This window comes from Amblyomma americanum, chromosome 7, assembly GCF_052857255.1.
Source record: "Amblyomma americanum isolate KBUSLIRL-KWMA chromosome 7, ASM5285725v1, whole genome shotgun sequence".
Taxonomy (NCBI): domain Eukaryota; kingdom Metazoa; phylum Arthropoda; class Arachnida; order Ixodida; family Ixodidae; genus Amblyomma; species Amblyomma americanum.
In genome coordinates this window covers 138,730,795-138,802,353 of record NC_135503.1, presented here as the reverse complement: position 1 = coordinate 138,802,353, position 71,559 = coordinate 138,730,795, and the positions used below count along the sequence as shown (strand labels likewise).

The following is a 71,559-nucleotide window of genomic DNA, read 5'->3' as shown; positions in this document are numbered from 1 at the left end:
TTTTCCCGTAACAATATGTTATGGTTGACCGAACCAAACGCTTTTCCCATATCAAGATATATGCCAACAGTTAACTGTTTATTTTCTATGTTTTCAATTAGCCTTTTTTTTAATTTCCAGTAAAGCGGTCTCAGTTGTTATTTTTTTGAAACCCGTAATGTTGCTTGGAGATAACATGGTTTTTTTCCAGATACTGTGAAAGAGGTATGTTAATTGCAAGTTTTATTTAAGTCAGCAATGTCACTCCTTTAAGAATGGCAGTGACGCGAGATGTTTTTTCAACTGATGTGGAGATGTCCCTGTCTTGAACATATTGCGTCCGCACATGGAGAAAATCGGTAGCGAGACAAGGGCTAATGTTCTGTACCTGTCTCGGCTTGTTGCTCGTGGTAATATTTGTCAAGATGCCGACCTCGTTCTTGACTAAAAACTGGAATGACACGAAACCACGTACGGGCTGCTGGTTGAAAACCTGTGGGAAAAAAGTGGAAAGCGCCTCAATATTTTCTGAGTTTAAGCTTCAAAGACAGCATCGCAGGAGAGAGAGAATTTTTTTTTTCAGAAAAAACAAATTTGGTCGCAGATGTGTCGCGGAGCTGCCACTCCGTGCTGCATACCGTGCGTTCTCATGTCAGCCTACACCTGGCTGCAGCCGATCAGAGGGCGAATATGAAAGCGTGAGCCATGCGCAAGAACAGAACATGATTGGCCGACGTTTATTATCGCGAATCTCTCATTCGCCTCGGGCGAGCCCTTCTGTCGCTTTTTCGTCAAAAAATCGCGTGGTGGGTTTTCATATTAAGGCCCTCTGGCGGCGCTAACTTCACGACAGGGGAACTCTGGACTTTCATTTCTTTCATGATTACTCTGAGGTGATTCAGTGGATGTGCCGTCCTCCTCGGTCTGATCGTACCTGATATTCCGGCAGCAATAGCGGATCTTTCTTTACCGGTAGTGCTATACAAATGACAGCGTACTGAAGTTTGAAGCAGATAAACAATCCGTGATGGCTGAAATAAATCCAGAAGCTTAAACGCAGCACATAGCTCAGCTGTTGCTTTAGTGCATAAAAATGCATTTATTTTTTGAACAACTCATCGAAAAAAGCTGCGTGCGTAGACGAGTAAACTAACCTCTGCGAATTCAGCCATGCAGCATGCGTCTTAACACCTACAAGCGAAACCTCCTTCCGCAAAGCGCACTACGCATGGACAGTGGACTGCAATTTCTATTAATGACCTATTAATAGCGTTGCGCTGCGCAATAATCATTTGAATTTCAATACAGCTGGAATTTTTCGCTGCATCCCGTTTCCTGAGTCTCAAAAAGCAAGACAAAAGGCGCCGTCTATTACAAAACTGTGGCATGCGGTTACCTTCGGCAATCTGAAAATCCAAGACTTACTTTGCTGCGACTAGAACCTGAATGTTGCCAAAACCAGGCAGAATGTAGTGGGGGGGGGGGGGGGTGTATTTGCACCGAAAATCTTGGAAGTACTGAAACAGAAAATTAACATCTTGATCAATGTTTGCATATAGAAAATGGGATCCTTCCAGCTTATTCCTAAAGTCCGCCTTTCGTTCCACTGCAAGGCTGCAAACTCTCGACAAAGAGCATTAATAAGCTCCGACAATTTTCAGCCTTGCCAATGACGTCAAGCGTTTTTCGCCTGAAACGCTGTTTCTGAAAAAGGCAAAAAAAATTACAAATACTTTTGGTTTTAGGAAACCAATCTCATTTCCCTGAAAAGCCTCCCTCATAAGGCGCTGTTTATTAAAGTGCAGAGATTATGAGTAGTTTTCAAAAATCCCGGAAGGAAACAGCTGTTCCCGATAGGAAGCGATGCATTAGAAGTTTTAAAATAATATGTTTAGTTAAGGCTGGCAGTGACCGAGGATTCGGACCAGAACAGTTAAATATCTAAAAGAGCAAGAATGGGGTGCAGTGCATTTGGCAGGAACTCTCAGGTGATGAGCAGCAGTTTTCCAGTAAAGTTCCCGAGAGAAACATATACGGGAACTGTATCTGACCGGTTCGCCTATTGGGCAAAAACGTGGAGGCTAGCGAAAAGGGTTCAACTGAGCTTGAGGACAAGGCAGCGAGCTACGGAAAGGAAAATGACAGATGTGTTGTGAAATGTGGGAGAGATGAATCGCGCGACGGTGAACGTTCATCAGTCACGATAGGACTCGCGGAGGAGAACTAAGTCTCCTACAGAGGTCTGTCGACACAAACACACCCGACACAAACACCCGACACAAACTACTTTCTTCTTTGCCGTGTAAGAAGCCACTGTCTTGCCAAGAGTCCGAGGGGCCCGGCCGCTTTCAGCTGCACCCGACCGTTTCGCTGCCCAACTCGCCACCCGGGCGCCGCCGTCGAAACCCGATCCCAGACCAGACACCAGCGCTCCAAAAACTGGGAGTGTCCCCGCACTGCTCCGGTCCGTATGGCACCCCGTCGCGCACACGAGAGTAGGAAACACAAACACACAAAAGCTCAAAGGAGGGCACACGGGCGACAAGAAACACAGGCACTAGTAAACGATGCCGTTCGTGGAAGACGCACGCTCCCTTCCCCCAAAAAAGAGAGAATACACAACAACATTCCGGCTCCAGCAGTGACAGCACTACACACCCAACTCGAGGGGGTAGAGAAGCTGTACCGGCCTTCGCAATGTGGACCCGTTGGGCTGCTTCACAACACACGCTCGGACTTGGTTATCTCTTCCGTCGATCACTTCGACGATACTCCCCGTATTCCACATGTGTCGCGGCGCCTTATCCTCGCTGATGAGAACTAAGTCCCCTACAGAGGTCTGTCGAGCCTTTTGTTTGCCTCAAGTGTGCGCTGGCCTTAGCGTCAATAGATATTCATTCCGCCATCGCCTCCAAAACTGCCCTAGCAATCGTTTACGGTGCATCCACCTTCGTGTCACAGCTTGCGCTGACGAACTGACATCATGACACGGAGAAGGTAGCGACGTCAGTCTCTTTCCTGTCAAAAAATGCGCCGGAGTAAGAACTTCGGTGTCTTCTGGCGACGAAGAAATGTAGGTTAGAAGGCGGGAGTTAACAACGCTTTCCGCCTGCTGCAGTACTGTTGTAAGCTGTTCGAAGGTGAGTCTTGCGTGGTGTAGGATTTTAAGGAGGCAAACTTTTACAGTCCTCACTATCCTTTCCTAGAATCCACCCCACCATGCTGCTCTTTCCACGATGAATTTCCATTTTATGCGTGCCTTGGAACAGTGGTCGTGCAAATTTCCGCCAAACAAGGGGTCTTCCAATGCTGAAAATTCTTTAGAGGCGCTCTGAAAGGTTTTGGCGTTGTCAGAGTATATCACTGATGGCAGTCTTCGTCGAGCGGTAAATCGTCGGAAAGCCAACAGGAACGTTTAGGATGATATGTTAGAGACAAGCTCCACATGAACTGCTCTCGTAACTGCTCAAGTGAAGAGAGCAATGTAAGATTTGGAGACCGTGTCCTTGTCCTTAGTGAAGAGCGGCCAGGCGAAGTCTATGCCAACCACTTGAAAAGGTTCAGAAAGGCAAACTCTTTCTGTTGATAACGGCGCTGTGGGAACTTCTACCGGCTTCGCGCGACCTTTGAGGCACATGTTGCATTCGTTTACAACCCTTTCTGCATGTTGAAGTCCTCGTGGGATCCAAATCCTCTCTCACTTCTGTGAGGGTGTCTCTAGAGCCGCCGTGTAATGTTCGTAAACGAGGGTCACGAATAACGAACTCCGTGAACGGATGGCTGGGAGGGAGGAGCAGTGGATGCTTCACCTGTTCATTCTCGTTAGATAAGTGCAGGCGCCCTCCCACTCGTAGCAGTTCCTCGGGGTCCGAAATGGACTGTAACGTCTGTAAGCTAGACTGAGATTTCAATGAGTGTCCTTGGCCAAGAGGAGATATGTCATCCGTGTATGCTTCTTACTGAACGACTTTCAACCAGTATGCTTCGACTTGTTCTACCTCTTCCGTTGCTAGACAAGAAGAAACTATGCCTGATGGACTCCGGCAAGAACTTATGAATCTGAACACCCATGCAGTTATGCTTAAAACTCGAAAATAACTACTGTGATGAGGCAGGTCCAAGATCGGCATAAATGCCCTTACTTGCAACACCTTTACTTCTTTCCTTTCTTCTGAACTTTCCTCAGTCGTTGGGACGTAACCCTCATTCAGAGCTGGCCAGGAATCTTGTCTCTCTGAAAGCCATGACGGTCCAAACCGCCACAATCGCTCTCCTTGAAGACTGTAGAGTCACTCCACGTCACACGATCTGCGGGGTTTTGTGAACCGGGGCAAAGCCTCCATTGGTCTTTCTCTGTGCAGGCTTGAGCCTCGGTCACTCTATTTCTCACAAGCTGGTTCCACTTCAAATGGTTTTCTTTCAACCAATGAAAGTTTATGTTGGAGTCTGTCCAGTAAACCATTTTAAGTCGACCGGCATAGATCATTAAGCAGCCTTCCAGAAACTTGCTATTCTAGCACCTAGCAGTGCACCCATCAATTCAAGTCGGCGAAGTAATACCTTTTGAGGGGTGAACATCTCGCTATCACGAAGCTGACTTCCGTGTGAACGCTGCCGTTCTAATCCTGTAGTCGCAGGTAGGCGCATGCCCCGTACGCTCGCTGACTGGCGTCGCAGATGTGCAACTGTAGACTCTGCGGTTGAACTACTGGAGCAACACATCGGAGTACAGTCAGTGCACAAAGGTCCATGAGCTCAAACTTCCAGTCTTCCCACTTCCTGACAATATCGTTGGGCAATTTGTCATCACAACCAATGTGTCGTTGCCACAATTCCTGAAAGAGTGCCTTGGCTTGTAAGGTAAATGGCACTAGCAATCCAAGAGGATCAAATATTCTGGCGATGGTTTGTAGAACAAGTCTTTTGCAGTTCTCTTTGTCCAATACGCTTGAGAGAGACTTGGTGGCCACGGTGATCGTGTCCTCTGCAGGATTCAAAAAAAGCCCAAGAATTTTTTATTGTTACAATTGAGTCATCTAGTCCCTCCTGCGACGCAAATAGGTCTTGCAAGCACCTTGAGTTCGACGACCACTTTCGGAAACTCATTCCGCCAGATCCAAGAATATCGTTTGCTTGCGCGAAAACCTCCTCAGCATCCTTTTCTGCGTCTGCTCCAACCAACAGGTCGTCGACGTAGAACGACTCCGCCAGAAGCGCAGCTATTTTCTGCTTTGGCTCCTCGACTGTCTTAAGGTGGCATTGCAGAGTGGCATTTAGCAGGAAAGGGGTAGCCTAGGTGCCAAACGGCGCACACTTCATTCGCCACTTTTCTACTTCAGGATCAGGTTCTTCCTCTGGACGCAAGCCGTTAAACCAGAGAAAGCGCAGGCAGTCTCGATCCTCTTTTCGGACACTGATTTGCAAGAATGCCCTCTCAATGTCACTTGTCAAAGCAATCTGATGAAGTCAAAGACAATTCAGAAGCTTGACCAGATCCGCTAAGAGACAAGGCTCCTTCTCCAAATGTTGGTTCAGGGAGGAAGACCCTTGTTCATGTGAGGAGGCGTCAAAGGCAATGCGTAGCCTTATTGTTCTTGCGTCGCTGCGCAAAACAGCGTGGTGTGGCATGTAATAAACCTGACCGGACGCTTGCTCTTCAGGTGTTACACGTTCGGAGGCGCCCCTATCATGTAGCTCCGCATTGTACTTTCGTACTCAGCGCCAAGTTCCGGAGTGTGCTGAATTCTTTTCTCTAGGCTATTCAGTCGCTTTAGTGCCTGTGAGCGGTTGTTACAAAGCTGTCCACTGTTTTCTTTCCAAGGACGGGTGACTTCGTAGCAGCCGTTCTTCATTCTGATGTTTCTTTAAAACTGACCAACAATCGCTTCCGCTTCCTCATTCGGCCCTCCGGTGTGATGTATAATGCCAATGCTTTCCACGTCCCAGGAGCCTTTCACAAGTCTTTCAGTGCTCTCAAGGGCGGTGCTTACCCTGAGCACAGAGAAGTTGGCTTAATTGTGAACTGAGGTATGGACAGATATCGGACCCGGAACTATCCAACCGAAGACCGACCCCAGGGCAACCAAATCAGCGCTTTGCTGTGAGCGTTGAGTTTCGCCCGTCAAGAATTTCCACAAGTTTGCAGCGTCAATAAGAAGCCTAATTCTCGGTACCGCTGGCATTCCCGGAAAAAGAAGCTTGTATGCGATGGGCCGTCCTGTGTCTTCTGTTGCTGTGACTTTACAATTTTATTGCCGCTTAAAAATTTATAGACGTCCTCATGCATAAAAGTGCGATTACTTCCCCTATCCACGATTCCTCGAATGTAACCGCGGCTACTTTCTCCAATAGCCTCAAGCCGGCAGGTTTGCAGAATTTCACTGTAGGTGGAATTTCGGTTGCTTGCATGCAAGCGGTTAATATCCAGTATTGGAGTCGCCTCTAGTTCCTTCGGCTTCCAAATTGAGTCGCACACTGATAGCACATCTCTGCCGCTACACTTTTTGCATTTTAGTCGGCAGCGGCAGTCTTTCGAACGATGTCCCCTCAAGGTACATCTGAACCAGCGGTTGTCCCTTTTAAGTCCTTGTAATCTTTCCTCCCTGTTTATTTCACTGTCGAGTTGAGTGCACGGACCTGCTCATTTTTCTGATTGGGCAAGGAATGGGGGTCAGCGAAGGAACACACAACCACGCTAGCAAGTAAGAAGTGTGCCCACCCCTTGCAGAGAGATGTGTGTGCACGCCTTAATGCCGATGTGTAACGGGTTGAGTGCATGGACCGCCGATTGTTCTCATTGGGCAAGGAATGGAGTTCAGCGAAAAACGAACAACCACGCAAACAAGGAAGAACAGTATCCACCCCTTCCAGAGAGGTGCGTGCATGCCTATGTGAATTGTAACGTGTTCAGTGCATGGGTCCGCTCATTTTTTGATTGGGCAAGGAATGTAGGTAAGCAAAAGAACGGACGACCACGCAAGCAAAGAAGATGAGTGTCCGCCCTTTCCAGAGGTACGTGTACGTCTTTATGAGGACGTGTAACGACTTGAGTGCATGGGCCCGCTCATGTTTCTGATTGGGCAAGGAATGCACGTCAGCGAAAGAATGGGCAACCACGCAAGCAAGGAAGAAGGTCCGGCTCTTATAGAGCGGTGCGCGCACGCCTTTTTGAGGATGTGTAACGGGGGCAGTGCATGGGCCCGCTCATTTTTCTAACAGGGCAATTTATGGAGGCCAGCGAAAGAATGCACATCTACGCTAGCAAGGAAGAAGAGTCCACCACTTGCAGAAAGGTTCGTGCATGGGTTTATGAGCATGTGTAACGGGTTGAGTGCATGGGCACGCTCATTTTCGTGATTGGGCAAGGAATGGAGGTGAGCGAAGGAACACACAACCCCGCTAGCAAGGATGTGTATCCGTCCCTTGCAGAGTGGTGCGTGCACACCTTAATAATGATACGTAACGGGTTGAGTGCATGGGTGCGCTGATTGTTCTGGTTGGGCGAGGAATGGAGGTCAGCGAAAGAACGAACAACGACGCAAGCAAGGACGACGAGTGTCCACCCCTTCAAGAGATGTGCGTGGACGCATTTATAGCGATTGTAACGGGATGAGTGAGAGTGTCTGCCCATTGAAGAGATGCGTGCATGCCTTGATGACGATGTGCAGCGGGTTGAGTCATGAGCCCGTTCATTTTTTTTGATTGAGCAAGGAATTGAGGCCAGCGAAAGAACGGACAACCACATGAGCAGGGAACACGATTGTCCGCACCTTCCAGACCGGTGTGTGCACGCCTCTATGAGGATGTGTAACGGGTTGAGTGCATAGGTCCGTTGATTGTTCAGGTTGGGCAAGAAATGGAGGTCAGCGAAAGAACCAACAACAACGTATCCAAAGAAGAGTGTCCGCCCCTTGCAGAGAGGTGCGTACACATCTTTATGGGGATTGTATTGGGATAAGTGCATGAGCCCACTCGTTTTTGTGATTGGGCAAGGAATGGAGGTCAGCGAAAGAGCGAACAGCGACGCAAGCAAGGAAGAAGAGTGTCCACCCCTTGCAGAATGGTGCGTGCACGCCTGTGTGCATTGTAACGGGTTGAGTGCATGGGCACGCTCATTTTTTTATTGGGCAAGGAATGTGGATCAGCGAAAGAACGAGCAACGACGCAAGCAAGGAAGAAGAGTGTCCACCCCTTGCAGAAAGGTGCGTGCACGCCTTTGTAGATTGTAACGGGTTGAGTGCATGGGCACGCTCACTTTTCTGATTGGGGCATGGAATGTAGGTAAGCGAAAGAACGGACAACCACGCAAGCAAGGAAAAGAGTGTCCACCCTTTCCAGAGCTGCGTTTATGCATTTATGAGGACGTGTAACGGGTTGAGTGCAAGAGCCCGCTTTTTCTGCTTGGGCTAAGTAAGAATGGAGGTGAGCGAAACAACGGACATCCATGGAAGCAAGGACGGCGAGTGTCCTTGCCTTGAGGAACGGTGCGTACACGCCTTTAGGAGGATTTGCGACGGGTTCACTGCAATGGTCAGCTCATTTTTCTGATCGAGCAAATAATGGAGGTCAGCCAAATAATGGACACCCACACAAGCAAGGAAGAAGAATGTCCGCCCCTTGCAGCGAGGTGCGTGCACGCGTATATAGTGATGTGCAAAGGGTAGAGTGCATATTTCCGCTGATTGTTCAGTTTGGGAAGAACCAACAACGACGCAAGCAAGGAAGCAGAGTGTCCACCTCTTGCAGAGAGGTGCGTGCATGCCTTTATGTCGATTGTAACGGGTTGAGTCCATGGACCTGCTGATTTTGCTGAATGGGCAAGAAACGTAGGTTAGCGAAAGAACGGACAACCACGCAAGCAAGGAAAAGAGTATCCGCACTTTGCAGAGGTGCGTGTATGCCTTTACGAGGACGTCTAACGGGTTGAGTGCATGAGCTCGCTTTTCTTCTGATTGGGATAGGATTGGAGGTCAGCGAAAGAACGGACATCCATGGAAGCAAGAAAGAAAAGTGTCCGTCTCTTGCAGAGAGGTGCGTGCACGCCTCTACGGGGACAGTATCGAGTTGTGTGCAAGAGCCCACTCATTTTTGTGTTTGGGCAAGGAATGGAGGTCAGCGAAAGAACGCACGACTACGCAAACAAGGAAGAAGAGTGTCCGCCCCTTGCACAGAGGTGCGTGAACACATCTCTGAGGAGGTGTAACGTGTTCATTGTGCTCATTTTTCTGTTTGGGCAAGGAATGCACGCAAGCAAGGAACAGTTTCTGCCCCTTGCAGAGAGGTGCGTGTGCGAATTATGAAGATGTGTAACGGATTGAGTGCATGGGCCCGCTCATTTTTCTGACTGGGCGAAAATTGGAGGTCAGCAAAAGAACGGACAACCACGCACGCAAGGAAAAAGGGTGTCCGCCCCTTGCAGAGAGGTGTGTGCACACCTCAATGAGGAGGTGTAACGGGTTGAGTGCATAGGCCCGCCCTATTTTATGATCGGACAAGTAATGGAGGTCAGCGAAAGAACGGACGACCACGCAAGCAACAAGGAAGAGTGTACGCCCTTTGCAGAGAGGAGCGTGCACGCCTCTATGAGGATGTGTAACGGGTTGAGTGCTTGGGTCCGCTGATTGTTCAGGTTGGTCAAGGAATGGAAGTCAGCGAAATAACCAACAACGACGTATGCAAGGAAGAAGAGTGTCCGCCCTTTGGAGAGAGGTGCGTACACACCTTTATGGGGATTGTAACGAGATGAGTGCATGGGTCCTATCGTTTTTGTAATTGGGCAAGGAATGTAGGTCAGCGAAAGAACGGGCAACCACGCAAGCAAAGAAAAGAGTGCCCGCCCTTTCCAGAGGTGCGTTTATGCATTTATGAGGACGTGTAACGGGTCCAGTGCATGAGCCCGCTTTTATTTCTGATTGGGCTAAGAATGGAGGTCAGCGAAAGAACGGACATCCACGGAAGCAAGGAGGAATAGTGTCCGTACCTTGCAAGATGATTTAAAACGGGTTCAGTGCAATGGTCAGCACATTTTTCTGATCGGGCAAATAACGGAGGTCAGCCAAAGAATGGACACCCACACATCTGAGGACGAAGAATGTCCCCCCCCCCTTGCAAAGAGGGTGATGTGCAAAGGGTTGCGTGCATGGGTCCGTAGATTGTTCAGGTTGGTCAAAGAATGGAGGGCAGCGAAAGAACCAACGACGTATGCAAGCAAGAAGAGTGTCCGCCCCTTGCAGAGAGGTGCAGGCACGCCTTTACGGCGATTTTACCGGGTTGTGTGCAAGAGCCCACTCATTTTTGTGTTTGGTCAAGAAATAGAGGTCAGCGAAAGAACGCCCAACTACGCAAACAAGGAAGAAGTGTCCGCCCCTTGCAGAGAGGAGTGTGCACACATTTATGAGCAGGTGTAGCTGGTTCATTGTGCTCATTTTACTGATTGGGCAAAGAATGCACGTAAGCAAAAGAACGAACAAGCACGCAAGGAAGGAAGAGTTTCTGCCCCTTGAAGAGAAGTGCGTGCACGCCTTTATGAGGATGTGTGACGGTTTATTGTATGGGCCCGCTTATTTTGCTGATTGGGCAAGAAACGGAGGGTCAGGGAAAGAGCGGAGAACCACGCAAGGGAGGAAGAAGAATGTCTGCCTCTTACAGAGCGGTGCGTGCGCGAATTTAGGAAGATGAGCAACGGATTGAGTGCATGGGCCCGCTCATTTTTCTGACTGGGCGAAACATGGAGGTGAGCGAAAGAACACACAACCACGCTAGCAAGGATGTGTGTCCGCCCCTTGCAGAGTGGTGCGTGCACACCTTATTGAAGACGTCTAACGGGTTGAGTGCATGGGTGCGTTAATTGTTCTGGTTGTGCAAGGAATGGAGGTCAACGAAAGAAGCAACAACGATGCAAGCCAGCAAGAGGAGTGTCCACCTCTTGCAGAGAGGTGCGTGCACGCATTTATGGGAATTGTAACGGGATGAGTGCATGGGCCCACTGTATTTTTGATTGGGCAAGGAAGAGGTCAGCGAAAGAACGCACAACTTAAGGGAGTAAGAGTGTCTGCCCCTTGCAGAGAGTGCGTGCATGCCTTTAGGACGATGTGCAGCGGGTTGAGTGCATTGACCCGCTCATTTTTCTGATTGGGCAAGGAATTTAGCTCAGCGGAAGAACGGGCAACTACGTAGCAAGGAAGAAGAACGTCTGCCCCTTAAGGAGCAGCGCGTGCACGCCTTAATGGGATGGGGGGGTGTAATGGGTTGTGTGCTTGGGTCCGCTCATTTTTCTGAATGGGTAAAAATGGAGCCCAGAAAAAGAATGCACATCCACGCTAGCAAGTGAGTGCCAACCCTTGCAGAGAGGCCCGTGCATACATTTATGAGGATGTGTAACGGTTAATGCATGGGCCCGCTCATTTTTTTTATTGGGCAAGAAAAGGTCAGCGAAAGAACGAACAAGCAAAGGAGAAAAAAGAGTGTCTGCCCTTTGCAGAGAGGTGCGTGCATGCCTTTATAAGGATATGGAACGGGTTGAGTGCATGGGCCCGCTCATTTTTCTGATTGGGCAAGAAGAGTGTCCGCCCCTTAACGAGAGGTGTGTGCACGCCTTTATGAGGATGTGTGAAGGATTGAGTGCATGGGTCCGCTGATCTGGGTAGGCAAAGAATGGAGGTCAGCGAAAGAACCGACAACGACGCAAGGAAGGAAGCGTGTCCACCCTTTGCAGAGTTGTGCGTGCAAGCCTTTATGGGGAACGCAACGCGTTTAGGGCATGCGCCCGCTCATTTGTCTGATTGGGCAAGGAATGGAGGTCAGCTAAGGAACGGAAAATACCAAAGCAACTAAGAAGACTGTCTGCCCCTTGCAGAGAGGTGTGTGCAGACCTTTATGAGGGTGTGTAACGGGTTGAGTGCATTGGCCTGCTCATTTTTCTCAATTTTCAAGGAAGGCGAAAGATTGGAAATCCGCGCAAGCAAGGAAGAAGGGTGCCTGCCTCTTGAAGACAGGTGCGTGCACGCGTTTATGAGGATGTGAAAAGGGTTGAGTACATGGGTCCGCTTTTATGGGGATGTGCAGCGGATTGAGTGCATGGGTCCGCTGATATTTCTGGTTGGGCAAGGAATGGAGTTCAGTGAAAAAGCCAACAACGACGCAAGCAAGGAAGAAAAGTGTCCACCTTGTGCAGAGAGGTGCGTGCGCGCCTATGTGGATTATAATGGGTTGACTGCATGCGCCCGCTCATTTTCCTGATTGGGCAAGGAATTTAGGTCAGAGAAAGAGCGGACGACCATGCAAGCAAGAAAGAAGAGTGTGCGCCCTTTGCAGAGGTGAGTGTACACCTTTATGGGGACGTGTAACGTGTTAAGTGCATGGGCCCGCTCATTTTTCTGGAAGGGCAAGGAATGGAGCTCAGCGAAAGAACGGACAACCACACAAGCAAGAAGGAAGAGTGTCCCCCCCTGGCAGAGAGATACGTGCACGATTTTATTTGGATGTGTAAATGGTTTAGTGCATGGGTCCGCTCATTGTTCTGGTTAGGCAAGGAATGGAGGTCAGCGAAAGAACCAACAACGACTAAAGCAAGGAAGAGTTTCCACCCCGTGCAGAGAGGTGCGTGCACGTTTTTGTAGGGATTGTAACGGGTTGAGTGCATGGGCCCGCTCATTTGTCTGATTGGGCAAGGAATGCAGGTCGGCGAATCAACGGACAACCATGCAAACAAGGAAGAAGAGTGCGTCTTGCAGAGAGGTGTGTGCAGGCCTTTTTGAAGATGTGTACCGGGTTTAGTGCATTGGCCCGCTTATTTTTCTAATTGGGCAAGGAAGGCGAAAGAATGAACAACCTCGAAGAAACGAAGAAGTGTGTCTGCCCCTTGCAGACAGGTGCATGTAGGCCTTTATGAGAATGTGTAAGGGGTTGAGTGCATGGGAGCGCTCATTTTTTATTGGGCAAAGAATGTAGGTCAGCGAAAGAACAGACAACCACACAAGCAAGGAATAAGAGTGTCCGCCCCTTACAGAGAGGTGCATGCACGCCTTTATAAGGCAGTGTAAAGGGTTGAGTAAATGGGTCCGCTTATTGTTGTGGTTGGGCTAGGAATGGAGGTCAGCGAAAGAACCAACATTGCCGCAGGCAAGGAAGAAGAGTGTCCAGCCCTTGCAGGCAGGTGCCTGCACGCCTATGTAGATTGTAACGGGTTGAGTGCTTGGGCGCGCTCATTTTTCTAATTGGGCAATGTCAGCGAAAGACCGGACAACCACACAAGGAACAACGAAGAAAACTGTCCGCCCCTTTCAGAGAGGTGCGTGCACGCCTTAATGAGGGTGTGTAAAGGGTTGAGAGCATGGGTCCGCTGATTGTTCTGGTTACGCAAGGAATAGAAATCAGCGAAAGGACCACTGACTCAAGAAAGGAAGACTGTCCACCCCTTGCAGAGAGGTGCGTGCACGCCTTTATATGGATTTTAACAGGTTGAGTGCATGGGCCACCTCATTTGTCTGGTTGGGTAAGGAATGGAGGTCAGCGAAAGAACGGACAACCGCGGAAGCAAGGAAGAAGAGTGTCTGCCCCTTGCAGAGAGAGGTGAGGAGGCCTTTATAAGGATGTGTAACGGGTTCAGTGCATTCACCCGCTCCTTTTTCTGATTGGGTAAGAAAGGCGAAAGAACGGACAACCACGCAAGCAAGGAAGAAGAGTGTCTGCCCGTTGCAGACCGGTGCGTGCAGGCATTTATGAACGTGTGTAAGAGGTTGAGCGAATGGGCCAGCTGATTATTCTGATCGGGCAAGGAGGAATGGAGGTCAGCAAAGAACGGACAACCACACAAGCAAGGAAGAAGAGTGTCCACCCGTTGCAGAAGAGATGCGTGCACGCCTCAATGAGCATATGTTAAGAGTTGAGTGCATGGGTCCGCTTGTTGTCCTGGTTGGGCAAGGCAAGGAGGTCAGCGAAAGAACCAACAATGACGCAGGCAAGGAAGAACAGTGTCCAGATCTTGCAGAGAGGTGCGCGCCTATGTGGATTGTAACGGGTTGAGTGCATGGTTCCGCTAATTTTTCTCATTGGGCGAGGAAGGCGAAAGAACGGACAACCACGCAAGCAAGCAAGAAAGGTGCCTGCCCCTTTGAAGCCAGGGGCGTGCAGGCCTTTATGAGATTGTGTAAGGGGTTGAGAGCATGGACCCACTCATTTTTCTGCTTGGGCAAGGAATGGAAGTCAGCGAAATAATGGGCAACCACGCAAGCAAGAAAGAAGAATGTCTGCCCCTTAGAGAGCGGTGCTTGCACGTCTTTAAGATGATGTGTAACGGATTGTTTGCTTCGGTTAGCTCAATTTTGCGACTTGGCAAAAAATGGATGCCCGCGAAGGAACGCACATCTACGCAAGCCATGAAGAAGATTGTCCGCCCCTTAAAGAGAGGTGTGTGCACGAATTTATGAGGATGTGTAACGGGTTGAGTGCATACGCCCGCTCATTTTTCTGATTGGACAAGGAATGAAGGTCAGCGAAAGGACGGGCAACCACGCAAGCAAGGAAGAAGGGTGTCCGTCCCTTTCAGAGAGGTGCATACACGCCTTTATGAGGATCTGTAAAGGATTGAGACCATTGGTCTGCGTATTGTTCTAGTTGGGCAGTGAATGGAGGTCAGCGAAATAACAATCAATGCCGCAGGCAAAGAAATAGTGTCCAGCCCTTGCAGAGAGGTGCCTGCACGCCTATGTGGACTGTAACGGTTTGAGTGCATAGGCCCGCTCATTTTTCTGATTGGGCAAGGAATTTAGGTCAGCGAAAGAACAGATATCCACGCAAGCAAGGAAGAAGAGTGTCCGCCCCTTGCAAAGTGGTGCGTACACGCCTTTCTTTGAGGAGTAACGGGTTGAGTGCATTGGCCAGCTCATTTATCTCATTTATAAAGCAAGGAAGAAGAATGTCTGCCCCTTATAGAGCTCTGCGAGCTCACCTTTAAGAGGATATGTGACGGGTTGTGTGCTTTGGCCCGCTCATTTTTCTGACTGGGCAAAAAATGAAGGCAAGCGAAAGAATGCACATCCACGCTAGCAAGGAAGTGTCCACCCCTTGCAGAGATCCATGCACGCATTTATTAGGATGTGTAACGGGTTGAGTGCAAGGGCCCGCTCATTTTTCTGATTGCGCAAGCAATGGAAGGTCAGCGAAAGAACGGACAACCACGCAAGAGAGAAAGAGTGTCTGCCTCTTTAAAGAGTTGCGTGCATGAATTTATGAGGATGTGCAAGGGGTTGAGTGCATTGTCTGACTCATTTTTTTATTGTGCAAGGAATGGATGTCCGCGAAAGAACGGACAACGACGCAAGCAAGGAAGAAGAGTGCCCACCCCTTGCAGAGAGGTGCGTGCACTGTAACGGGTTGAGTGCTTGGGCCCGCTCATTTTTATTATTGGTCAAGGAATTTTGGTCAGCGAAAGAACGGACGACCACCCAAGCAAGGAAGAGTATCCGCCCTTTGGAGAGGTGCGTGTACGCCTTTATGAGGATGTGCAACGGGTTGACCCGCTCATTTATCTGATTGGGCAAGGAATGGAGGTCAGTGAAAAAACGCACAAGCACACAAGCAAGGAAGAAGAGTGTCCGCCCCTTGCCGAGGGGTATGAGCACGCCTTTATGAGGATGTGTGAAACAGTTTAATGCATAGCCCCGCTCATTTTTCTAATTAGGCAAGGAATGGAGGTCAGTAAAAGAACGGACAACCACACAAGCAAAGAAGAAGAGGGTCCGTCTCTTGCAGAGAGGTGTGTGCACGCCTTTATGAGGTTGTGTAACGGGTTGAGTGCATGGGCCCGCTCATTTTTCTGATTGAGCAAGGAATGGAGGTCAGTAAAAGAACGCTCAACCACACAAGCAAGGAAGAAGAGTGTCCTACTCTTGCAGAGAGGTGCGTGCAAGCCTTTATGATGAGGTGTAACGGGTTGAGTGCGCTCATTTTTCTGATTGGGCAAGGAATGCAGGTCAGCGAAAGAACGGACAACCATGCAAGCGAGTAAGAGTGTCCGCCCCTTTAAGAAAGGTGAGCCGCTTTGGCCTGCATTCTTTACCAAGCTTTCACGGCATACCTCGCGATTAACTTTAACTCCCTTCTGCGCGCGTCACCAGCCCGCTTTTCTCCCTATACAATCGCGCCCTCCCGTCGCGGTTTTTCCCCGGATTTCATAATCTACATTGCGCCCCTCGGTGGCTTTTGCGCGTGGTCGGGCTCCTTTTCGGCGCATTTCCTGAGGGTTCTCGTTGCTGCGCGTGCCTTGGCGTTGGTCGCAGTCGTCGGCGTGCACGGGGTGCTTGGACACGCGTTTCGCTATCTATGTGGGGTAGTCTGCGTTGTCGTGTTCATGATGGGGCCGCTCGGGACTCGTCCGCTTCTGCCGCCACCTCTTCGCTCCACCGGGCGCTTCGCTGCACTTGCCCTCCCGGTCTTTTCGCTGCGTTGTGTTGCTGCTCGCGCGCTCTATTCGCATGGGGCCGACTCAACTAGTCTTACTGCGCTTTTTGCGCCACTATCTTACCTCCCCTACCTACCGGTTTTCTCATCGAGCACGTTCCCTGTACGCGGAAAATTGAGGGTTGTTCTTGTATTGGCGTGTCCTCCCAGGGGTCGGCCGCAGTCGTCGGCATACACGGGGTGTTTGGGCACGCAGTTTGCTATCTCTGGGCTGTATGCGTAGTCGTGTTCATTGGGTGGACGCGCCGGACTTGTACGCTTCTGCCGCCACCGCTTCACCCTATTGGGCGCCTCGTTTCTCTTCCCCTTCCGCTCTCTTCGCCAAAGGGGCCGTTTCGCTCTCTTTCTCTTCTCGCGTACGGCTGACTATCCGTCTCATTGCAAGCATTCTTCACTGAGAGCAGCCTCGCCGCATCATATCTCTTCTATCCCTCTCAAAATTTCTTCAACAATCCTCCCACTTCATACCCGGACTTTAAGCTCCTTTTTCTTCTTCCTAAAATTTACCTCTCAATCCCTAAAGTGCTGTCAATTTACCTCTGGTATTCCATAATATTACTGTCGCTCTCTCGCAGACCTACCAATTATGTCCCTCCTCCTCTTACTATTCCTACGATGCGTTCTGCGGTGTCATCATAAGCTCTTGTCCATCTACAACTCCAATCCCCACCAGTCAATTCTTACCTTCCCACCAAGTGCCTTAAACGACTGTTTGGTGTGTGCCGTGCTGCCTTTCTCGGACCCTCCTCCTCCCTTAATCCCCTCCCTGGCTCTGAGCAGTGAACCTCGCAGAGGGAAGCAGAAAAGAGCCACTCTCTGCCCTCAATGAAGCAACCAGGAAGCAGGGCCCCTCGCTTCAGACTGATTTCGTCTTTATTTCCTTTTCACTGCATTCACTGGAGACAAATGGGGGACTGGTTTTTCGCTTCGTCTCATTTGGCCTATATTAAAACGTATGAGTAATAAATTTTTTTATTTTTTATTTTCTTTATTTTTTATTTAGAGCGACGATTCTGCCGCTGCTAGGCTTAAGAGGTGCGTCGTTTGTTAAGGGACCCAGAAAGGGGATCTGAATAAAAGGTGCGATATGTCTGGGATGTTAAATGACGACGATTCATAATTATCCCCCAGCAAGAATTATTTTAATACGTTTTGTGAAAGCTCAATGATATGCACACAAATTCTGTTGGTTTACCTTCCTTGGCACCCCGTCGTAAGATAGCAAGACTCTGTCTATTTCATAAACTTTAATATAATTTTCCCCAACTGCGTGAGAGCCTAATTATGCCCCCTTTAAGATCATCGCGACGTTTGTATAATTGCCGTAGTATTCAACGCATTCATGGTTCAACCAATGCGTTCAATTCCTCGTTCTTGCCAGCTGCCATAGCCGAGTGGAATGTCCTTCCAGACAGTGATGTGAATGAAGTTAATTCCCTAAAATTTAAACAGATGTTAATTGATTTATTCCCCAACTAATTCCTGTTGAAGGCCCTTTTTTCTTTTTTTGTTTATTCACTTACTTGCTTGTTTTTCTTTTGAAGTGTTCACAGTTGTATCTACATGTGTTAAGTTTATGTTCCAATTTTGTTCTTTGTGACATGATTACTGTTCGCCCCCCCCCCCCTTTATGTAATGCCCCCTGGGGCCCTTAAGGGTAAATAAATGATGATGAAATTTGAAATTCCGTGTCTGCGCGCCTTTCCCTCTCCTCTCGCAAGCCAAAACGGCGGCGCTCCTCCGTCGGCCCCACACTCTCGGCCCCTCCCTTGCCTCCGCCGGCTGCGGCGGCGTGGCCACGGTATCGCGTGACGTCTGAAAGGATTTGGCTCTGGGAACCAATGATCCCCCCCGGCTGCTGACGTCATTTGCACGACGTGACGTCGTATGCCAGGTTTTCGCGCGAAAGCTGGGCACCGCGCGTGGCCGCAAGGTGCGATAGCGGGAATTTTTAAAAATGTATTCCAAATTTCCCGCTTGCTTTCGAGGTCTCGCACGCGGCATGGACGCTCGGTAGCCTGTACTCTACAAAGTGCAAGCAATTTAAAGCCAAGCTCAAACGCCCCTTTCTGTGACCCTCTGACAAAAATGTTTTCCGTCCTAACAACCAGATGGCACCACTAGTCTGCGCTTATCGTTCATTCTCAGTTTGCACACGCTAAACTAAACAAAGGATTGTGAGATATTGCGTAAAGTTTCTCAAAATACCTGCGTTTAGCGTGTGGAAGCTTGCATATGCAAACGGTTCGTCGACAGCGTCGCTTTATACACTTTTGAAAACATGTTTGTACACCAATAGCAACGAGGTGGTGGCTGGGAAGTGTGAACGAGGCAGCATTTCGGAGGCGGCGGATTTCGCTCGTTCTCGCCGGCGAATGCCCAAGTGTAATGAGCCATAAGGCCAGTCACAGCACCGCCGCTGTCCGTGCCGAAGAGGATGGACTGTTTTGTGTGAGAAAAAGGCTTCGTAAAATCGAAGCGACTAGCAGCTGGGAAAGTGCATAAACAAATACTACGAGCTTGAATACGCACCGAATGTGAGTTGAAAGGCTATGCGTATTGGAGCACAGGTAGTCTCAATTCGTTACCGCTTGTTTACGAGCTCATCTGATGCTGCGTAGGTACCGGCGACACTTAGCAAAACGATGAGCGGCAAATATTCTATTCCATAACGCCACTCCCCACCAGTAACAAAACAAAGTGAACAATTTCCTCCTGTATTAGTTTTCAGCAGGCCGCAATGTGCAGCTGCCTGTTGCTACGAGTAATACCATCTTATCCGCAAACAAAGAAGAAAATAAAAGAAGAATTTGTGCTGCTCAAGTAACGGCAGGTATGTGTAAGCACGGTTCGAGACTTTTTTTGGCCATAAACGCAATTTAAAGCACTCTGCGTATACTTTAAGCCTTGCCTTATCTTGTTGCAAAATCATATGACAGCGAGCGTTAAACCGAAACAATATGTGTGCTCTGTATATCAGGTGTTTACTTTCAACTCTGGAACGTCTCCTGTGGTTATGTCCGTGCTTGATTCCCGATTCAAAGCTGGGGAGTTCGAATCCTGGTGTTTCAATGTGTAGTGGCAAGGATTAGTGTAAGTGTTATATATACAATAAGTGCTTCTACCCGGATTACGCAGCTCTATATTGAGCTGGAAATAGCGCTTCGATTGCATTATTTTCCTAAAAAGGCTGCTTCCGGCGCCTAACTGTTCCATACCTTTCCCGTGGGACTAACAGTTGCACCCTTTGCAGTTGATCCCGAAAAGGTTGTGGAAAATCAGTTGATCCCTAAAGAGACTAACCTCTAGCCCCATTTTAGTCCTTTTTGCTTAGAGTGTACTACAAACAGCGCGGAGATGTTCACGCTCTAAACTCTTTAATTGCCAAAATTAGAGGGATTAGAGCAGATGGCCTATTCACTTCAGTGGAGCCTTCGAAAGTATCTGGCATCTCCTAGTGCTTACTTCCCTCGGAAGGTGGGGGTGCCCGAGAAATCTCTGTGCGCTCCTGCCGACTTTCCTATCCGGCCGAGAGGTGGTTTAGTGCTCTAGGACGGGAGGCGCGGTTGCGCGTCCCACCTTAGGAAGTCCACAGGGTTCTACGCTGCCAGCGCTTGTCTGGAGCATAGTGGCGCGTGGTTTCCTCGAGCAGCCTATGCCAGAGGGTGTGTCACTCCAGGCCAATTCGGACAACATTGTCGTTCTCGTGCCTGGATCGGGCAGGAAAGCGTTGCAGGAATTCGCGGAGAATGCGCTCTGCCGAGTGGCGGAGAGGGGCGAAGACGGCGAGGGTTACCATAATCGTGTGGTAATAAATTTTCAAGCCTAATCAATCAGGTTCTGGCCGGAACAAAGGCTTTTTCACTCCCCAACCTGTACAATATAGGATTTTTTTTCCGATATAGCAAATCCCTAACTGGACGAAAGAGCCAATTTTTTCAGACACATGGGGATGGTGGTGATGAAAAGCCTTTATTTAATGAATGAGGTGAGGCTCTTTAAAGAGCCCCGCAATAGGTGGAGTCCTTATTCCGGGACCCCATTGGTCGAAGCCGCCAGCTTAGCCCTCTTGACTAAAGCCTTTTGGGACTGAAGGTCTGAACAGCCAAGCAGGGCCGCCTCCCATTCCTCTCTGGTATGGTTGGGGGGGGGGGGGGGGAGAGCTGAGTTGCGCTGGCAAGCCCAAACCATGTGGTAGGTGTCAGCCACCTCCCCACAGTGTTTGCACCTGCCAGTGAACGCGGGATCGAAGTAGAACGCGTTCGTTTGCTTTCCCCCGTCCCATTGCAGGGGCCGGGTAGCTACCTTCAGGTTCCAGGTGCTTAGGAGCCAATGGGAACGCCCGGTGAATGAGTGCTCGGGCCGCCGCGTCTGCAGCTTCCTGCTAGGCCCTGTTGGCCCGGAGTCCAAACCAGGCAGCGGGGTGTAGGATCGGTATCCCGGCTGCAGTTCCTTAGCATTCGTTCAGCTAGTGGAGTTATCCAGCCAGCCTCATAATTGCGACATGCCGAACGCGAGTCTGTTATTATGTGTTTGGATTTTGAATCAGAAGCAGCTAGGGCGATGGCAACCTCTTCAGCTTGTGTTGTGCCTGGGGCTCGAAAGGAAAGCCCATCCACCTGTATTTCTCGATGTATGACCGCGGCCGTGTACCACCCCCCGTGGGTATGCTCAGCTACATCTACGTAAAATACACCATGTTTGTTGCCATAGTGGTGCGCTAAGGGTTCCGCCCTAGCCTGACGACGACCACTATGATCCTCCTTGTCCATCTTAGTTGGGAGGGGTCGAACTCTGACGGCGCGTCTCCAGAGTTCGGGCACTCGGACCCGCTCCTGAATGTGAAAATCATGTTGGATGTGAAGGCGGTCTAGCAAGTGCCGACCCGACTTCGTTTGGGCTAGCCTCGTGTATTGATTTGTGAGATGGGCTTCCTTGAGTTCATGAAAAGTGTTCACCATTCCCAATGCAAGAAGTCTCGCATTGGAGGTGGACACAGGAAGGTCAAGTGCCCTCTTCATCATTTTGCGGAGTATTACCTCAACTTTGTCTTCGTCGTGTTTCCGCAAGGGTAGATAAGGGACCGAATAGAGGATTCGGCTGATTACGAAAACATGGGCCAGCCGCACGGCATCCCTGCTTCGCAAACCCCCTCTCTTGTTGGAGACGCGACGGACCATACGGCCTACTTGGTCTCCAACTTTGCGGAGTTTGTGCAATGTTGTGTCTACTCTTCTTTGGTTATGGATGAAGAGCCCGAGTATTCGAATCTCTTTGGCCTCGTGTATGGGGCCACTTGTTAAGGAGAGATGTATTTGGGTAGTGTCCTTAGGGGATGGCCTAAGGTGCACAAATTCAGACTTGTTCGGTGCGCATTGGAGACCACAGTGCCCTGCGTAGCGATCCACTACGTGAGCGGCTGTTTGGAGGCATTCCTCCATGCGCCCTAAGTTTCCCTCTGTGGCCCAGATTGTGATATCATCGGCATACAGCGCATGCCGTATGCCTTCGATACCATTCAACTTGTCTGGGAGGACCACAATCCAACATTTGCAGCAGGTCTTTTACCGCTTGCAAGAAGCAGGGTTAGCGGTTAGGGCTGCGAAGTGTTAATTCCGCCGCAATGAAGTAGAATATCTGGGTCATGTCGTCGATCAGAGAGCAAGACCACAACAACTTAAAATTCAGGCAATCAATTTTCTTTGCCACAAACGAAGAAGAGTTTGATATCTTTTATCGAACTGGTGAATTACAACCATCAGTACATCGCCCGGTTCTCGGAAAAGGCGAGTCTACTAACGCATGCCCTCAAGAAAAAGGAGTCCAATAACATTGTATGGGCGATTTATGGCAATGTGACGATAGCGAAAGAGGGATGGGCGTGGTACTAAACCAAAAAACGACAAAGGGAAAGAACACCCCATTTTGTTTGCCAGCAGGAAGCTTACTTCAAGGGAGCAAGCTTACAGCACTATTGAAAAAGAATGCGCTTGCCTGGTGTGGGCTGTCGAGAAGCATCGCTGTTGCCCAAGCAACTTTCTCAAAAAAACAGCAGATTTCTCCGGTGGAGTTTAACTCTCCAAGAATATGCTTTTGTGGTAAATCATAATAACCGTAAACTTCATGTGAACGCAGACTTCTCAAGTCGGGCGCACGAGTAAGCACGACATCTAGGGTTCTTGTTTTTTTGCTCATCTGAATCACTGTAAATAGTCCCATCATGCAATCATTCATGCTTACTCCTGTTTTCAAATTTTCGCTACTAATTATTTTTAGGATAAAAATCTGGTTTCCTTTAGGAAGACTTTTTGGGCAGTCTAATAAGGCAAACAAAGGCACTTTCGGTAAACATAATTGATATCTTGTGCAGCTCGGTGGCTTCCGTGGGGCTTGGTTGTTGTTTTTATTCCCCGTCTGCCCAGCCATCATCGTCGTTCAAGAATGGGTCACCGGTGGATTCGGCCGAAGGTTCCAAGGGACACCGTCAGGACAACCCTTGAATCCTGGGCAGTACAGTACACATCTCTTCAACGGCACGGATGTCGTCATACTGATGTTATGTGCTTTCATTCTCGTGCTACAACCCCACCCCCCACCCCCTCCCGCCAGATCTCGGAACAGTCTGCCGATGTGCTGGTGCCTTCGTCTGTGGACTCCATCGTACCGAATCTCGAAATGGTTGTCATGACGGTGTTGCACTCATGAACTTCATTTTTGTCGACTTGCACAACAGCTGAGAACTTGTTCAAATTGCGTGTTGCCCCCTCTCCCCCCCCCCTTGAAAGGGAGAAGAATGGTTACGTTCTTCTGGTGACAACACCCTCAGTCGCGCAGAAAGTATACCTGATTTCTTGTTTACAATGACGCATATGAAAAACGCTGATATCACAGGCTATATAAGTGCCACGGCACAGCGCTGCGCCGCTCTCTTCTGCCCGGCTGGCGAGAAGGAATAAAGGCATTCCTGACAACCTTCGGTGTCTCCGCTTGCTCGGCGTTCGCCGAATCGCCCAGAAACCAAACACTCCTGAGGCAAATAAATGCCGTTAAAAAAAGACACACCTCTCTTTCCAGGTCCTGTAGACTGGTCGCCTACTTAAACGCATATAATTTCAGTATAGAGAAAATGCCCACGCACATATTCTGCCATGGCTAGAAAACGCACTATATGAACCCTTTTCCATGCATATGCCGGCTGATATGGAGAAGACTAAGATGTTTACGTCAGTCTACTTCACCACACCGGATTCATCAGCCACCCATACGTGCTACAATATGACCAAACGCAGGCTCAATGCTTCGGTCGGGCCCGCAGACAAAGGGACGACGAAAGCCACTTACTTGCGACTGACAATGTTGCAGCAAGATGCACGAAGAGCAAAGCATGCACTTTAAAAGCGAAGAATAGCGATGCCTCTGGAATCTGCGCCAAACAGTCAATGTAGACGCTCACAGTTTACTCGCGAAAACGCCGGTGACGTCGACATTTGTATTCAAGTTGGTGGACATGACTCGCTCATAAGAGATTTGTTTCCTGGGAGAGTGGTCTCAGTGATTAGGATGCAGTGCCCTATCGATAATGGCCAACTTTTGTCTTAAACGCCTCTTGAAGAAAGCCAATTGCAGCATGCCAAACCTCAGCCGAACAGCCGATGGAATCGCTAAAAAGAACGGTGACTACTGTATAAAATTCATCGAAGGGCTCCGGCACGTTAAATATGGTCAACGTCATAGATTGTTGCCCACCAGAGATCTCATGCTTGCTGGTCAAACAAGATGTGTCCTAATCGAGAAATGAAAATTTTCACACGTGGGTGAATATTTCAGCGGAGAATAAAAGATGTAATGTCTTTCTAGCCGTGTCGACCTCCACCAAAACATTTAAGGCTCAAATTCAATTATTGTGGAATAATCAAGTGCTCTAAGACATTTTAGCATGCGTAGGCGTGGACGAGCCGCACGGTGAAGTTTGGATATCGTAAAGAGGACCCATGTATTCCTGTAGGCTCCTGTTAAAGCTAGCGCACTTCAAATGTATATTTATATATATATAGCAGGCAAGTTAAGGGAAATGAGGGGCCCGTTTGGAAACATATGAAAGAAGCCAACAGTCACCCAAACCAAAGTACCTAGGGCAACGTATATATATATTTTTTTTTTAATTCGGAGGTCGTGGGTTCAGATCTCACTGGCTGTATGGTTGTTTTTTCTTCAGCATTATAATTATTTCCTTTAAGTGACAGATTAGTCGAAGTATGATTCTCTCATCGGTCACCACCACAAATTAAAAAAAAACAGAAACATTTCTCTATGGACCTTGGTTTTGGTGACTGTTGGCTTCTTTCATGTTTGTCGAACGGGCCCCTTATTTCCTTTAACTTGTCTGCTAATAGCTCAACGAGGCTCTCGGTTCTGGCAGTCTTCATGCCATAGGTAGCATAAGAGGGTTCTTGCACAGTTTCCGCCCTCGCCGTTAGATGACGTTCTACGTCACATTCTTGGTAATACAGGACGTACTACGTCCGCCGTATTAGGATCGGCGACAGCAGGTCTCGATATCTGCCACCGAGACAGCAACTCTCGCCATGTATCAGCGTGGCGCCATTACCCAGCTTCGCCCGGCCTTGGCGTGTAACCAAACCGGGAGCAAGGTTCTGAGAAAATCCCCTTTCAGGATTCCCCAACGCCGCCGCCGCCAGCAAGCGGCCGTCCTCAAACCTTCCCCGGGCTCGCTAATCGTACAACCAATCTGGTTTCCCGGTTTCTGAACGAGCAAGAGCTCTAGTGTGGAAACGAGTACCTTTCGAAAGTGTCGAATGCCGCTGCAGCCGCTCGTCCACAGGCTTAGCCGGCCTCGCTGATGGCACAACCACTTTGGCTTATCTCGAGACCTGGTGCTTAGGCTTTGCATGTCGGATTTTTCGAATTAATAGGTGTCGCCAACCGTGAGAGTTTGGCGGGCCGGCTAACGTCACCTACCGCGGCCCGGCCGAACTCCGACCAGGTCCCCCTCTCTCTTGGTCTCAACTTATGCCAGGGGCGTGTGCATGTGTGCGGAGGTGTCCGTTTCTGCGTGCGAGTGAAAAATTTTGGCCACTCTGACCACGGCGAGGGCGTCCCCAACCTGGGGAATTTAAGGAAGAAATATATAAAACTGGACGACAGGCGCTATCTACTAACGAACTCCTTCACTGAGCGGCACTCCTGTACGGGTCGGAGCGGGCGTCCTCTTGACCGAGGTTGCTTCGAGAAGCGACACCGATCCCCCCCTTCGCAACTGTTGACAGCGCTTGGGATGGACCAGGTGACAGCGTACGGGTGAGCGCTTTGTCTTGGTTCTATGATTAGTCAAGCTTTAAACTCTGGGTTAAAAGTTTTAACTGCTGGTAATCGGGTGTCTGTAGCACAGTGGTAGTTTGCACAGAACCATTAGTGAGTGGGCAAAGCCACCATTTGGGAAATCATAAAAGCAATCAATATTAGCGTGGCGGACGAAGAATGGATCTAAATTGGGAACTGGCAAAAAAGAAAGCAGAGGTTGAAGAAAAGAAAGCAGACGATGAAAAAGAAAAAAAGAAAAGCAAGCCGCAGAAAAGCAAGTCGTTCTGCGAGTGCTGCAGTGGCAACAAGGTATTCTGAACGGTTCTGAACGACTGTTTCCTGTGGTGCCTGCGGTTTCCTGGTGGTGCCTGCGTGCTCATCTGTGGTGAGGCCGTTCTGCGCGGGAGATTTGGCCAGGTCTAAGGTTAAGTCTGTAGGCGCGGTTAATGTGCACTTGAGGGCGCGTTTGGCTCAGGTATGTCGCTGACCTTCGAGGGCGGAGGATCGGCAGCCTGGTTTGCCAGCTTGCCTACCCAAAGCTTGCCGCTGGACCTTTTTAGGAAAAATGAAATTGACGTCATTCATGTGGCCCTCGTGCCGATCGGCGAAGGAATGATCAAGATGAAAACCTCTTAGGTTCTTAAGCAGGAGCTAAGGTCTCTAACTACCCACTACCTCCAGATGTCTGAGGTGTGACCATTCGGCCGTAGAGGCATTGTTTTCAAGTCATCTGACATTGCTTGCGTCGCAGACCTCATCATCATCATCATCATCAGCCTTACTACACCCACTGCAGGGCAAAGGCCTCTCCCATGTCTCTCCAATTAACCCTATCCTTTGCCAGCTGCATCCACTCTGTGCCTGCAAACTTCTTAATCTCATCCGCCCACCTAACCTTCTGCCGCCCCCTGCTACGCTTACTTTCTCTTGGAACCCACTCTTTACCCTTAAAGACCAGCGGTTATCCTGCCTTCGCATTACATGCCCTGCCCAAGCCCATTTCTTTCTCTTGATTTCGACTACGATGTCATTAACCCGTGTTTGCTCCCTCACCCACTCTGCCCGCTTCCGATCTCTTAACGTTACACCAATCATTTTTCTTTCCATGGCTCGCTGCGTTGTCCTTAACTTAAGCTGAACTCTTTTCGTTAGCCTCCACGTTTCTGCCCAGTAGGTGAGTACCGGTAAGATTATGCTGTTGTACACTTTCCTCTTGAGGGAAATTGGTAAACTGCCACTCATGATCTGCGAGAATTTGCCATATGCGCTCCACCCCATTCTTATCCTTCTAGTTATCTCCCTCTCATGATCCGGATCAGCTGTCGCAGACCTGCTCCAGTGCAAAATTTTTCAGTCATTAGCGGTGAAAGCATTCATCCCTGAACAGCTTGCATGCTCCAAAGGTATTGTTCATGGAGTGGACCCAGCGCCTTCCCCACAGGAAATACTGGAGGAGTTTCAGGATGCAGGTGTGGGTTTTTTTCTACCGGTGCAGTAGAGAATTAAACTGTGTGCGTGTAGCGAGAGAATCAGTTATAACTACTCTTGCTGGCTCCTCCTGTCCTTCTGAGCTCATGGTCTGGCCAATAGTGTATCGCGTGGAACCTCTGCAACCCCGTCCACTTCAATGCAACAACTGTTGGCGGTTCGGTCACAGTGGTAAAGCGTGTAAATCGGCGACGCGCTGCCGTGTTTGTGATCAGCCCAACTGTTCCGAAGTCAAGTCCTCGATAGTGTCCTTCACCGAGGCTTTATCTCAACTTACATCCGCACATTTCTGGGGCTTGTTCGGTATTATCAGAGCTACATTCCTCGTTATTCTCAATGAGCGAGCCCATTGAGAGAAGCGCTCCGAAAGGGAGAGCCCGAAAAGGCTTTTTGAGATGAGGCGAAGGAGCGCGCTTTTTAAGAGATAAAGAAAGTACTGATTTCAACGCCCATACTGCGGACGCCTGACTACGCAAAAGAGTTTGTAGTTCAGTGCAACGCAAGTGATTGGGGGGTGAGTGTTGTATTGAGTCATTTCGGAAAAAACAACGAAGAGCATCCCATCCTGTACGCAAGCCGGAAACTGGCGCTAAGGGAGGAAGCTTACAGCACCACAGAAAAGAGTAATTCTGGACGAGAAATTGCACAGGAAGACCAATATTCAGGCACTTTCTAATAAGTTGGGTGCAGCGTGCTTTGAACTGTACAAATGCGGTGATTTTTTTAACAAAAATACACTGAGAAATATTCATTTTGCCATTAGAAACACATGAATATTCTACTATTGTATAAAGGACTCTACTGACGATACATGCATGTCTTGTGCATAATTACCCATTACACTCATGCATTTTCACTCTGCCGTCTAATCGCACCCGTAGCGTTACACATGGAAATTTCCTTCTTCCGAGGACGAAAAATATTTACGGAGAAAGGACCATAGCACATGTGGGGACGAAGCTGTGGAATTCCCTTACAGATGATGTGAAGCGATGCAGAAATTTCTCAACCCTGTAAAAAAAAATTGTCAGAGTGATGAGAGTGTATTTTTCTCTGCTGTTTGTTTTTTCTTTGTATGCTGTATTGAAAGAATATTATAAAACAGTGTGATGAGAGTGGATTTTCCCTGCAGTTTGTTTTTTCTTTGTATCCTGTATTGAAAGAATATTTTAAATCAGAGTGATGAGAGGTATTTTCGCTGCAGTTTGTTTTTCGTTTGTATGCTGTATTGAAAGAATATTTTAAATCAGAATGATGAGAGTGTATTTTCGCTGCTGTTAATAATTAATAATTGGTTTTTGGTGGAAAGGAAATGGCGCAGTATCTGTCTCATATATCGTTGGACACCTGAACCGCGCCGTAAGGGAAGGGATAAAGGAGGGAGTGAAAGAAGAAAGAGAGAAATAGGTGCCGTAGTGGAGGGCTCCGGAATAATTTCGACCACCTGGGGATCTTTAACGTGCATTGATCGCACAGCACACGGGCGCCTTAGCGTTTTTCGTCCATAAAAACGCAGACGCCGCGGTCGGCTGCGTTTGTTTTAAAAACAGTGATGAGTTTATTTTCGCTGCAGTTTGTTTTTTTCTTTCTATGCTGTATTGAATGTTTTTTCTTTGTGTGCTGTATTGAAAGAATATTTTAAATCAGAGTGATGAGAGTATTTTCGCTGCAGTTTGTTTTTTATTTGTATGGTGTATTTGAAGAATATTTTAAATCAGAGTGATGAGAGTGTTTTTTCGCTGCAGTTTGTTGTTTCTTTGTATGCTGCATTGTGTAGAGACTTTGTATTTCTATGTATATACTACATATTTGTTCAGCTTATGCCCTCTTTGGTTAAGATTTCAACTTTCTATTTGAAGGCAACAGCCTTCATCGTGTGCAATGTAAGTAGCTTGCATAGATCCCAACTAGCTTTTAGGTAGGAATCCAGATGTTCTTTCAAATATGAGTTGTACAAATGTTATGAAATAAACTTCAATTCAAAATCAATACCTTCTCCCTCGTACAATGCAGCACTTGCAACAGTGTCAGAACGTAACGACGCAGCGAAAGTGCTTCCAACCCATCCAAGCCTGCTTTTTTTTGTCATACTCTCTTTATCAGAAAAGAAAGATATCAACATATTCCAAAATGTTAATTTTACATTGTACTGGCGAGAAGGCACGATTAGATTTTTTTTTTAAATAGCTACAGGCGGTCCACATATAACGTGAGTTACAAAGGTGGCGTGGAACAGGTTATTTTAATAAGATATGTTTGGTAAGCTCTTGAGATGCATATTGGAGGTGTGCTATGGGAGGGGGGTTTACTGGCTAGTTTGTTTTGGGGTGACAGAAGGGTGTCTTGTATACCTGCTGGTACAGGACAGCTTCCTCTCTCAATAGTGTACAGTAACGTTGAGGCCGCATGCGGCGTTCCTGACGGCGCCCGCGTAAGTGGTCTGCGTAGGAGAAATTCGTCGCGGACACGAGCTTCCGGGAAGACCTTTTACTCGCTCAACGAGGTCCCCAAACCTGCGGAGGCTGAAGGCACAATTCACCAGCTTTTCGCCTTATTCACCTGACAAGATGGATCCTAGAGCACAGATAGCCAATTCGCAACTTTTCAGTTCATTTCATTTTCAGGCTCTTGCCGCAAATTGTCTTTTTGCCGTGGACAGTAAAGTAAAAGAAAGCATGTCGCACTGAGCAAATTTTGCATTTTTAGTTTACATAGCGATGTTCCTCAGAAAACTAAAAAGCATATTCAGGTTCATTAAAACCCATCTACGGTGAAATTTTTTTTTTTTTTGCTCGGAACCCATCTGAACCGGTTCGGGCCGCACCAAACCGGTTCGAACTGGAGCGCAATATCGCTCCGAAGCCAAAAAATTATGGTTCGACGCCCTGTTCCGCCAGCCGTGTCCTTCCACTGTGGCAAACAGCAATGGCGTCATTCACTCTCCTTTACGTTCTAATCTGTGTCGCCACAACCTGCGTCCTGCCCTTGGCCACGTTTTTTAAACAGGCCACCTGATGTGACGTCGACCGTTCGTTGCTTGCAGAGGCCTGCGCCAAGGCCCCGCAGCATGCCGCCGGGGCCGCCGTCGATCCAGCCGCCATCACTCCGCCGCAGTGAGGGACAACAAACAGTTCAGCCAACGCGAGCCGGAGCAGCAGCCTGGGTTTCTGGTTTGGCAGCTTCTGCCTGGAAGCGAACGTGAGTGCGTGTGAAGGTTGTTCTGAGTCGGCACGGCTTTGCCATAATGGCGTAACGAAGCGTTCTTCTGTGCTGGGGCGAGAGCTCCACCGCATTGAAGGAGGGGACCAGCAGGTGTCGTTGAGATGCATTGATGAACTTGATTACTAAATATAGGTCTGAATCATTGGTTAAACTTATAAACTGAGACAGCATAATGAGATCACATAGCAAAACAGTCAGATAATAACCTGGGGCGCTCAACATCTTCGGAACGGAGGTCCCGCGCAGCAGCCGGAACGCAGCCGTTCCTCTCTCAACACCCTGTGCAGCCGAAAACCCCGCTTTTATATACACTTTACCAGCATTCCGGAGACCCTTCTTTCGGCCAATCAACAAAGCTGTTATCGGAACCAATCAGAGCCCATCCTTTCAAGACATATGCCGGCCGCAAACACACACACTTTCTCAAAGTACATGGAAAAACTGCTACGAGGACGAAGAAGGGCGCGAGTATGACAATAACCAAAGCACGGGGAAAAATAAATACATCGAAACGTGAGGTAGACAGGCCTGGAAGGACGACATTGAGTGTTGTTACACACCTTCAGTAAGGTCCTTTCCGGTCCTTATGAACAGAACAAATAAGCGCATGGTTCACGGCGGGCATCTTTTGGTAATTACTATACCGTACCCTTAGCATAGTTGCACATATAATGTATTTACTTATGTTAAAAATACCGTAAATCTCGTGAGAGATTATTGCTGGAAGTACACGAGCTAAATGAAAATGACTAAAACAAACAGAGAACATGCTCAAATGCGGAAAAAATGTAGGCATGACTGAACCCATCTGTTCAAGCATAGGCGCATGGCGTATGCTTGGGGATTGTGCCGTGAGGCCGACATTATTTACGAGATGTAGTTTCACTAATCAACTTTTTAAGTCTTTGCTTGAGGGCAAACTATTATATTGCAAAATTGCAAGTCGTAAGCGTTCCAAATGAGAAGGTGAATTCACGTGCCGCGCATGGTGCATGTGAAAATTAAAAAAATATGTTTAAGAATCCTAGACACTGAAATTAAATAAGTTCTAAGCACTAATAATGTTAGTATTCTGTGATTAGGAACAAATTGAAAGCGCAGATATTAGCCTAAGCACAGTTTAATATAGAATGGCTAGTCATATTAATTGCTGCCCCAGCATTGTGTTAACAAATTTAGCAGTCATAAAAGCTTTGATGCGAGCAATTATTTTCATCGAGCACTGAATCCATATCAGTGGTGAAATATATATATATTACTGAACCACCGATGTTATTCTATTCCTAAGCACAATAAAATGCTTAATATTTCCATAAAATTAAATTTTTTAATGAAAAGCATGAAAGACACTTTAACATTTGACTTTAAGACTAGAATGCGATAGCGTTATCGGGTCCTATTCGCATCACCTACTCAGTGGCCTAATTCCTAGTCAGCATACTCATTATTACTGATGTAAGCATCAGTGCATGTCTCTAGCGCACATACCATGCCGCCGCAGTGGTTCAGTAGTTATTGTGCTCGGCTGCTGACCTGAAAGCCGCGGGTTCAATCCCGGCCACGGCGGTCACGTTTCGATAAAAGCTAAATTCTAGAGGTGATGTCAGTGCACGTTAAAGTGCACGTTACAGTGCACGTTACCCCAGGTGGCCGAAATCGCTTTGGGACGTTAAACCTCATCAGACGATGAGAGACTTACCCACGTTAAAGACGACGCATTTAGCCAGTCCACCTTTATTCAATTTCAACAAACATGCCTTCGAGGCCTATGAGTAGACCGAAGTTCCTGGGTTCTATTCCCACCTAATTCATTAAAATTTTCTTTTCACTGCAACTAGCTTACTTTGCATATTTATCGATTCTAACAAGTTTGCGACCCATCCCAGTGCTCTAGAATTTTCGCGTTACAACTACGGCGACTGCAACACCGACACTGCCTTTTTCGCGACACGGGGCCCTAAACACTATCGGTTAATATTGTCACAAATGGGTTGCAGAATCAAGAGGCTAGGCAAAGGCCGCAAGCAATAAGCAGTGTCCCAGCTGCAAAGAGCACGCGCGACTCACGTCTTCGTTGTCCTCAAGGCGCATCCCAGGGACACCTGGTGGCATTATTCCCCCTCCCAATTCAAAAAAACAGGAAGCAAATACGTGGGCGCACTTGGAGCGAACGAGGTACCCGTTACTGCGTAAAGTACGGCTTCATACGCAGTACGTGCAAGACCTCAGGCTGAGGTCGACGGCGCGAACTGGGCAGAGTGCCATCGGGGAGGACTTCATACGTCGCATCCGTGATGAATAATTAATAATTGGTTTTGGGGGAAAGGAAATGGCGCAGTATCTGTCTCATATATCGTTGGACACCTGAACCGCGCCGTAAGGGAAGGGTAAAGGAGGGAGTAATAGAAGAAAGGAAGAGAGAGGTGCCGTAGTGGAGAGCTCCGGAATAATTTCGACCACCTGGGGATCTTTAACGTGCACTGACATCGCACAGCACACGGGCGCCTTAGCGTTTTTCCTCCATAAAAACGCAGCCGCCGTGGTCGGGTTCGAGCCCGGGAACTCCGGATCAGTAGTCGAGCGCCCTAACCACTGAGCCACCGCGGCGGGGCTCCGTGACGCGGCGCAGCACTGTGTAGGGTCCAAAGTAGCGGCTCAGGAGCTTCTCCGACAGGCCGGGGCGACGTACCGTGGTCCATACCCACACTTTGTCGTCGGGGTGGTACTCGACGTGGCGATGTCGTTGGTTGTAGCGTTCTGCATATGTTGCCTGCTGCCGGCGGATGTGCATACGGGCCAGTTGGCGGGCTTCTGCGTGCCGGGTAAATTCCTCGGCGTCTCGCGTGAGCGCCTGGTCGTCAGAGGGGCACGGAAGCATGGCGCCGTTTGGACATCACGACCGTAGACGAGGCGAAACGGCGTAAATCGAGTCGTTTCCTGAATCACCGAGTTGTAGGCAAACGTCATAGGACAGGATCTCGTCCCAAGTCTTGTGATGTACATAGACGTACATTGCGAGCATGTCGCTAAGGTTTTGTTGAGGCGCTCCATGAGCCCGTTTGACTGCGGGTGGTATGCAGTAGTCTTGCGGTGGTCCGTGTGACTCAGCTGGAACACCTCGTGCATCAGCTGCGCTGTAAACGCGGTGCCCCTATCGGTGATGACGGAGGACGGGGCGCCATGTCGTAAAAAATGTGGTGTATGAAGAAGCATGCGATTTCAGAGGATGTACTGCGCGGCACCGGCTGGGTTTCCGCATAGCGCGTCAAATAATCAGTCGCAACTATAATCCACTTATTGCCAGAAGACGACACAGGGAATGGGCCCAGAAGATTAATGCCGAAAGTGGTCCCAAGAGGAGAAGTTTTCGAAAGCGTTTTTCACGATTACTCATCTCGAACCACAGTTCGGACATTTTAAAAACTGAGCTTGCCTTCGACTGTGTCGGCCTCCAACTTCGCATTTTATTCTTTTGTCCGAAATAGTAAATTAAGACTGGTATGTTCAATTTAGGATAAATGCAGCAATACGCCTATCTTATGTTCATCGCTATATTCTGCGCCACCTCAGAATTATATCAGTAGTTTTACCCGCCGCGGTGGCTCACTGGTTAGGCCGCTCGACTACTGATCCGGAGTACCCGGGTTCGAACCCGACCGCGGCGGCTGCGTTTTCATGGAGGGAAAACGCTAAGGCGCCCGTGTGCTGTGCGATGTCAGTGCACGTTAAAGATCCCCAGGTGGTCGAAATTATTCCGGAGCCCTCCACTACAGCACCTCTTTCTTCCTTTCTTCTTCCACTCCCTCCTTTGTCCCTTCCCTTACGGCGCGGTTCAGGTGTCCAACGATATATTAGACAGATACTGCGCCATTTCCTTTCCCCAAAAACCAATTATTAGCAGTGAGCGCTGAGGTGCTGGCTGATGTCGGTGGAAGGCATGCTGCTGAAGTGAGGTCATTGTCGGTTCTGAAACTCTAACCAGGATCGGCCCAGTGTGCGCAGCTCCCGTTCGGTCCTGATCGCCCCTATTTTCAGTCGGCGAACTCAGCTTGTTGTTGCGGGAATTCTGAAGCGCCACGTGCGACAAAGCGTTGAGTTTCGTTCCTGCTTTCCCGCTCGTTTGTAAGTTGGACAATTGGCTATGCATGTTCTTTTTCTTGCTCTTCAGGGCGTGACTTGGGTGGCATAGTACAGGAGGTCCTTGCCCCTGTTGCGGGACGCCAGCTGGTGAATCTAGACGAGCCGCCAGCATCAGCACCAGAGTTGGAAGGAAAGGGCCAACCCTTGCCCTTGTTTGTACTGATAACTGCACCACTAAGCTGGGTTGTGAGGATCGAACGGTGTACTCATTAGAACCGACGTTCTGTCCAGACGACCATCGTATAAACTGGGATCGGAACGAGATGGCCAGAGGGCCTAACAGGCGGGAAGGACCGCCAAGAGAGTGACCGGCGTCGCCAGCAGGTGTTGTTCGGTGGCCCGCTCGATTCTCTCCGAGCGAAGAGGACGCCAAGAGGAACGAGGGGCCGAGCACCATGGCCAGCACTAAGCACGCCAGCGAAGGGGAAGGACTGCTTGTCTCCCTCTCGCTAAGCCCCGGCAGCTGAAAAGATGGCCATTCCGTCACCCCAACGAGCGGAGTGGAGCGGAGCAGAGCTATGCGCGGTGGAGGGAAATCACCTCCACCGCGCTTCTTCCTTCAAATAACCGTAATAAGGAAAGTGTGTGCAGTAGATTGAGTGTTTTGTTTCTCAGTTTCGACACACGAAAATTGCCTCCATGGACGTGTCAAACTTGGTCGAGATACCAACGGCTGGTTGCTATGTAACGCCGAAAGTTGGGAGAAGTGTTCAATTTTCATGGTTTAAAATTTAGCCCGAAGGAAAGACGAAATTCGGACAGCACAGCGCAGACAAGCCCTTAGCGCTTCTCTGCGTCGTCTTGTACGCCTTTCGTCATTCCTTTGCGCTATTTTTTGCATCAAGAGGCTTGATGCTACACAGGCGGCATTGTAGTTGAGGCCATACGAAAAGAAAATGATGCGCATTTGAAAGTGGTCTCAAGAGTTTTCTTCCAAAGGGCCTCAGCTGTCCATCTGCGTACTAATGTTTATTGGCGCGTGATTAGTTTGCCGATCGTGTTTTCAGATATTACGAATGAAGTGAGGCTGCAAAAATATGTGGAAAATGTTTTGTAAAATATTTGTAGATGAGTGATGAGTTACAGGATTAACGCATTTACTTTAAGGAAGAATTGTGCGTGTACGCGAATGACTATGACTTCACAAAAGAAACATGGAGCCACCAAGAGCGCGGTATCGTGAATTATCGGTCGAGCATCAGCAACAATGATGATGATGGACGGCGGAAAAGCTGGTAGTGCCACCCAGTAGCTCATTGAGTAACTTGGTTGTGACAGTTTTAGCTTTCTTACCCCCCCCCCCCCCCCCTCCCATAATTTCGGCCTCTTGTCCCAAGTTAGTGGTGTGGGCCTTAAATGAAGGCCGGTCTTACACGAGCAAATACAGTGGCGACAAAGCACTGGTTCTGACATTTGGTTCCCATGGCAGGCGGATGCCGCGTTCAAGCTTACTCTGGAATCCATAAGCACAAAACAGCGTTTGCAAACGGCAAGCCAGGTACCAATGCGCCTTTCCAGATTCGCCGAATAAGTTTACATTTCTTATATGCTCAGAGTGCGTGGTTCTTCATGAGCGCAGCGTTTATTTTTGCTTTTTTATTAGTTTTCTGCCTTTGTTCTTGCAGCTATTCTCCGCCGTCATTTATCCATTTGCATAGATACTTGTGCGCCTTAACTACAGCAACTTAAGGGGAAGCTGAAGCACGTTTCGAAAAAAAAGTGAGTTCCCTGCGGCATTTTATAGTTTTTAGTCCACTGAAAAAGAATATCTCATTAAGAAAGAGCGGACAGAAACGCAAAAAGATGTTTCCTAGAAGGTAACACGCCCCATCGCCTCAGGGCACCGAGTGAACGCCGCTGTTGCCCGCGATTGGCCAGTTCCAGTTCCAAAAACTTTTATTTCCATCAGAAATGGAGGCCCTCTACTCCCTACCCCTGGAGCGCAGGCCTAGGGACAGAGGCCAGGGCCTCCGCGACTAGATGCAGGCAAAGAGTTGTTGGCTCTTCGCGGCCTCTGCCGCCAGATGGATGGTTCTTCTGGGTCGCGGGTCCGCGCTTTACAGAAGAGTTTCCCAGGCTTCTCTACTATCTATTCCTTCCCTCACCCCTGGGGAGTGTACACACTGCCAAATTATATGGTCGAGGGTCCCCCCCTCTCCACATTTTTTACATTTATCTTCTATGTCCTCGTCTTGTAGGACGTGTGACGCCCATACCTGGTTTATAAAATTTCCGGCCTGTAGCCTTCTTCAGGTTACTGCCTCTCTGTTCCCGAGCTCCTTGTCCGGAGGAGGGACAGTTCTTCTCTGCAGTCTGTAATTCTCTATGATTTCTGTGTATGTTTGTAGTCTCTCGTCGAGTTCCTTGCAATCTGGCGGTTCCGCTTCTGCTTGGAGGTAGAGATCTCGAGCTAGAAGGTGCGCCGCTTCATTGCCTGTTACTGAGGTATGAGCTGGTGCCCATATTAGGCTAATTTTTCTATGCATCTTTTTCCCCGTTAGAATCCGCACCGCTTCTGATGCGACTCTACCTCTTCCATAATTCCGAATTGCGGCTGCGTATCGTATAGCTGCTGATACTGCTGTACACTTGCCATCCACCACTGAGGCTACAGCTGCCGCTACCCCGGTCTACCGCTCGCCGCATCCGTGTATGCTACCGTCTCCTTATTCATTTCGTTGAAGCGTCTCATGAGGGCTTCGGCTCTCTTTTCCCTCCTCTCACTGTTGAAGTTGTGGTGCATGTTTCTCGGAAGTAGGTCTATTCTGAGATGTTCCCTGACCTCCTTCGGAATGTCTTGTTTTTGCTGCATGCCTCTGTGTGCCTGCAATCCTGTGTGCCTGCAATAGTCTTTCCTACTGAGCTGTTCTGACCGCCTCGACCGTTTCCTTCCACGTGTTGTGTATCCCCATAGCTAGGAGTCTTTCCATTGAGGTGCTTATGGGTATTCCTAACGCTCGTTTGTAACACCTCCTAATTATTGAGTCCAACTTATCTCTTTCTGGGGTCCGGATGTTAAGGTATAGTGTAGCGTAGCTGAGTCGACTGATTATGTATGCTTGCACCAATTTTATTAGGCTCCTTTCTTTGAGTCCTCTCCCTCTGAGCGCTATTCTTCTGAATATTCCAGTTACTTGCACTGCATATCCTTCCAGTTTCTTTATTTTTTCATCATTGTATCCATTTTCCTGAAAAAAAAGGCTTAAAATTCTTATCTTTTCAACCCTAGGCACCGGTTTGCCTCCTACCATAATGCTAAGATTGCTATCCCTTTTTAATCTTAAATATTTCGGCTTGTATATTAAGAGTTCTGAGTTCTCTGGCGAGCAGGCTAGCCCTCTTCCTGCCGCGTACTCCACTACTGTGTCTGCCGCAGTTTGAAGTTTGTTTTCTATCTCTGCATCGCTGCCTTTGTTTATCCAGACATTTATGTCGTCCGCATATATGCTAAAGTGTAAGTTCTCGATTCCTCCCAGTTTCGCTGGGAGCCCTCTCATGGCTAGGTTGAAGAGGAGCGGGGATAGGACCGATCCCTGTGGTGTACCTCTGTTGCCTAGCTCTATTTCTTCTGACTCCAGGTCCTGGTATCTTATTTTGGCTGTCCTATTAGACAGGAAGTCTTTAATGTAGTTGTATATCTTGCCGCCTACACTGATCTCCTGAAGTTCCGATAGGACCGCCTCATGTTTAACATTCTCGAAAGCTTTCGTAAGATGTAATCCTAAGACTGCGTTTGTGTCCTTATTCCGAGAGTCTATGATGTCATGTTGTATTCTCAACATAACGTCTTCAGTACTTAGGCCTGGCCTAAATCCGACCATCTCGTTTGGCCATAATTTCTTGTCCTCCATGTATCTGGTTAGCCTCGTTTGGGTTACATGCTCCACCAACTTCCCTACACATGAGGTGAGGGAGATTGGTCTGAGGTTCTCTAATTTTAAGGGCTTTCCAGGTTTGGGAATAAGAATGATGCTTACTTCTTTCCATTGTTTTGGTAGCTTCCCCTTTTCCCACACCTGCTGCATGTATTTAGTTATAGCAGTGATCGACTCATCATCCAGGTTTCTTAGCATTTTGTTGGTTATTCCGTCCGGGCCTGGAGCCGATTTAGTTTTGAGCTTAATTATCTCTGCTCTCACTTCCGCCTCCGTTATGGGCGTGTCCAGTTCTTCATTCCCCGGTCCCTCATAATCTGGCAGGTTAGTACGTGCTATGTTCCCTATGTATGTTTGTTTGATTTCCTCCATGAAGCTATCATCTGTTCCCTCATATTTGTGCCGTGTTTTGGCCAATCTAATGTTCGTCTGTGACTTTGACTGGGTTGGGTCTAGCAGGTGTCTCAGGATGTTCCAGGTTTTCGCTAGGCTCATTCCCTTCTCCATGTCATCGCATTTCCTGCACCAGTTCTGTTCGCACAACTGTATTGCGTACTTTTCGATCTCTCGGTTTAGCCTAGCTATTCGTCTTTTCAGGGTCCGATTCCATCTCTGTTTTTTAAGTCGGTTCTCTAAGCCTCTTTTTGCCTCCCACATGTGCAGAAGTTTACTATCTGCCACTAACGGAGGTTCTTGGCCTTCTAGAGTTGCCGTCGCTTCGGTGGCATGACTTTTAAGTGTATTTGTCCACTCTTCTAGGTCCGTGATTGTAGTAGCGGCGGACTCTTCCCTTCGCTTCCTGAATTTGTCCCATTCTGTAACTTTTGTTTGCTTCAGCTGTTTTTTCTTGATACCTTTGGTCGTTGTTGTAGCTATTATATAGTGGTCACTATCTAGGTCTTTCCCCGTATTTTTCCTGGACACCGCCTTGGTGTTCTTCGACAGTGTTAGGTCAGGTGTGGTGTATGCAGTGACACTGTTTCCTTTCCTCGTCGGGGCTCCTGGATCAGTGTGTAGTGTCAGACTCAGTTCTTGTATATCCTCCCAAAGCTGTCTTCCCTTACTATCTTTTCTATTGTATCCCCACTCCTCATGCATTGCGTTTATATCTCCTACTATGAGGAGGGGGTTTCTTCCTGCTGCTTTCAGGGCTTTCCTGAATATGACCCTGAATCTTACTTTTTTTTGTTTGGGACTTGAGTAGATGTTAAGTAGGAAGAGGCTAGGCTCTTCTTTCCTACCCGTGAGCATTTATACCAAGACTCTTTCTATGTCCCTGGATTGAATCTCATGTTCGATCGCCGCTATGTTTCTCTTTACTAGAGTCGTTACTCTCGATTTCTCTCCCCTGTCACTGTGGAATGCCTGATATCTTTTCAGGGATGCTGTTTTCCCGGTCTCTTGTATCGCTATCGTTAGCGGCTTCTCTTCTAACGTATCCACGTAATTTTGCAATAACGCTCGCTTGCGTTGGAATCCTCGGCAATTCCATTGCCAAATAATGGACTTATTGCGTGCGTTTCTGGCCATATTGAATTTGGGTAACAGCGTCCTCCAAGTTTTTCTGTCGTTCCCCTAGGGCAACCAGCTCAGTTCTCTGCGTTCGCAATTCCGCTCTTTGCACCTGCAATTCTGCCGTCATGCTCTCAAATCTCTTATTCATGTTCTCTTGTATCTGGTTGAGTGCTGCCATGACCTGTGCCATGAAGTCTCTCTGTTCTGTTTGCATCGAATTTATGACATTCCTATTTTCTTCACAATCCTTCTTTACCTCTACCCATATATCTTTCGTTCTCCCCCTTTCGCTTAAGCGGGGGTCTCCTGACTGTTTCTGCCTCCTCTATTTTGTCCTCTACCGTTTCCTGCCACTTAGGTGTCGAGGGGGTACTTTGTTGTGCTGCCTGCACGGGCTGTATAGGTAGCATGCGAGGGAGAGGGGCGCTGCCTTCTCTTTTTGCTTTATTAATTTCTTAAGGTTACTTATTAACCCTTGGAGTTCACTCACTTTCTTTTTCAACTGTTCTGTTTCTTTATCTTTATCCTCTTTAGCCTGGGAAGACCCTTCTACAGAGCTTACTTGTTTGGGTTCTTTGGTCGGGGTCCTGCTTCTGCTCTGTCTCCTGCCCCAGGGATTCTTTGGGTCCCTGGATCTCGATCTTCTTGTCCCTTTCGGCGTCGCTTGGGCCCCGGGTGTTGCCTGGTCTTTGCTCTTGTTTTCCCCAGTCTCGAGACGCTGTCGTCCCTGCGACGCTCCTTCATCTCGCCTGCTCGTGGTGTTTGGGGCCTGTGCTTCTTCTTGTTTCTTCTCCCATATCTTCTTCTTTACTTCGTACGGTGTTCTGTACATCTCCTTGCATTTCCTTCCTCCCAATGGGTGCTCCTTTCCACAGAGCTGGCACTTGGTCTTGCACTGATGACTTCCCTGTGGGTTTTCTTCTCCACAGCTTCTGCACTTTTTGTTGTCTGGGTCCGGGCATACGTCCTGCCTATGGCCCATCCTGCCGCATGCGTAGCATACTTCGAAGCGTTTCTTGTATAGTACGCATTTGGATGGTGCGGGCGACAGGTACACTTGCCACGGGACCTTGTTGCTCTCGAAAAGAATTAGGACTGCCTTTGCTTCTTTCCCAAGTCTTCTCACTCCCAATGCGGGTGGGTTCTTGTTTCCAAAGTATTCGAGTCTCTTTAGGATCTCTTCCTCCGTCCAAAAAATCGGTGCATCATATATCACCCTTTTTCCGCAGTTTTCCGGCGCTGCCACGTAGGCGCTTACCGTCGTCTTTCCGTCGCCCACTATGAGTTCGGTGGGCGACGCGTACTTGTTTCTTCTCGACGCATCTCCCGTTGCGACGAGTATAGACTGCTGCTTTGTGTTGAACGTGATTACGTCTCCCGCTCCTCCATCTTCGTTGCCCGCCATTTTGCTGATTGCATCAGCCAGGAAGGCTCCCCCATATTTCATCAGCCATTCGAGTCCTCCTTGGGGCCTCAGAATGATCTTGTCAAAACTTTTCGGAATCCTCATTTGTTGTCTCTCCACGGACTTTTCCGCGAGTTTTCTTCCCTCGCGTCTCTCCGTCGCTCTACTTCTGCCTTTCGAGCCGTCCACGTGGCTCCCTGTCTCCGCTTCTTCTGGGATTGCTTTCCCATTTATCTTCGCTCTGAACCACTGTCCCGGAATCTTCAGTGCTTCGGGATCCATTCTCTCCCCTCTACCACCTCTATGATGTACGAGGTCGCTTAGGCGTGGCCGTAGGCCTAGCCCTCTTTGTCCTTGCCGCTAGGCCTCGTTAGGCCTAGCTCTCCTCGCCTCCCCTGACGCCTCGCCGGCTCGGTATCGTAAAAAGTACGGCCTACCTTGCGCTGTAGCGTTCGGTCCACCGTCTTTACTTCTTCCGTCGTTGATCCCAGCCAGTTTCGCCCACACTCAGGTCCTTGCGTGCGATGCAGCCCCCGTTGTCGACGGAGCGCGCCAGGCGCACGTACGATCACTTCGACAGCCGGCGGAGGAATGCCCGCGATTGGCCGAGTGTGTCCTGACGTCAACCACGGAGATCTCCGGCCAGCATCGACGGCATTGCTGCGTAGGGAGTTGGTTCGGCTTGCTTAAGAACTACGTTTTGCAAATTATGGATAATTCAAGCAGCGTTAAAACTGTCGAGCCATCAGCAGCTTCAGAAAACGACGGAGCCGACGACGCCGCGGAGTGCGCCGGCAGCGAAAGTCAAGGCGCGGCATTTTCACGCACTGGAAATCTCGACTGACATGTTTTTCTCAGGTGTATGCGCGTGCATATCTTTTGCGTAAGTGCATGTGCAAGTAGCAATAAAAAAGAAATCGCGTCGAAATGCTGTTGTGTACTCGCTGCTGCATAAAAGCCGGACAGACAACTTCTTCTAACGCCTGTAATATGTGCTCACAAAATGTGTAAACACGTGTGCAAACATGTGTTCGTGTGTTTACATTTTCTTTGTTGTGGCGAAAGCTTGTTGTGCATGTTGTATAAAGTCCTGAGCCGTCATCGCTGGAAGTATGTGTATAACAGCATTAATGGTGAGTTTTTATGACACTGTTCAGTCAAATAAAGTGTTCATTCGTGGCATTTTGCAGTTTTCATCCTAGCGATTTCATCAACTGGTTTATCAGTTCATGGAGTGCAGAAATGGCTTTAACTTCTGTGGTGTTTAGTTATTGTGGCTCCATTTGACCTCAAAGTGGCGCCTCGAGAATGACTGCACTCTTTGCCACTTCTCTGCCTCTAAACAGCAGCCTGCAGACGATTTGACTTCAGTTCTCAGTTGTAAGACAAACAAAGTGGGTGGCAGTTAGCTGTGCCTTCTAAGAATTGCTGGAATATGCATGTTCCATCCGTCTGGCATGCTATGACCCTTACTATAAAGTGGGGCAGTTTCCTGTCTTCAGACGGCTCAAGAAGACAGCTTTCTCAGATGTTGTGTTGCTGTAAAATTTGCTAACAGCTCCCAATACGCTCTTATCTGCCTTTGTTTAGTCAAGCTCTTGTGTCAAATTTTGCCTTTTTTGGGGCCTGGCATTGCTTTTTTTCACCTGCGTGCTTTTAAACTTTTGTGTCAACTTGGTCTGTTCTCACTGTAATTTTTTGTTATTTCAGTAGCTTATTTCATGATATTTGGCTATTGAATGCTTTTTTTTCAGCCTGGGGTTTTTACAACTTTTTCTGAAATTTTCTTTTTACAGCGTGTACAATGAAGGTTGTGCTGCGAAACTTCATGCCACTGTTTGTGAGCCTTAGCTAGGGTTTACACCTTATGTATACAATGAGAGTTGCTGGTTGTAAACCTCGTATAATGCAGCTGGGCGTGACCAATGTTCTTTGCTGTTCCTTTTCAGATATTTTTGAGAACATGTTTAGAGAAGTGATAATCTCAGGCATCTTTCCACTCACAAGATTCATTTTGCAATGAATACAAACAGCTGGTAAGAAACTGTTTTTCATACTTCATTTTTAAGTAGCTATACGCATTAAGTATGGAAAGAAAATAGCTTTCACTGAATATTTTCTAGTTCTTCATTAAATACAGGCTAACTACCAACTAGCTGCTGCCACATCTTTCTTCTTCACATAACACGCAAAAATTCAAGCAATCACTTTTCACTGGCCTCATTGACTCGCTTCAGCTAAACCTGTTTTCCCACTCGTCCCAACTTCGATTCCGCAAATGCTTTCATAAAAAAAGAATTTCTAATGCTCAGCAATGATTAACATATATTTGTAGCTTCTTGGTTTGGAAAGAGCTTTGTTTTTAGATGTCTTCATTTGCATTTCTCACTGTTAAGGTCCAGGTTTCTATAATAAACTAAGGCACCTCAATATTGGCTACTTGGTTTTCTACAGGATGACTGACTTCCTATTTAACTACACAACAAATGACTGCTAATGTAACCTACTGCATTAGCAGTTCAGTCAATGTTGTTTCTAGTTCTATTAATTTTTGCTGCTAATTTTTCTGCTTTTTCTGATATTGCATCACTTTGGACTGGGTTCAGTAACACTGAACCCAGTGTTAATGAACTCGTGTTACTGAACTGAGTGCAGAGCTTTAATTTTTAAATTTAAGCATTTCTCATTAACAGTCACCCTGTCCCTATTTTTTTAAAAAATAGTCACTCGTGTTACTGAACTGAGTGGAGAGCTTAAAGATGTCCCTCTATCCAAAGGAGTGAATCAATTAATCATGACACAGTCGTTTATCTTTTTTCATCTACGGCATCAGACTAGCTTGTGCAAGGGGAGTAACGCCCATGTCATGAAAATCTGTTGACGCTAGTGGATGGAGGGCCTGCTTTGAGAGGCATCTGCCACTTCATGCTTGAGTATTATGCGACTGCAGTCGCCAACCAACATTAATCACTATTGCTGTGCAGATTCTAACTTCTTTTAATCTCAGTGCAAAAGTATGGTTGCATATATGTACTCTAAATTCTTGGTTGTCGTCCATGTGTTTGTTTGCTGAAGCTTGGGTTTCTTTTTTTTCATGTTAAGCAGTCAGGCCATTGAATGTGATCTTTGTGCTCTTATACCTCCGTCTGCATTTAGTCTTACCTCTGGTAAGGCTAGCAAAGGTTATTATGGTGGATGCACGTTTGTGTACTTGGCTTCTGCCGCGTGCTTTTTTCCTCAGTGATTTTCAGTAAAGATACTAACTTAGTTGGGTGAAACATTAGCTTTTGGATATTCTTGTGCACCCGTTTTTTAACCATATTTCCTGTTGTGTCACCACTACTGTTCAACACAATGCACAGTTGTATTCACAGGCCCCCGAGGACCCGGAACAAGTGAATAGAGAACAGACGCTGATCATTATGGCTACTGCGCAATAAAATATGGCTGAGGGCAATACAAGTGATTGTATTCTTTGATGTACTTCCGTACTCGAAGCATGTGCCTGTGCATATTCCTTGCTGTGAAGAACGAGAGCTGCAGCTGTTTGAGTAACGTTGTTTATTTTATGCGCTGTACAGCTTCCAGGAACATAATGAGTATGATAAAAGATCAAAAAGTCACAGAGAACGCAAACTAATAACTTCACCATATGTGAATGTTCTAGCTTGCACGAAATAGAAATGACATTTCAGGTAACATGCATATCAGAAAAATGACACTTCTTTGTGACATGTTTATATAATTGCATTGATCGGAGCCTAGTGTGTAATTTTCTCGTAATGCATTTGTTGTTTGAAATGTTATTCCCAGATCATGTAGAAAAAATGTAAGTTTCCTGTGTAATGAGCAACGGTTCGATTTTGCTTTGTATCTCTATGTCATACCTTGCATCATTTTTCTTTTGTTCTAAGCCGTAAAGCTCACAATATAGAATGCACAGCATCCAGCCCCGAACATGAAAATAGATTGCCTGAATATCCGGTGAACATCCTCTGAATGTCTAGGAATCGTCACATCTGGGCATGATATAAGTATTATATGGACGTCGACTATAATCAAAATGAAGATTGTATGGACATTATATGGGTTAATATGAGCATTTGTGAACATTATATGGACATCTGATATCTTGTGGAGGGTATTATATGAATATCCACTGGGTATAACTTGTTTGGCTGGGTTGGGAGCAGCTCGTTAATTGCCATCTGCACAGGCCAAATTGAATACTTTGAGGAGTTACACAGTGGACACCCATCAGAACTCGTCATCGTTAAATCCATTGAACTCCCCATCTGTTATGTCACATTTCTGAGCAGTGTCGCGAGGCTGAGATATCCTTTCTAAGGATATCCTGAGATATCCTTTCTAAGGATATCTCAGCAAGCTGACAAAAAAAAATTGCCCTGCGTAGCGAGAGTACTCCTGAATACATCTGGCTACACTGCATACGTGTGAGGTGAACATCTTGCCGCTTCTTTGGATTGCCTTCGCATTCCCCCAGGAGATGCATGCAGTCCGGGCAATAATAATGAAACGCGAGGGTGTTCAGTGAAATTCCAGCAAAATTCTTAGAGATATTTCGTGTGGGAAGTTCATCCCTCTTTAGTATGAAGCCAACAAACTTCATAAGGCTTTTTCTATCTGCGTCCACGACAGCCCAGATTTGACAGCGAAGTCTATAACTTATGTCGCTGTGGCCTCCGCCGAAAGATCGGATTCGGGGAGCGCATCCAGCAGGATTATAGTCGCTTTCTTTGTTCAGCAAGTCGTATTCTTCGCAGTCTTCATTCGGAAAGTAGAACGAACTGGACGCGGATGGTGCATTTTAGGGGTCGTTATTTGGAGAAGGATTCAGTGATGAGGTGCTGGGAGCGTACTGTTTATCTTCGGTGGGTGCATCTGACATAGGAGAGTCGTCGCGTTCTTCTGGTGCACTTCGTTCGCCAGGAGAAGGCAAGTGAGCCGCCGCTGCCGGGCCCTTCCCGGGGCTCTGGTTCTGGTCGTGGTGGTATCCTGTGGGGTCCTGGACCAGCTGCCGGTGGCCTTTTGACCGCTTTTTGAGGTTTTACTGCCGCTTATTGCGGATCTGGCCTTGGCGCGGCCGTCTTTAGTTGCGGCCACGGGGGAGAAAGAAGAAGGCGACGTTTGCTCTCCTGGCTGTCTCAGCGGCGCCGCTACCTCTCAGCCCCTTTGGGGTCTCTCGGGGCGCCTGTTCCGGTGGTGGTTGGCGGTCCTGGGCCTGCCCGGCGTTGTCACGACCGGTCTGCGGTCTAGGTTTGCGGTTGTCCTAGTCGTTTATGCTGTCGGGACTCTGTCTGTGGTCGGGACTCTTTCTTCGGCGACTGTCCGCGGTCTCTGCCTGGCGGCTTGACCCGCGTTCGGCTCTTCTCTTTGGGCACGGGCTTTGGGCCTCGCGCCAGTCTCGCATTAGCGAGACCCGTGGTCGGCTTCGCCCTGACACATTGGTGGTCGGGGGTCTTCTCGGCCGGCGCCGCCGCCGCCATGAGCTCCTCGGGCGATTCTCCTTCAGCGTCGCCCGCGGAGGCGGCATTGCCTGTGCTTGCTCTTCGTCGTCTTTCGTCGGGCGCGACTTCGGACCCGAGTGTCTCGGCGGCTCCGTCTGTTCCGGCCACTTCGCCGTCGTTTTCGGAGGCTGGGGACGACCTCCTCGCCGGGGTTTCTGATCTGGCTTCGACCACGCAGCCTTTAGCTGCGCCTCGGACCGCGGGCGTTTTAGGGCTTTCTGAGCCGTCCCCGCCGCCGACGGACGGCGCTGTCCCGGGTGCGACCTCGGGAGTGCTGGGGCCCTCTGAGGTGAAGACGGTGTCTGGCCAGGAGCGGCCGGACGAGTTGGCCGCGTTCCTGGAGTCGTCGGGCATGGAGTAGCCGTTGGAGGTGGCGGCTGGACTGGTCCGGTTCGCGCCGGTTTTGGGCCTGGGCTTTGAGCCCGTACCGTCCATGGATGCTGCCATGGCGGTGCAGGAGTTGATGCTTGCGGAAAGACAAGGACAACATATAGTGTCCTTGTCCTTGCGCTCGGCGCTCGCTGCGCGAGTGGCGGGTGTCGTGTGGCAGGCGGCTTACTTTCGGGCCCTGGTCTTCGACGCCCGGGGCCGCGCGGAGGTGCTCCGCCAGATGCGGGCCGCCTCGCAGGCGGTACTCGTAGCGGCCAGACAAGAGGCTGAGGACGCGCGGAGGGAGGCGGAGGTGCTTCGAAGCGCCAAGCCTTAGCTGAGGCTCGTTTTCGGTCCGGTCCTGTTGAGCCTCCCCAAAGGACATTCGCGGAGGTTTTGGGGTCTGCGACGACGTCTACTTGAGAGAGGACGGCGGGAGCCTCTGCCGTCGCTGGTTCCGGCGGCCCCACGTAAAGTTTATCGGGATCGACCCAGATGTTTCTTCCGAGGACATTGTCAGGGTAATTAACGTGCGGAACCAGGGATTGGACCTCGACGCGGGGTCCACGGTTGTTCGGTTTTCTTTTCAGGAGAGATCGGGCAACCGTACGCATGTGTTGGCTGTTGCAAAGGACGCGTTTGCGCGCCTGATGTCGAGGGGTCGCTTGACTGTGGGGTTGACAAAGGCGCGGGTCGAGGAGGACCTGCATGTCCCTATGTGCACCTTCTGCGCGACCTACGGCCACACGCGCAGGGGGCGCCGTGCGCGGTCCGATATCGCAAGAGCGGTCTGCACGAAGTGCGGGGGTGCGCACTTGGCGCAGTCTTGCGGAGTTAGGGCCGGGGACGCGGGGGTCTGCTGTGCGGAGTCTACGAGGGCGGGGAGGCCTTCCGACTCTCACTGTGCGAGCGCTCAGACGTGTCCGGTTTTGCAGGCTCCCGTGGAGCGGCTTAGGTCGAGGATCGATTATGAACAGCGTTTTTCTTTTTTTGTTCGCTGTTAAGTGGATCGCAGCGTTTTATCTTTCTGTCTTGGTTGGTGGACGAGCCGCTTGATGGTGCTTTCTGCCTTTTAGATTTCTTCACGCCGTTCATTTTTGTTTTCTTTTGCGTGGCAGGCGCAGATGGTTTTGTTTTTGGTAGCTTTTACAAATTTAGTGATGTGTTTTTAACCAGAAGCGAGTGTTTTCATTTTATTTTTTTTCTTGCCTGCCGGCATCGGTATCTCGTTTTTTGGGGCCTAGCACTCTTTTGCTGCGGTCCCCTCTGAAGTTACAGTTACAACAGTTAGTAATTCGGAGTTTGTGTGTTAGCGGTTTGGTTTGTTTTATTTTCTTCTTATGCTATCTATCGGTTTGTCCTGGCCGCCCCGAACCTGTCTGCGGCGCGTCTTGCGGTGGTGGAATTTTTTGGCTGGCGTTTACATTTATTTCAAGGCCGACCAAGTGAGGCGGTTTGCTTTGATCAGTGCGTGGCGCGTTTGTTTGTTTTTACTGTTTGTTGCACTGATCGGTGGAGGGCGTGCAGCGCCGTGCTGATTGTTTTTGCAGCGCGGTTATTGTGGGCCGGCCAGTTTGTGGGCCGCCTAGTTCGAGAGCCGGCTCTCGAACTAGGCGGACGTGCGCTGCTGAGCTCCTGCTCTTTGCCCCTGGCTCGCGCGCCCCTCTTGGTTCGAGCTGCCTGCTGTCTGCTGCCGGCGCCGGGCACTTGGGGCCTTGGGTTTTTTCCCTGCGGACCGGGCATCATCTGCGGGCCTCATAGCGGAGACCGTTGACGCCTTTTCGACCGCATTTTGCGGCCTTTTGCTCGGGTGAGGCGCCCTTTCGCTGCGGCCAAAAAGGAAGAAGAAGAAGCCTCTCCTCCCGGGCGACTGAGCTGCGCCGCTGCCTCGGGGCCCTCCAGGGTCTTTTGAGACGCGTTTTCTTCATGCGGCCCTGTCCGGGGTCCTGCCTGCGGAGTTCCGGCGTGCTCCGCGGTCCTGGCCTGCGGTCCTCCGGTCGCCTTGGCGGTCGGGGGCTTTTCTCGTCGCTGCCCGCTGGACTTTGCTTGTTCGCGGGCCTCCGGTGGCCGGCGGACGCTGTGTCTTCATTTTTGCCACCGCGAACTCCTCGCCCAGGAATTTAAAGGTGATTTTTCGCCTTTTTCACTTGCGGTGCCTGGACTTCGGGCCTCGCACTGAGGCTCGGCCCTTGGGGGGCCTGCGCCCGCCGTCGTGGTGTCGCGGTGGTGGTTGGCCGCTGTGTCCACGTTTACTGCGGCTTCCTCGTCTGCGTCGCCAACCGGGGCGCGTCGTCCGGTGGTGGCGGCGCATCGTACTTCATCCGGGGCGACTGCGGGCTCGGGTGCTTCGGAGGCCCGGTCCGACCCGGGCCGGTCGCCGTTTTTGGAGGCCGGCGACTAACTTTAGGCCTCTGTTCCGGAGCCCCAGCTCGCCGGGCACCCCCGACTGCGACTTCGGGCGGGGCGAACTCCCCCGCGGGGGAGACGGCCTCGCCTTCCCGAGATTACTGGGACTCCCGGTCCTCTGCTGGGGTCTCGGGCCCGGATGGTGCTGGAACTGCCCCTGACCGGACCGGTGCTCCCGAGAACATTGCGGACGCCGGTGCCAGGCTTGACCTGGCCTTCTCGGCGTTACCCGACTTTGCCATGTCACGCGTCTTCAGGAGCGCCTCATGGCGTTCCTGAACCACGACAAGAATAAGATTGCGGTTCAGGCACGAACCCAAATTTCCCACATGTTTGGGGAAGTGGTGCTGCGTTGCGCGGAGTACTGCGCGCTGGCGTCCGACGCCAGGGGCCGCGCCGAGGTCCTCCGCGTCATGTGGTCGGCGGAGCGGAGGGAGACGTCGGACGCTAGGACTCGGGCCTCTAGCGCGGAGGCCAAATTGGAGTCGACCGTCGCGTCCGTCCTGCGGCCGGTCCCGGCGGGGACTTCGGGACCACCAACGTTTGCTGCCTCCGTGGATCACAGCCAGCGGCGCCAGCGCCGTCGTCAGCGGCGCCTTCTGCGTCACAGCGGCAAGTCACGGCAAATCATGTCGCTTTTCTTACTTCTGCGCCCGCGGCGCAGGTTTCGCTGCGGAATTTAATTCACACCTTAAAATCAAACATTGATCCAGTCGATGCGGGCATTGGCCCAGTAGTCTTGCGAACAACGAACGCCGGTGTGACCATTCTCGCGCGTGACCGAAGAAATGTAGAAAACTTAAGGTCCGCAGTCCAGCGCAACGAAACAACACGCGCGGTGATGTCTGTTCGGGTGGCGGAGTGCCGAAAGCCACAGATCCGGGTTTACGGCGTTGACCCGGACGTCCCGGATGATGCCGTGGTGGCTCAGATATCCACCAAGAATTCCGATCTGGACTTAGATGTGCAATCGATGCGACGTAGATACACGTTTTGCCAGCGTGACGGTGCAAAAACGCACGTCATTTCTCTTCCGCCCGATGCCTTTCGTCGCGTCATTGAAAGGGGTCGCCTTACCATCGTCTGGTCTTCTGCTTCCGTTGCAGAAGACCTTCATGTCCCGATGTGCACCTTTTGTGCTTGCTACGGGCGCTCCCGCAGGGGCTGTCGCCTGTCCCATCTTGTTGGAACGTGTGGCCAGGTTGCGGGCTAGGACCGACTATGGCGGGAACTAAACTTGTGACTCCTGCGACGAGTGGGTGGGCGGCGGCGTATCTTCCTTTTCCTTTTTCTTTTCTTTCTTTCCTTTTGCGAAACGCTTGGCGTCTCCTCTCCGGGCGCCTTTATCGCAGCCTTCTTCCTTCCTTCCTTACTCTTTTCTTATTGTTAACGGAGACTTTTCTTTTTTATGCTTTTCTTTTTTTTGGAATTGCTGTGCGCCACTCTCATTCTGAGAGCTCGCGCCAGTCACCTTTCTTTCTTTTCACTTTTCTTTGTTTCGTTTTTCGCCCCCGCCATTCATTGCTTCTTATACTTCAGCGCTGTTTGCCTGCCCACTCTCGTCTCATCCCATGTTGGTCGTTTATTTGCGTCTGTCGTGCGGGTCGGCTCTTGCGGGATTTTTGTGGAGTTTCTCCCCCTTCACTTTTTGGTGCGTGCCTGCAATGTACATCATCCGTTTTTATATTTTCTCTTTTCTTTCATATTTCTTTTTCGTTTTTCGCTTTTCGTCATGAGTTTTAACTTTCCTTTTTCGTTTATACAGGCAAACTTGGATCATTGCAGGCGCGCCACGGGAGTTTTAGTTTCCAGGGTCGAGGAAGGCAATTTCGACTTTGCCCTCATTTCTGACCCCTACGTGAGAGACAGTATAATTCTCTCCGTTCCGCAGGAGTGGGCTCTGTTTGCTCATCCCACTGCCCCCCGATGCGCCATCCTCGCTCGACAGCCGCGGGTTTACATCTTTCCTATTTTGGTGTCACAGTGCGTGGTTGCCGTTCGGTGAGCAAACCGTTCGGCCTCGTTCTTACTGATCAGTGTTTTGCTCCGCCGCACTCTCCGATGACTCCGGTTTTCGGAGAGATTTCTGCGGCGTTGGCTCTTCCACGTGAAAATCCGGCTGTCGTTGCCGGGGATTTCAATGCAAAACACGAGGTATGGGGTCCGGACTTCTGTGATGTGCGTGGGGGCGACCTCTTGTGCTTCGCATCAGGGGCGGACCTCCTCATCCTCAATGATCCCTCCTCGCCTCCCACGTATTCCAACAAATACATTGATAGTTGGATTGACGTGACCCTGGCTAGTCCGGTGCTTGCGCTGGCGGGCTCTAGCTGGTCGGTAGCCGGAACCGAGTCGCTATCAGAACACAGACACATTGAGGTTCGCTTTGGCGCTGGCGACGGGCCTCGCGATAGGGTTCTAACCTCTCGCGGGGCGGCCCGCGCCATTGCCCCGATTAGCAGACACCATTTCTTTTCTGCGGTCGTTGGTGGCGACCTCGGTTCCGATGGCGCGTTCGATCTTGTAGTCCAGCGCTTTCACGATGTGTTCGACCGCGAACGCCGCCGCTATTCTTCCGCCCGAAGGATGCGTTCTTTGCGACGAGAGCGCGCGTCGTGGTGGACGGACGACCTGGCCCTCGAACGCAAGCGCGTGTGTGAGCTGAGGAGGCGTTTTCAGCGCACGCGCGACGCTTCGATGCGTGCTATTTACAGGACTTCCTTCAGCGGGGCCCTGGCACGGTTCAGAAACCATGTCGCGGCTGCGCGGTAGGCGGCCGCGAGCGAGCTTGCCCGCGAGGCCACTCTTCAAAACCTTTACGGGCGGCCGTTCAGGAGGGCGTTCGGTCGTCTGCGGGGACTCCCTCTGCTCCCTGCGGTCTTGCGACCCGACGGAGAGATGACGGATTCCGTTCTGGCGACGGCCGCGGTCCTCCTGGAAGCGCAGGTCCCCTGTGACGACATGGAGTCGGACGCGCCCGAGCACGTGGCATTGCGTGCAGTGGCGGCCCGTCCTTTCTTGGGAGGTCCCGAGGACGTTCCTTTTACCTTTGGTGAGGTCGAGTTGGCGATCTCCCGCACCAAACTAGGGACGGCCTCGGGCCTTGACGGGATCAGCCCTCGCATGCTGCGCGCGCTTTGGTCGGCTCGGTCTGGCTTTTTCATGTTTATTTTTAACACCGCGCTCCGCCTCGGTCACTTCCCCTGAATCTGGCGGCGGGGAAGAATTATCTTCCTTTTGAAACCCGGTCGGCCGCCCGAGGCCCCCGCGTCCTATCGGCCGATAGTAATCAATTCGGTCGTCGGAAAGCTGTTGGAGCGGCTCCTGTACGATCGCCTGCACCATTTCCTGTCCCGTTGTGGACTGCACCACGAGGCTCAATTCGGTTTCACGAGGGGTCGGGGGGCTGTTCAGGCCCTTCACGCTCTAGTTTCCAAATTGCGGCAGCTGCGGGACGCCGGTCTGCACGCGCTGCTTATTTCACAGATTTCCAGGGGGCATTTGACAGTGTGTGGCATCCCTTAGTCCTAAGTTCGCTTGGTGACTGGGGGTGCCCGAGGAACCTCTGCGCGTTGCTCCGGTCGTTTCTTTCTGACCGAGAGGTGGTTTTCCGCTGTTTCGCGGGAGGCGCGGTCGCGCGTCCCACCTTGGGTAGCCCGCAGGGATCCCCACTGTCTCCCCTGCTGTGGAATGTCATAGTGCGTGGCCTTTTGGCGATGGGCATGCCAAAGGGTGTGTCGCTCCAGGCGTACGCGGACGACGTCGTCGTTCTGGTGCCTGGAGCCGGGAGGAAGGACCTTGAGCGTTTGGCGGACGACGCGCTCGGTCGAGTTGCTGCGTGGGCGAGAGGGGCGAGGATTAACGTCTCACGCGACAAGACGGTGTGCGTGCTCATTTCTCCTCCTCGGAGAGGAATGGGTCGCACTGTGCCTGCCGTTCCCCTTGATGGTGCCCGCCTGTCTTTCAGGCCTGCCGTTAGGGTGCTCGGCGTCGTCTTTGATCGCATGCTCTCATTCATTCCCCACGCAGAGAAGCTCAAGGAGCGTGCCGAGACGCTGTCTGCCCGCTTGGCGACTTTCTTCCGCATAAGCGGCACACCGGCGCCTGCTCGTCTGAGGGCGCTTTACCGCCAGGTCGTGCTGCCAACGATCGCCTATGCGTCGCCCGTTTGGTGGACTGAGCGTCCCCATTCGGGCCTATGCTCTCGCTTAGTGTCGGTGCAGCGGTCCCCGCTTTTGGTGCTGGCGGGGGCCTATTCCACAACGAGCACGCGGGCGTTGCAGATTCTTCTGCACGCCCCACCCTTGGCGATTGACCTCGACAGGTTAAACGCGGAGTTTGACCTCTTCTCCCGTCGGCAGGATGCAGCTTTCGGGACGAGGTCCTTTCGTGCTGTCGATGTCGAGGAGCCCTTCGCCAGTTCCGCGCGGCAAACTTCGGAGGCTGTATCTTTTCCGCACTGTCGTTTGGATGTGGAGGCGGCGGCGGCTGTGGCGTTGTTGCCGGCGCATCACATCTATACCGACGGTGCTTACACCTCCGTGTCTGCGGGCGCTGCTTTTGTGGCATTCGGCTTGCGCGGTCGCCTTCGGGCGGTTGGCCGTTTTCGGGTGGAGGGTGCGACCTCTTCCTACGCTGTGGAGCTGGTCGCCTTTACGGAGGCGGTCACCTTCGCGCGGTCGCTTCCGGGTGCGACGCTGGTTTGCTTCTATGCTGATTGTCGGGCAATATTATCGGCCTTGGCTACGTACGCCACACACGATTCCAACATTGAAAAGCTTAAATCAGACCTTTCGGCCCTGCAGACTTCTAGGCCGGTTAAACTTTTTCACGTGCCGGGACATTCCGTTGTCCTCGGCAATGAAATTGTAGACGTCGTGGCCTCGCGCGCGAGCTTGTCGCCGCGGTTGAGACACGTGCTGCGCTCTAGGGCCTCTGTTCGCGTGGCTTTTCGCGAGCTCGTTCGTGCCAGGTGGGCCGTGTGGTGGCGCGATTTTAACGAGAGTACCGAGATTTTTTCTTGGGTGCCCGACGTTTTGTCCATACCTCTATCATTTCCGCCCTCGCGCCCTCTCGTGACCGGGCATGGCCGTTTTCCTGTGTACTTGCATAGGTTTAGGATTGCGCCTTCTCGGAAGTGTCCATGTGGCGCTCCTGAGGGTAGCGTTCTACATTATTTAACGCAGTGTCCTTTTACACGCGATGCGGTGGCCAGGTTGCCCAGTCACGGGGAACAGCCTTCTGCTGCATTTTGGTGCAGATGGCTTGATGATCGCCGTGCGTCCACCATCTTGTACCAAATTGTGTCTATTATTAGTGCTCTACTTCCTGACTATGTTCGCGGGAGACGATAGTGCTCTTTTGGCTTTTTATGTTAGCCCTGCCGCCGGACGGCCGTTCAGGCCTCCCGTGGTTGGCTCGGGGGTTGGAGGACATTTCTTCTGACGGCGGCCCTCATGACTCGGGCCAAAGTTTCTGTCGAGGGCGCGTCCTTGAGGCGCCCTCTCCTCTTTGGCCTTCTTTTTGAGGCCGTCGTCGCGGGAGGGGTTTTCTAATTTTCCCGAAGTATTTTCCCAGGCGCGTCCATAGCAGCCTCTGCGGGATTTCTTTTCTTTCTTTTTTTGCATACATCTTTTGTGTTTTTAATTGTTTTTGTGAAGTTTTTATTATTATTTTTTATTATTGTTTTCCTTTTTTTTCTTATTACTGTTGTGTTATTTTTATTTTCTCTCTTTTATTTCTCTTCCTCTCTCTTTCCCTCCCTTTCGTGGCATTGTGTTTTCTCGGGGGACTGTCTGGTCATTTGAGGTGGACATTTCATATGTACCGCTCTCTGGGAGCCACGTGCCGCGGTTTTCTATCCCGCGGCATTGTGGTTTTTTCCGGGGAGTCTTTCCGGCCATTTGAGGCAGGCGATTTATTGTCGTGTGCTCCTCTGAGAACCACATGCCGCGGTTTTATCTGTGTGTGTGCATGTTTTTTTCTCTTTTTTGTGTGTGTTTGATTTAGAAGTTTTGCTCTTTTTTCCATTTTTGCTTTTCTCCAGTTTATTTTAATTTTCTTTTCGGCCAGGAATTTTTCTGTTCTCCTCTTTTCTCCTTTTGTGTCTTTGTCTTTTATCTTTTGCAGATCTCTTCTACTTTTCATCTCCTCCTTGTCTCTTCACTATCATGTATTTCAACTCTTCATTCTCATCTTTTTGTTTCCTTTTGTGTATATTTGTCCTTTCTTTCTCATTTTGGCACCCTCATTCTGAATTAAAATCAATTTTCATCAATAAAGCAGCTCGCGCGGGGATTTTTCATCCCTCTGTGCTCGTTGCGCCCTTACGACACCGTTTCACTTACCGTGCCCATCACTTTATTTTTCAAATTGGCTTTTTCTGCCAAATTAAACTTTTGGCCACTTGGGCCCTGTTCATTTTTTTTAATTGGTTTAAGCCTGATGATGCTTCTGCAGGTACAGGCTACTTCTCATTCCCACTTTATTTTTGACATTGCTTTTCTCCACTTAACTGGGAATGAGACTTCGATTGGGGCGGTTTTTGTGTTCGAGTTTGCGTGGCCCGTGAATTTTTGTCGGGGCGCCGGTGGTCGTCCCTCTCTCCCGGGCGGTTGTGAGGTTCTTGGCTGGGGCTTGGTGTCTAGGTAGCGGCAGGTTTTTGGATGTTTTTGCTGCCCGCCACCCTCGCCTTTTGCGGTCTGAGTTCGGGTTTGTTGTATGCTTTTGTTTTGAATTAATTTTTTCTTTCCGTGTTCTCTAGTTTTCTTTGCTTCTTTTGCGATTCGATTTTGAAATTTTCTCTATTTTTCTCTTATGTTTTTCTTTTTCCTTATTTATCCTTATGTGGTTCTTTTGTTTCCATTATCAAACGTCTTATAGTCTCTTTTCTCTTTTTCGCAACGCCGTTCTGGCTGTTTTTCTTGGTGGTGCTTTCTGCCTTTTAGATTTCTTATTTCACGCCGTTCATTTTGCTTTTGTTTCTTTTTGTGTGCTTCTTATTTTAGCACAGTGCATTGGCCAGTGGGGTGGATGAGCGTGCCGTTGGCTCCACGGAGAGGCGAACCGGTGTATGGAGTTGACTTTGCGCAGGTGGGAACACAGGGCAAGGTGAATGACGGAGAAAGCGGCACCCGTGTCTATGAGAGCTTGAGTCCACACCCCTTCAACACACACTGTCAACATATTCGACGGGCGGTCAGGAGGAATTTTAGAGTTCGCACGGCAAGCAGCTTTCCCTCCAAAAACTGCTTCGTTTAGTTTTCCGGGTAGGAGCGAAGGGCTGCGAGGCGGGACGAAGATGTGATGAGCGGCGAAAAGGTGAAGGGGAGCGGCGGCGAGTAGAACGGGAGGACCGAGTGATATCCTGGGAGTTTGGAGGCGAGGGGGAGCGACGGTAAATTTGGGAGAACGGCGAGGTGGAAGTATCAGGCTGGCGCACAGGTGCAGGTTCAAAAGCAGCATAACCGCGTCGTTCATCTTGCTGTCGCCGGCGACAGACGCGTGAGACATGACCGCGGATCCCGCAGTAGTAGCAAGTAGGACGGGGAGTACGCCAGGCTGGAGTATAAGGCGTTGCTGGAGGACACGGAGCCACGGCAGCCACGTGACCGCAGACAGGCGTTGGAGTAGACGTAGGGACCGGGGCGGGTGACCGCGATGCAATGTCGGCATAAGTGGGCGGGCGAGAAGGTGTCTGAGGGGTGGCAGGGGCTACGGCGCAGGTGAAAGCGGCTAGCTCATCTTTGATGACGCTCCACAAGTCAGGTGTAGCAGGCGGGATATTAAAGGTGGGAGGGCCGAGAGTGGTGGGCTGCCCGTAGAGTTCCTCGCGTATCAGGGCACGGATGGCGGAACGGAGGTTCCCATCGACGAGGATGCTGCCATCACTGGGGTCTGGCTGAAGGCGGCATGACTGCAGCTCATCCAGGCGCTGGCTTGTGGAGGTAATGGCAGATACGCTGGAGGGGTTCTGGGCTATCAACGCGTTGAAAGCAACGGTCCCAGTGCCCTTAAGAATGTGGCGAACGCGTTCCGACTCAGGCATGTCAGCACTAACGCGGCGGCAAAGAGCAAGAACGTCCTCGATGTAAGAGGTGTAGCACTCCCCAGGCTGCTGAAGCCGCGCGGCAAGCTTCTTGGCGAGCTCAGAGCGGCCTGTCGGCGTGTTGAAAATTTGCCGCGGCTGCTGTGTGAATGCAGGCCAGTCGGCGATGTCATCTTCGTGATTAAGAAACCACGTCTTTGCGACGTCAGTCAAGTAAAAGACGACATTCAGCAGCTTGTGGGAGTCATCCCACCTGTTGAACGTACTGACCCTGGTGTAGTTGTCGAGCCAGTCGTCGACGTCGTCGCCACGAAGTCCGGCGAATACCTGAGGGTCGCGTCGACGGCTGGTGATGGTCCAGGCTGGGGCAGCCGCAGCAGTCGGGGAAGGTGACGGGGGTGAGCGCGTTCCGTTGCCTTCCTCCATACCTGAGGGCTGCAGACGCAAAAGACGGCCTGATCGGAGCTCCAGGGAGAGCGAAAGACGGGTCCGAAGCGAGAGGTAGGGGATACGAATAGCACCTCCACCACTTATGAGCCACCGCTTGCACAGGCGTCTTTTATTCGGGAACAGCCGGGCACACAGCGCGCGCTCCCCGGAGCCCAGGCAAGCGACGATGATGATGATGGGGATATACAGATGAGAGGTGAAAGTTCGCGCATAGCGCTCACAATATTCTTATTTTATAAATAACTGCGTATATTGCGATGAACTGGACACTGCGGCGAAGTGTGAACGGTGAGAAGTTGCCGTTTAATTTACGAACCTGCTCCCACATTCTAACTCTGCCATGAAGCCTTCTCGGCAATGCGATGAATGTACCGAGATTTATCTCTTGCCTTTTTAAAATTTACGAGATTTTCATGTGTTGGATACCTGCGAAATTTACCCCAAGCTCTATTTTGTTGTTTTTCTTTGCTTCCTTGCAGTCCACCACATTTTGTGGTTTGGTCACACCACTCCTGAAGACTGAGAGATAGCTAGATGAGCAGCATTTAATAGGCAATTCGTGAATTTTCATTTATTTGATCAATGCTCAGATTTTCTGAAACAATTTTTCTGATGTCGCTGCTTCCCTAAAAAGCTCGCAGACTTCCATATGAAGTTTCCAACGACAACCCAATCACATCCCATTTAAAATCGTCAAAACCACAAGGGGAGCAAAAAGATAAATCTTGGCAGCTCATTTTCCCACTGCTTGGAGAACAGTAAGTATGTTTTACCATCTTCAGCACGTACATTGTTGCAGAGAATAAAATCTTCCAGAATTCTGCCTCTAACGTCCGTATGTTCACTTCCCAAAAAGGAGGAATGAGCATTAAAATCCCACACTAAAAGATACGCCTCCAGTAGTTGTATTAAAAGCGTTTCTAAATCGTGAAGTGTGACAGTTAGGTGAGGTTCAATGTATATGGAGCATATTATTATGGTTTTAAAATCAATAATGGTCACAGCAACTGCCTCATATGAGGTTTTTAAGTCAATTTTCCGAGTAGCAACACTACCCTGGACCACAATAGCAACGCCTCCAGAGAGCCTGCTTGAGTTCTGTCGGTCACAGCGAAAGACTAGATACTTTTTAAGAATGTTTTTTTTTCTGTGGACCTAGGTTAGTCTCCTGGAGACACATTGACACTGGGCGGAATGAATTTAAAACATTTCTTACGTATGTGCCTGGACCACAATAGCAACGCCTCCAGAGAGCCTGCTTGAGTTCTGTCGGTCACAGCGAAAGACTTGATACTTTTTAAGAATGTTTTTTTTTCTGTGGACCTAGGTTAGTCTCCTGGAGACACATTGCCACTGGGGGGAATGAATTTAAAACATTTCTTACGGCAGTTCCAATTAACTAGAAATGCCATGATTACAGACAAGATAGGGATAAGGCTTAGAACCTAGGTTGGGGCGTCTTTTCGACTAGTTTTTGGAATTTATCCTTTTTTTTCGCTTGATAGAGTTTTGCCGCCGCTACAGTGGAGGCGAGGGAGGAGTTGTGTCCATCGTATCCTCCGATACGCTGGACGAACGTGCTGAACCCACGGTTGTCTTCGTTTTGGGCCTCTCCGTACGAGGAGGGCCCTTAGGGCCGGCTGACCTGGAGGTCCGCGCAACCAGTTTTGTGTAGATGGTGGCGCAGAACTAGCTGCGGGCACCAGGGGCACGGATGTCCCTGCTGCAGGCTCACTGTGTGTGACCTGTGCAGGTGCCGAAGGTCGCTGTAATGCTGTGCCCTGTTGCACCACAGCAGAGTAGGTTGGGTTTTGTCCCAACGAGAGTAGTTTCTGCGCTTCTCAGAATGATACCTTTTCTTTGACTGTTAGTGTTACTATTTCCTTTTCTTTTTTCCAGGCTGCGCATCCCCGTGAGTAAGCCGGATGACTGCCCTCACAGATTACGCAAAGGCGGGGTTCAACATTACAGTTTTCAGCGGAATGATCGAGGGAAGCACATTTGGCGCAGGCCTGTTTGCCCCGGCACCTCTGCGAGCCGTGGCCGTACCTCTGGCATTTGTAGCATCGGCGTGGATTGGGTATGTAGGGTCTGAGCTTTAGCTTTGTATAACCTACTTCCACTGAATCGGGAAGTATACTAGATGCAAAGGTGAGGACAATGTGTTTCGTTGGTGTTTCCGTGTTGTCGCGTCTTATTTTGATCCTATTGACATTGGTAACATTCTGGTCTTTCCATCCTTCCAGTAGTTCAGTCTCGGTTAGGTATTTCAGGTCATCACCGGAAATTGCTCCACGAACAGTGCTGAGTGATCTGTGTGGGCTGATTGTTAAAGGAAGTTCTCCGAATGATGTAACATCTGAGAGTTTCTCGTATTGATGCTTGTAGAGAATTTCCAGAAGCAGGTCTCCACTAGCTAACTTTTTTATTTTGTAACCTTTCCCTATGGCGTCAGTCAGGGTTCTTGAAACAAGGAAGGGGGACACAAGCCGAGAGGTTTTTTTCAGGGTCTTCGCTATATACTAAATGGTAGCGCGGGAAACTCGTCTCGCTGCCAATGGATTGCGCAGTCACTTCGATGCGCCCTCTTTTTGGAGGACGATAAGCGGAAAGTAAGAAATGAGCCATCAAATATATTTGTAGTTCGGTCGCAGTACTAGCCACCCACCATGGAGCCCAACTAGGGGGCAGGACAGGAGCTTGCAAGCAAGTCCTGCCCATGCCAGTTATACACTTCAACTATAACCAGATCTGACGAAACCCAAGGCAGTTCGAGACACAAGGTTAACCCTACCCGCCTATGAAATATGTAAAAAAAACGAGAAGAGAGGAGGAGACAGGAAAGTTGTAAGATAGATGCTAGGAAAGTGAAAGACGGAGCAGAGGACAGGAAAAGGCGACTGTAAATTTCCCCCGGTCGGAGCAGGCCGGAGGTGCCGTCTGCAGGAAGCTGGGGTCAAAGTGGTGTGTTGCCTCCGCCGAGGGGCCTTGAACGTCCAGACGCTTGGCATCGGCTCAACCACCAGGATCCCCTTTTCTCCGGACACGGCGATGCCACGCACGGCTAGGCGCGGGTGCTCGGGTCCGTGGTGATGCACTGTTCACCATCATCCTTGGGGGGGGGGGGGGCGGGAGGGGGGGGGGAATGTCCCTGCGGATGCTCGGGAACCTTTGGTGTCGCCACTCACAAACGCCTGCAAGCTGCAGGCGCCCCCCCCCCCCTTGAGGGGAGCACGTGGAGAAAAGTTCGCTAGTAACAAGGTGCATCGATCTCAAATACAACGCCTGAACCGTGAGCCAGCCTTTCCCTTTGGTGCAGCAGGAAAAGTGTTATAGATTACAATTATGGCCCGTGGGGGGGGGGGGCGCTGCGTTCGCCGTGGTGAGCAGACGTGCTCATATCGGCTCCGTCGTTAATGCCCGCTTTGGCAGTGCTGATTAGTTTGGATTACGAAGATTTTATTACCACTGTGTTCGTGAAGGTATCCGCTATCATCCGATACCCGACTTTCCATCCAAGGTGCGTTTTTCATCGATTCATCGGACTTTTCCTGGTTCACCGCCAAGAGGAGACGCTAGGCCGAAGCGAACCCAGGGCTCGCTAGGCCTAGCCAGCTGTTCTTCTGCCACAACATGGAGGGTTCCGCCGCCGCTTTGACGCACGGTTCCCAGGTTTCCCAAATGTGCGTGCAAGTAGAAGGAGAAGAAATTACACCCGAGGAATTCCGACGCTCGCCCGGATGGCTGCACATCGGCGGGCACACGAGCCGAACACGCCTGCAAGGAACGCAGGGTGAGTCGACTTCTCGTGCCGATACTCCGAGCTCTCGACAGAAGCCTAAATTCAACAAGAACGTTAGGAGCGCAGTTATTCGGGCGGCTCGCATGCCCGCCATGCCTGTAGAAGAAATTAAGATCGTCGTGCGGCCCCGCGATGGGCTCGATATTTTCAAGGCAGGAGCTGCATGCGTGGCTAATGCCATCATGGCGGCAGCGGGAATTGAGACGGCAGACCGAGCTGAGAATATGGCGTGTCCCAATACCCAGCAGAACATTATGGTGCTCAGCACTCCGAGCGAGGAACGAGCGGAGAAGTATGCTCGAATTCAAGCTATCAACGTCCGAGGCAAAATATACGAGGTGTGCGCGTACGGAACGACCGCCCACGACACAGTCAAGGGCGTGATCAGGGGCATAGCACTCGAGGACAGCGAAGCCGAAATAATGCAGCAGATTGTTACCAAGTACAACCCCCTCGCCGCGGGGGCGAAGCGTATCGGAAACACGACGACAGTAATCGTAGTGTTCAACGGTATCAAGGTTCCCAAGTATGTGCGTTACGGATCCACGCTCTACCCGTGCAGTCTCTACAGGAAGCAAATAGAAGTTTGCAAGGTATGCGGCAAGGTCGGCCTCAGGCGCGACGTGTGCCCCACACCGGACGTTCGCGTTTGCCTTGCCTGCGGTGTTTCTAATCCAAGAGAGGGCCACAAGTGTGTCCCCAAGTGCAAGCTCTGCGGCGAAGAACACCCCACCGGGGACCGCCTCTGCAGAGCCAAATACAAGGTTCCATACGTCGTACGGCGACGGCGATGGGAACGCCGTAACGCCGAAGAAGAGCAAAAGCAAGCACTCGAATCAAGCTCGTTTCCACGCCTCGGACGCTCCCGCTCGCGCAGTGCGTCCCGTAGTGGATCCCGCAGCGCGTCGCGCAGCGCGTCGCGCCATGCCTCACGCCACGCTTCCCGTCATGCCTCGCGCAGCGCATCCCGCGGCCGTGACTCATCTGACGGGAACAGCTTCGGCGTTCAGCGATCGCGCTCCCGTGACAGAGTCAGCTGGAGCTCCAGCAGCGCCACTAGTGGCCGAACCACGCAGAGCAGCTGGCAGGCGTGGATTACCAGCCCCTACTACAAGGAACTCGAACAACTCCGCGCAACCAACGCGACGCTGGTAGAAACCACGCGCCGGCTCGCCCAAGAACTAGCCGAGGCCAAGAAAGAACTCCAAGCACAGCGAGCCCAGCCAGCCACTGTCCCAGCTCAGTCATCCGAGACACGTACACCCGCCGTTATCACCGAGCAGAAAACCGACACGCCATCACACCAAGGCACACAATCAATGGATACAACCCAAGACGAGCCCCAGCCGGAGCAGACCACTGACCCAACCCCCAAGAAACGAGCACGCACCTCATCACGACAGTACAAGGACCTGACCCAATTGGAAACTCAGTTCGAAGCAAAAATCGAAGCGTTCGCCAACACCTACGCCAGCACGGCTGCCGTCACCGACCAACGCCTGGCGCGGCTGGAGGAGCTGATCACCACGTCCTTCTGCACCATACAAGAGCGTTTCGCCTTCATTGAACCGACCCTTAAGCCCATAGTACGCAGCCCCACCTTTGTGGCGCAATTCTCCAACCACCCATACCTTCAAGAAGAGACGCAAGCCCCAACTCCGACACAATCATGTCCCAGCCCCAAGCCACAATAGGATCGCTACCGGGCCCTACGGTCTGGCAGTGGAACTGCAACAGTTACAACAGCAAGAGAGCAGTGCTGCAACAACACATCACCACAGTAACCAAGAAACCCGACATCATCCTGCTGCAAGAAACGGCGACGGTGACCCCCACCCTCCCTGGGTATCGCGCTCATGTTAGCCCGGCGGAGGGACGGGGCGTCTGCACGTTCGTCCGCAAAGGGCTCACGTTCATCGAGCACCAACTCAAACACGGCCGCAGCAGGGTGGAATATACCTTCACCGAAATCATCCCAAACAAACAACGGAAAGGCAGCCTGTTCATCGCCAACATCTACAGTAACCCCAAGCACCAAACACAGAAATTCAAGACCCTACTACACACAGCCAGCACCCAAGCCAAAGACAACACGTTGCTGATCGGAGGGGACTTCAACGCCGCCCATCGAGCGTGGGGTTACGTGAAGGATACGGCCAAGGGACGGGACCTATTACAAGATATCCTGGACCACAACTGTGCCCTGATCACGGACCCCGCTCATCCCACCCGCATCGGCAACTCCGTAGCACGAGACACCACACCAGACCTTACGTTCATCAAGAACGACCACACGGGCAAAGTAACGTGGCACAACACCGGCGTCGACCTGGGCAGCGACCACTACATCCTCGAAATTACGATACCGAACCAATTCCGGGGCAACACCATTATGCACAAGTGGACGGACTGGGACGGCTTCCGTAAGGGACGTCCCACCACAGCACAAGACATCACAGACATCGAAACCTGGACGGAAGAGCTTTGCGATGCTGTGCACTCGGCCACCAAAACCATCGAAACGGACGAGGACGTCATCGCCATGGATAGCCGCCTGGCCCATCTGTTCGAGGCCAAACGTTCGATACAGGCGCGCTGGAAGCGGCAACGGTGGAATCGCAAATTGAGAAAGAAGGTAGCCGACTTAAACAGGGCCATTGAACACCACTGCAAGGTCCTGTGCCGTCAGCAATGGAACGAAATCTGCAACCGAGCTGACAGGCAACTGCATCGCGGTTGCACCTGGAATCTATTTCGGCACCTCCTAAACGAAACCAAGACCAAGTCACACCAGCGCGACCGCCTCGCCCGCCTCCTGCACACCACCACACAACAACAAGGAAAAGACGCCGTTATCAAGAGCCTGGAAGCCAAGTATCTGCCGGACACGCCAACGGAAATCCACCCGCCGTACGGGGGGCTGCCCAACGCGTGGCTCGACCGAGACATTACCGTGTCAGAGGTACGAGTAGCGCTGCACGAGCTCAACACCCGCTGAGCAGCCGGCCCCGATCTCGTTACCAACAGGATGCTACGAAACCTCGACAATGCATCGATCGAGGCACTAACCCGTTACTTCAACGAATGCTGGCGTTCGGGCAAGCTCCCCGGACAGTGGAAAACGGCAAGAACAATCCTGATCCCGAAACCGGGCAAACCACCGGACATCGGCAACCTGCGTCCCATCTCGCTTACATCCTGCGTGGGCAAGGTGCTGGAGCACGTGGTGGCCAACCGGTGGCAGGAATACCTGGAGAAGGAAGGCCTCTATCCGGGCACGATGATCGGCTTCCGACACAGACTCAGCACACAAGACGCCATGCTACAACTAAAACAAGAAATCATCGACAACAAGACACAAGACAGCAAAGTAATTCTGGGGCTCGATCCACAAAGCGCATTCGACAAAGTCAAACACTCAGCCATATTAGCACAAGTATCACGACTCAACATGGGGGTAACGAGCTACAATTACATCCAAGACTTCTTGACCAACCGCACGGTGGAACTGCACGCCGGAGACCTCAGACTCCCCGAACGCAAGCTCGGTAGCACGGGTACCCCGCAGGGTTCGGTCATCTCGCCGTTGCTCTTCAACCTCGTTATGATCGGGGTAGCGAGGGCAGTAGCGGGGACCGGCGTCCGGCATACGATCTACGCCGACGACATTACCCTGTGGGCGGCCGGCGGCACCGACGCCAGCATCGAGCAACAGCTACAAGCCGCGGTTACCGCCATCGAGCAGCACCTTGACGGCACCGGCCTAGTGTGCTCGCCCGCCAAATCCGAGCTGTTCGTCCTCACACCATTACGACCGGGACGGAAACGCGCTCCCCCTCGGGAGTGCGATCACATCAAGATCATGACCGCATCGGGGCAACGCATCCCCGAAGTTCCCAAGATCAGAGTCCTGGGCCTGCTGCTAAACAAGAGCGGCCGCAACGACGAGACCATCAACAAACTTACCACCAAGGCAATGGACGCCATCCGGCTCATACACCGAGTCTCGACACGACGGGCGGGCATGCGTGAAGACAGTCTCGTGCGCCTCGTCCAGTCGTTCGTGATCAGTCACATCGCCTACGTTGCGGCCTACCTCAACTGGCAGGTCACTGACAGGAACAAGATCAACACGCTGATCAGACGGGCTTACAAGACGGCGCTGGGCTTAACGGAGACCACGAGTACGGCTCGGCTCCTGCAGCTCGGCGTCCATAACACCCTAGAAGAAATAGCCGAGGCGCAGCTCACCGCGCAAATGGAGCGCCTCTCTACCACCAAGACGGGGCGCAGTATACTGACATCCCTGGGTTCATCATCATCATCATCATCATCATCATCATCATCATCATCATCATCATCATCATCATCAGCCCTACTACACCCACTGCAGGGCAAAGGCCTCTCCCATGTCTCTCCAATTAACCCTATCCTTTGCCAGCTGCATCCACCCTTTGCCTGCAAACTTCTTAATCTCATCCGCCCATCTAACCTTCTGCCGCCCCCTGCTACGCTTACTTTCTCTTGGAACCCACTCCGTTACCCTTAAAGACCAGCGGTTATCTTGCCTTCGCATTACATGCCCTGCCCAAGCCCATTTCTTTCTCTTGATTTCGACTAGGATGTCATTAACCCGTGTTTGTTCCCTCACCCACTCTGCGCGCTTCCGATCTCTTAACGTTACACCTATCATTTTTCTTTCCATGGCTCGCTGCGTTGTCCTTAACTTAAGCTGAACTCTTTTCGTTAGCCTCCACGTTTCTGCCCCGTAGGTGAGTACCGGTAAGATTATGCTGTTGTACACTTTCCTCTTGAGGGAAATTGGTAAACTGCCACTCATGATCTGCGAGAATTTGCCATATGCGCTCCACCCCATTCTTATCCTTCTAGTTATCTCCCTCTCATGATCCGGATCAGCTGTCACTACCTGCCCCAAGTAGACGTATTCCGGCACAATTTCTAGGCTCTCGCTGCCAATTGTGAAGTGTTGTTCCCTTGCTAGGCTGTTGAACATTACCTTGGTTTTCTGCATGTTAATTTTTAGACCCATCGATCTGCTCTGCCTGTCTAACTCGTTGATCATGATTTGCAGTTCACCTCCTGAGTGACTCAGCAAGGCAATGTCATCAGCAAATCTCAGATTATTTAGGTATTCTCCATTTATTCTTATTCCCAACTGTTCCCAATTCAGGCCTCGAAATACCTCCTGCAAACATGCGGTGAACAGCATTGGCGAGATCGTGTCTCCTTGCCTGACGCCCTTCCTTATTGGAATTTTATTGCTGACTTTATGGAGGACTATAGTTGCTGTGCAGTTGCTATATATATCTTCCAGTATTTTGACATAAGGCTCTTCTACCCCCTGATTACGCAATGTCTGTATGACTGCTGAGGTTTCCACTGAGTCGAATGCTTTCTCGTAATCAATGAAAGCTATATATAGAGGTTGGTTATATTCTGCGCATTTCTCTATCACCTGATTGATGGTGTGAATATGATCTATTGTAGAATATCCTTTACGAAAGCCTGCCTGATCATTTGGTTGATTAAAGTCTAACGTTGCCCTGACTCTATTAGCGATTACCTTAGTAAATACTTTGTAGGCAACGGATAGTAAGCTGATCGGCCTGTAATTTTTCAAGTCCTTGGCGTCTCCCTTCTTATGAATTAAGATAATGTTTGCATTCTTCCAAGCTTCTGGTACAGTCGAGGTCATAAGGCATTGCGTATACAGGGTGGCTAGTTTTTCTAGCACGATGTCCCCTCCATCCTTCAACAGATCTGCTGTTACCTGATCCTCCCCAGCTGCTTTTCCCCTTTTCATTGCTTCTAAGGCTTTCTTTACTTCATCTTTCGTTACTGGCGGGATGACGGATTGCTGTGCACTGCTGTCTTTCTCATTAGCGTTCTGATTACATTGGTTACTGTACAGGTCTGTGTAGAACTCTTCGGCTACGTTAACTATCTTATCCATATTGCTAATGACATTGCCCTGCTTGTCTCTTAATGCATACATCTGGTTTTTACCTATGCCTAGTTTCCTCTTCACTGTTTTTAGGCTACCTCCGTTCTTTAGAGCATGCTCGATTCTCTCCATATTAAACTTCCTTATGTCGGCTACCTTGCGCTTATTTATTAACTTTGATAGCTCCGTTAGTTCTATTCTATCGGTAGTGTTAGATGCCTTCATGTTTTGGCGCTTCTTAATCAGATCTTTCGTCACCTGAGATAGCTTCCCGGTATCTTTTCGAACTGTCCTACCGCCTACTTCTACTGCGCACTCCGTAATTATTGATGTCAAGTTATCGTGCATTGAATGAACATCAAGATCATCTTCCTCAGTTAAAGCCGAGTATCTGTTTTGCAGCGCTATCCTAAACTCCTGTGCTTTCCCTCCTACGGCTAACTCGTTAATGGTCTTCTTCTTCGCTAGCTTCTTCCGTTCCCTCTTCAAGTCTAGGCTAATTCTAGACCTTACCATTCTATGGTCGCTGCAACGCACCCTTCCGAGGACGGCCACATCCTGAATGATGCCAGGTTTAGCGCATAGTATGAAGTCTATTTCATTTTTAAGCTCACCATTGGGGCTCTTCCAGGTCCACTTCCTGTTTTCTCGTTTGCGGAAGAAGGTATTCATGATCCGTAAATTATTTCTATCCGCGAATTCGACTAATAACTCTCCCCTGCTATTTCTAGAGCCTATCCCATAGTCACCTACCGCGTGGTCGTCAGCCTGCTTCTTGCCCACCTTCGCATTGAAGTCGCCCATCAGTACAGTGTACTGCGATTTTACTCTATTCATTGCTGATTCTACGTCCTCATAGAAGCTTTCAACGGTCTGGTCATCATGGCTGGATGTGGGTGCGTAGGCCTGCACCACTTTCAGCTTGTACCTCCTATTCAGCCTAATTACTATAGCTGCTACCCTCTCGTTAATACTGTAGAATTCCTCTACGTTGCCAGCTATATCCTTATTAATGAGGAAACCCACACCTAGTTCTCGTCTACCCTCTAACCCGCGATAGCACAGTATGTGTCCGTCCTTTAGTACTGTATACGCCTCACCTGTCCTCCTAACTTCGCTAAGCCCTATCACATCCCATTTAATTCCCGCTAGTTCCTCGAACAGAACTGCTAGGCTAGCCTCACTAGCTAAAGTTCTAGCGTTAAAAGTTGCCAGGTTCAGATTCCAATGGCGGCCTGTCCGCAGCCAGAGATTCTTAGCACCCCCCGCTGCGTCACAGGTCTGACCGCCGCCGTGGTCAGTTGCTCTGCAGCCGCTGGGGACTGAGGGCCGAGGGTTAATTGGTTTGATCATAGAAGGTTGTGGCCAAGTACTACACCAGGGTGGCCAAATCCTGCTCTGGTGAGAGAGTGCGTTGTCGGTTCTGGTCACCGAGATAAGGCCGCACTCCAGGCCTGGTTATGCAATTCCATCGACACGCGGATTTCTTTTTTTTAAACCCGGTGGAGAATTGCGCGGCACCAGGATTTGAACCCCGGTCCTCTTGCACGCGAGGCGGATGTTCTACCTCTACGCCATCGCTGCATCCCTGGGTTACAACCCCCGAACCCCCAGCCGGCAACCATGCGAGATCAGCGAGGAGGCGCGGGCTCACATCCATGTGGACCCCATCCCGAAGAACGTGCACCCCGAATACAACCAAGAACGGCGGCAGGCACGGGCCCAGGCCCTCATCGAGAAACACGCCCAAGACCCGCACGCCCGGTACGTGGACGCAGCGGAATACAAACGAGAAGGCTTCGCGGCAGTGGTCGTTGCGGCGGCTACCGGCACCACGACAACGGCAGCGAGCGTGCGGTGCACGGACGCCACAGACGCCGAGGAGGTTGCCATCGCTCTGGCGATCTCCGAGGCCGAGTGTCACACCGTGCTCAGTGACTCGAGGAACGCCGTGCGCAACTTTGCCAAGGGGCGAGTGAGCGCGCCGGCGGCCGCCATCATCGGCAAGCTCCAGCCCCAAGACCGCCGCAGCACCATCCGTATCAAGTGGTTCCCGGCGCACGCGGGCGAGTGTGCATCCTCGCCGAACCACAACGAGACGGCCCATTCGGCGGCGCGAGCGCTTACCCTCCGCGCCCCCGAGAGTGACCGTTCCGTGTGGTGGTTCGAAACCAAGGACCGCGTAACCAGTTATGGCGAAGTTACCATGTGTTACCGCCTAGCTCGACGGACAATGCCGCCTCCCCACCCGGCACTCAGTCGGGAGGAGGCCGTCATCCTAAGACAGATACGGACCGGGTCACTCCTCGCCCCGGCAGTGCTACACGTACTTCACCCAGAACTCTATCCGAGCGATGTGTGCAATGTTTGTGCAGCTGGTCCGGCGGACCAATGGCACATCATGTGGGACTGTGCCAGGTTCCCGACCGAGGCTACCTCCAGGATATACCCACCCGAACTTCAAAGTGCAGTGCAGTCTGCAGACAAGGACATTCAACTATGGGCCGTCCAGCAGGCCCGGGGTGCGCTCGAAAAGCACAAGCCTCACGACCCACCACAAACGGGCCGAACGGGGGTAGTGCAGAGGAGGGCATAACCCTGGGTCGACGCTTGGCCAACGTCACGACGCGTCAAACTGTCGGTTGCCGGCATTTTCAATAAAGTTTTTCCTACCTACCTACAATTATGGCCCTTTTCTTTTCAGTGCTATGATCTGTTTTACCAGGTAGCTTTTGTTGGCACCTATTTATGACCTGCTGAAGACGCAGTGTGCCTAGCCTGTTACCTAATGCAATCAATCTAATTTCACGAGATGTACAGATTCGTGAAAATAATTGATATATTTATATTTCTGTGTTGCTGCCACACTCTCTTTCGTTCCAGCAAATAGAGCACGCATGACCCCTCATGCTTCTATGTTTTTATTTGACCTGCTTTGCCTGACCGCGAAGAAATAATTTTTTTCTTCCAAAACACGCCCATGAGTGTATATATGAGTCGACAGATCGAGGTCAATTAAAGACCGCCTGCACACATTACATGCATACAATGAATGGGATGCAGTTTCACCCAGGAAAGTAATTGTTCACTGCACGACTTCCAGGCTTCCCAGAAGAAAAAAAACAACCAGGCCAAGCACATCAGAAGAATTCTACAGTTACAGTAAGTGTTGTATCTGATAAATCAAGATCTCTTTTGTACTGTTGCCTACCAACCAGGTAACATTAACAAGCCTTGTTTATACTTGCAGCATTATGTGCAGCACTAAAAGCTGCGTGCATCAAGCACATCATCGGAGTCGGACGACTCGCTTATTTCAAGCAGCGAGCTTACAGAAGCTAAGAAAGAAGTGCGAAATTGCAGAGCACGAAGCAAGAAACTCCACCAGGATAACCTGTTCCTGCGAGAAGAAATCCATGCACAGCAGGTGCTTCTTGCAGTCGAATATTTTTAGACGTAAGTGAAACTTTTGCACTTGTTTGTGTTTGAAGCTGCTGCATATTGCTATGATGTGAAACCTATAATCTAAATAATATATAGTGCCAGCCTAATATTTAGTGAAAGCTAGTGTGCCACAATTTTTAGGGCT

General features: G+C 50.3%; 1 long non-coding RNA gene across 1 annotated transcript; it reads left to right on the top strand.

Moving 5' to 3' along the window:
- Nucleotides 1-26,014: 26,014 nt before the first annotated feature.
- Nucleotides 26,015-35,108, top strand: LOC144097487 (uncharacterized). Its single transcript, XR_013307032.1, has 3 exons — nt 26,015-26,067; nt 30,290-30,444; nt 34,637-35,108. It is a non-coding gene; the product is annotated as an uncharacterized LOC144097487 (long non-coding RNA).
- The last annotated feature ends 36,451 nt before the right edge of the window (nt 35,109-71,559 follow it).